This window comes from Peromyscus leucopus, chromosome 1 (genome assembly GCF_004664715.2).
Source record: "Peromyscus leucopus breed LL Stock chromosome 1, UCI_PerLeu_2.1, whole genome shotgun sequence".
NCBI classification, from domain to species: domain Eukaryota; kingdom Metazoa; phylum Chordata; class Mammalia; order Rodentia; family Cricetidae; genus Peromyscus; species Peromyscus leucopus.
Window position 1 is genome coordinate 7,549,396 of NC_051063.1, and position 72,089 is coordinate 7,621,484.

Consider the following 72,089-nt stretch of genomic DNA (forward strand, 5'->3'; position numbering starts at 1 on the left):
TCCCTGATAGCTAAACCACACAAAGACCCAACAGTAAATGGAGTTATAGACTAAAATCTTTTATGAACACAGTACAAAAGTTTACTGTAAAATACTCGCAAACTGAATGTAAGATCCCCATGATCCAGTTTGTTTCATGACACAGATAAAGGGATGGCTCAACATACATAAATCAATACATGTAATTCATCATATAAACAGGCTAAAAAACAAAAATCACATGATCTCTTGTTAGATGTAGAAAAGGCCTTTGAAAAAATTCCAAAGTCCCTTCATAATAAAAAGTCCTGGACAGCCTAGCAATACAAGAGACATACCTCAATATAATAAGGGCAATTTTACAGCAAGCTCACAGCCAACATAAATGTTATCAGAGAGAAAGTCAAATCATTTCCACTAAAACTGGGAATAAGGAATGAATGTCCACTGTCTTATACTTATTAAATATACTGCTTGAAGGCTTAGATTAGATCACTAAGACAACTAAAGGAGATCAAAGGAGATAAATAGGAAAGGAGGAAGTCAAAGTACCTTCATTTGCAGATAATACAATTTTATAGAGAAATGACCCAAAAAATCCACCAAAAACTTCAACAGCTGATAAACACTTTCAGAAAAAAAAATCAGGATACAAAATTCACAAAAACACAAAATCAACAAAATTCAATAGCCCTCTTATTAACAAATGCCAATCATACTTAGACAGAAATCAGGAAAATAGTAACTTTCATAATAGCCTCAAAAAATCTTAGAATAACTCTAACCAAGCAAATCAAGGATGGAAAAGTAAATTAAAGAAGACATCAAAAGGTGGTAAGATCTTCCATGATCATGGATCAGTAGGATTAATATAATGAAAATGTCCATTCTACTGAAAGCAATCTACACATTCAACACAATCTCCATAAATATACAATTCTTAAAAGAATTTGAAAGGACAATTTTCATCTTCATATAGAAATACAAAAAATATCAGTATAGCTACAATAATCCTAAATAAAAAGAACTGGAGATACTACCTTCTTAGATTTCAAGTTGTACAACAAAACTATAGTAATAAAACCAGCATGGTGTTGACATAATGGATCAATAGAATGGAATTGAGTACCCAGACATGTAGGTTTCCCCCTTTTCTTAGTGTATAGCAGTTGTTCAAAGCAAGTAGTTCATTGTGGCATTTCCTTGCATGCATATAATAATGCTGATAATACGTAACACCTCTCTTCACCTCCTGCCCCTTCTCTCCTCTATCCACATCACTCATAGTATAGTTCCTTTTACTTTCATGGCCTTCCTCATTATTATTATTTTTTATTCCTGATATCCATATATGCAAGAAAGCATACTAGACCCACGCCAACATACCCATTATCCTTTATCCTTAAGGCTCCACTTCAGTAGTGAATTTTCCCTGAACTGTTAGGAATGTTCTACTGTAAATTGAACTTTCATTACTTTTTTTCAACTGACAAATAGAATGCATGTATTTTCTGTATACAACATCATGTTTTGATTTCTATAATTTTTGTAGAACTGTTAAGTCAATCTAATTAACATATGTAAGTATACACATTTACATTTTTGTGATGATGTGGTGGTTTGAAAAAGAATGGCCCCCATACGCTCATATATTTGAATGTTGAGTGAACAAAGAGTGGCACTATTTAAAAGAATTAGAATTAAGAGACGTGACATTATTGGAGCACGTGTGGCCTTGGTGAAGGAAGTGTGTCACTGGGGGTGGGCTTTGAGGTTTCAGAAGTTCAAAGCAGGCCCAGTGCTATTCTCTCTCTCTCTTGGCTTGTGGATTAGGATGAAGCTCTCAGTCCTGCTGCAGCATCAACCATGCTGCCATGCTCCCTACCAAGGTAATAATGAACTAAGCCTCTGATAGTTACTGTAAGTGGGCCCCCAATTAAATGCTTTCTTTTATAAGAGTTGCCTTGGTCATGGTGTCTCTTCACAGCAATAGAACCGAGACTAAGATAAGAACACATAAAGTCTTTTCCCAGTAATTTCCAAGTTTTGATTTTTAAAGCAGTCTGCTTTGAAATTCAGTGTCCTTTAGGACTGCACTCTAATCAAGCATATATTGGAAGGCAGGTGGTCAAACTGAAGAATGGACAAGATAAACTATGCGGAGCTCACTAACAGCTGAAGAATTGCCTGTGGGAAGTTCAGGTAGACTTCTTAGGAGTAAAGAGACTCTAACTTGTCCAAAAAGGAAACAGAATCCTCAGTCAAAACCAACCTAATCAAACCCACAGTAGCTAGATAGATGGTTCCATTTTTCTCTTCCTGACAACATCCACCCTTCACCATCACTAATCAACCCATATGGCCTCCAACAGCTAGCTAAGAAATTGTGTGATCCCAATATGATCCCCTTGCCCTTCTGCTGCTTCTGGAACATATCCAAGTAGATATGATATCTCTCTTCATTTCTCTCCAGCACTGAAGATAGTGGCATGAAGCTGGGCATGCTCATTCCCTGAAAAATACACAGATGAGTATGGGAAGTGATGCCATAAAGGATCAGCCACCATCCATAATTTGTAGGTCCAGATGAAAAGAGAGAATGAGCTAATAATACTGAAGTCAGCTCTAACTCAAGGGAGCTGGCTTCCCCCAGAAATGGAAAGTTCCATCTCTCCCACTAATTAATTTTGCAGCAACTCTTGGCTCACACACCCCTACAAAAATATCAGGTAAATATTGAGAGAATCACACAGAGAGGCCTCTGCCTTTCATCACTACACGCAAGCTTCCCTTACATGCTAGCTGCAAGATAATTAAAACCACCTAAGAACTCCATTGGAACAGAAAATTCCATGATTCAGCAACAAAGTGATCTTTTATTAAGTCCAGAAAGAAGACAAAACACCAGGCCTGGCCAATGTTCCATTGCTATTTCCTCCTAAATGACATGTTCCCTCCTGGAAGGAGGCTCATAAAACTCAGTAAGCTAACAATGTTTAAGATGTTCACTAAACTTACAAGTCTCAGGAGGCTCAGAAAATTACAACTTCCAAAGCCCTTTGCCAATAATATATAAGCAGTGAACAATTGCTGGTAAAGAAGAGACTCTTTTCATTGGAGCTTCTTGCAAGTTGGGCAAGGTACTCCAGGGATCCATCTTCATGAATTATCACTCATGCTACAGGCAATCTCTTCAATTATGTAGCTGCCTTTGAGTCATCCATGCACCTAAAATTAACCTCAATAAAACTATTGGTTTATCAAGCTAGATATGGGTGGACTGTTCCATTAGGCTGTATTTTGTGAGTTATATGAGGTAAACAGACATTTGTTGACCTCCACAGTTAAATCCAAACAACAGATCTGTATAGTCATGGGCTGTGAAGTTTATCCATGAACACCAGATAAAACTGGGCATAGATTCTGACTTTGATACATTCTGGAATTATATTCAATGGCAGATTTCTAACAAGTATATCAAATTGGCCCAAGAAATATTAGGTAATTGTATTTTCTAAATTTCAGATCCAAAGAAAATTATGGTAAGTTGTATTATTTCTTGTTCAGATCCAAATTGACCAGTGCAGAACCTGCTGGACCACAAACATTACGAAAATAAACTAAGATAACTAACAATGCATCTTGGAAGTTCCTCTCAAGAACACAAAGGTCAGCTCTTCCTACAAGGTAATGCAAATTCTGTAACTACATTATGTTAGAAGATTCTGTAAGTTCCAGAAACTACTGGATGTGCCTTCCAAATTTTTGTTTTATTTTTATACCATTTATTTATTTATTCAGTATGTGTGTGTGTGTGTGTGTGTGTGTGTGTGTGTGTGTGTGTGTGTATACCTGCATATGTGTGCATGTCAGAGTCAGAGGACAACTCTTAGTAGTATGTTCTTTTTCTACCATGTTGGTACCAGGGGTTGAACTCAGTTCATCAAGCCCGTAGACAGGTTCCCCTACCTGCTGAGCTATTTAACCAGCCCACCCTCCAATTGTGTGTGTGTGGGGGGGTATTATGTGTTTAGGTACCCATGAAGACCAGAAGAAGCTATCAGATCTCTTGGAGCTATAGTTATAGGCTATCCTAAGTTGTTCCATGTGGGTGAAAGGAATTAAAATGTGGTCCTCTGCAAGAGTAGTACATGCTCTTAACTCCTAAGCCAACTCCTCATCCCCCATCACCTTTCAAGGTTTTATAAGCATAATTTAGATTTTATCTTTGTGATGTTTTATGCAAATTACTTTCCTTCTGATACTTTCAATTCCATCTTCTATGAGATAGAAACAGGTACACAAACTTTTCCTAATATAGTAATCAATAGCAAAACTGTCAAATGCAATACTGTTGTAGGGAACAGCAATTGACATAGAGAGATTATCATTGACCTGACAACACACTTTCATCAAATATTCAGAGCAAGAATAGAGAACAGACTCTAGTCTCTTTGAGAATTTATCCAAACTTGGCACAGAAAAAAACATTTGTAATAGGAAACTTAGAAAAGATAACAACCATAATAGATATTATAAGAAAAAGGAAGACAAAAGGACTTAAGCAATAAGTTGGGAAACTGTCTCCTGACTTCTGGATATTCCAAGGTGTTTTGCTCCTGTGGCCCCATCCTGGACAAATTAGTTCAGTTCATACTTTCCCCTCTCTCAAGATATGATTCTAGTAAAGTCCAGCAAACATACTTTGGATGGAAAAGTTTTCTGGCACACCACATGAGAGTTACTTCTTCTGGGACTAGAGAGATGAATCAGTAACTAAGAGTTCATCCTGCTCTTGCAGAAGGCCTGAGTTCAGTTCTTAGCACCCACATCAGGGAGTTCACAACCACCTATAGGTCTAACTCCCAGTGAATTTGAAGTAGATGGCCTCCACAGGCACCTAACTGAAGTGAGAATAACCACTCAGACAGACAGACAGACAGAAACACACACACACACACACACACACACACACACACATACCACACATACACCACACAAAATTAAAAATAAAATATTATCTTTTTTAAAACAAATTTGTAAAAAAAAAAAAAATGCTTCTCCAGTCTTTCACTTTTCTTCTTCCAAATAAAGAAAAGATATCAACCCATTGCATACAAATCTCTTTAAACAACAGAGCTCCTGTTTCCAAACAGTATGCAATGAAGTCTCTGGTTGCTTAAAACAACTAGAAGATTTCCTGTTTGTTTGAAACCAAAGCTGAGATGGTAGTGTCCCAATCACATCTTTCCCTTCATTTCTCATAACTGTAAGCCCAAAGCTCTGAGAAACACAATGGGAAATCATAAAATTGTATCTCCAAAGGTTTTTTCAAGTCCAAGTTTCTATGTCTCTATAAATCTTTGGTCTCTTATGTGGGTGGATTGTGATATCCTCAAGTATGGAGAGAAGCACAGTGAGCCACCACTCCCAGGGACACAGGCCTCACTCAAACCTTTCTAACTGCCAAGTGCATAATGACACTGAACACGAGAGAAAGCAACTATGCAGATGCTCAACTGACATAATGATACACTCAAATGCAGAGCATCAGACACCGAAACAAGCATAGAGTTTCAAGAAATGTTCATATTCTATATTTTCCCCTTAGATACTCATTTTCACACATGTCATAACTACTAAACTAGAAGAGAAAGCTACCAGATGAACATCTCTCCAGGCAAAAGGTATCAATCACAGAATTGCTGTGTCTCTTCTTGGGTTACACAAACAAATTTGGTAAGTAAAGACAAACATATCTTAGAGTTGAGCTAAAAGACTATAATCACTCTGGAAATTTCTTTAAAATGTTCTGTGGTTGGACAATCATAACAACATAAATTTTCATAGGTAGTGGAATATTGCTGTATGCTTATAAAGACCATAATTATTTAGAAATCTAAACTTTCTGCTTACTTGGTTCATATATTGAAATACTCAAAGAATTTTTAAGAGCCTCAAAGGAACCTCTATTTATAAACTTATGATTAATGATTCAGAGCTAAGAATAACAAAAACAATCATTGAAAAGACATGTAGAGCAAAATATCTCCAAGCATAAATCTACATCCCTAAATCTTCATACAAAAAAAAAAAAAATCCGTGGCAAATAAGAGTTTAAAATGCTGCCTGCAGGGCCAGATTTAGTAAGTAATATGAACAAATAATGGATTTGAATAACAATTAAAGATAGCAGCACTAAAATGTTCCACCATGAGTTACAGTCATAGCAAGGAAATGATGTCAACGCTAGCCCCATCCACAACCCAAGCCATAACTTTGAGTGCTGTTTCATGCCACATAATTGTCCCTTTGACACCACAGAGGCCAGCTTCATATTTTCAACTTTTACATTTGTGGACTGCCCTCAAAAACCAAAGGCATCTTGAGAAGAAGAATGCCTTAAGATAGTCTCAAAGTATCTGAAATAACCAACCCTAAAATCATTTTTCTGTTTCAGTGAGACTCAAGGTGAGGTTACTTCATGAGGTTAAGAGACACCATGATAATTAACTCCAAGTCTCTTTGAGAAACTGGTAAAAACATTAATGGTGGAGGGAGCATGGTATAATAGGACCTACTAGTTCTGTTACTTGAGAGTCTGAAGCAAAAGGGTCCTGAGCAAAGGCCAACCTTGATTACATAGTAAAACCCTGTCTAGACTGCATATATGACTTTCAGTTTTGTTGCTGTTGCTGGAACAACTATGGTCATTTAGTATGTAACAGTTTTGCATCACTGCGGAGCCCATAGCTATGCACATGTTGGATATCTGTTGTACTACTAAGGTATGTCAGTCTCTTTAAAATAATAACTTTTTTAATATAATTTTTTATTTTGTACTTATTTTTTGATGTTTCATATATGTGTACAATGTATTTTGCTCATAACTACCACAGACTGGCTTCTTTCAATTCTCTCTGAGATTCCCCAAACCAACTTCCCATTTCTTCTTTTGTCATTATTATTTTTATTGTTATCATTATTATTGATATCCTGAGTCCAATTAGTGTTGCATATGGGTGGGTACTATCCACTGGTACATGAGCAACCAATAAGTGGTCATATACTCAAAGAAAAGTGACTCTTCCTTCTTCTGCAACCATCAATTGGCAATAGTTTTTCCTGGTAGAGGTAGGGAATTGGGAGCTATCCCCCTGTTCATGTGAGAATTTGAACTGAGTTGACCTTGTGAAGGTCTTGTGCCAGTGTCTTAGTTAGGGTTTCTATTTGGTGTAAAGGGACACCATGACAGTGGCAGCTCCTAATAAGGAAAACATTTAATTGGGTCTGGTTTACAGTTTGAGAGGTTTAGTCCATTATCATCATGGTAGGAAGGATGATAGCATGCAGGCATATGATGCTAGAGAGGGAGCTGAGATTTCTATATCTGGATTCCCATGATCATGTCTAATAAGCATCTCAGATACATTACTGAGAGAAGACAAGCTGATGCTCATGTTCTGCCTCATCTTTATTACTATGCCACACTTTCACCCAAAGTTCCTGTTCTCCAGCAGTTAGAAAATGAACATAGCTACTGTGCAATTTCTGGGAAATGAATCCTCCAACAGTATGGAGGATTTGAAAAAAAAATCCAAAGCCTCAGCTCAGATGGAAGTATTCTACCTAATGATATTGATTTTTCACTTCAGCTAATAAATTTTGAATAATAACTTTCATACCATAGCACAAATCATACGTGAAAAAACATTTTGCTCATTGTATGTTATGGTAAAACATCCACAGTGTTTATTCGCAGTCTTATCATCTAAACCCTTTTATAGCACTGGGCTTTGACTAAGAAAATTTAACAAAAGGCTCTGTGAGACAAACAAGTCTGTGTCTTCTTGGGTAATCAAGACTATGGAGGCTGGAGAGATAAGCAGTGGTTAAGTACTTCCTGCATACATGAGAACTTGAGTTCTGATCTTAAACACCTATCAAAATCATCAATGTGCACCTATCACCACAGTGTTGCAAAGGTTAAAACAAGATCCTGGGGGGATTGCTGGCCAGTCACATTAGCCAAAATGGCAAGATCCTGCTACAGTAAGAGACCCTGTCTGAAAAGAAGGACATATAGAATGATAGATGAATACAAGTAGTGTCAATTTCTGGCCTCCACACATGTATACATACAATCTTGGTGTTTGGATTAGACAATGTCAAGTTAGAGAGGGACATGTTTCTTTTTTCTTGGGTGTCAGTACATATAATTCATACCTTCTAGCATCATCCAGAGACCATGGACCTCAGAAGGGAACCAGATAAATTGCAGCTTGTTCAACTGTGTCTGTTAAAGGAAATGGTTGTCTTTCTCAAAGATTCCTTCTTTTAAAAAGAGACCCAGAAGGCAAAAAATGTACAAACTCTGTACCCTAGAGAGAATGTGAGATAGCTCCATCCTGTCTGTTATTCCTCAACTAACTCACATTTGAAACACTTGTGGACCAAATCTTACTAATAAGGACAGTTATAACAGCACATTACCTGCATCCAACAGATGGTGTTGCATGGTTTGTATGCTGAATGGTTCAAGAACCTGTGTCCCCTATAAAGTTTTCAATGTGCTTGTCATTAAGGCTTGAAATGCCTACACTCCTCTCTCCTTCTTTGTTAAAAAGAGGATAATCCAAAGACTGTGGGAAGCTGATCACACAACACAGTTGGCCTCGTACTTGAATAAGTGGTTGTGTGTGAGAATTAGCGGCTTAGGACAGAGAAAGAAAGATTGTGTTCAGACATCTAGTAGCAACGGAGCAGGTTTATCTAGCCTGTCTCTAAATTACTTTTGACCTTTGAAGGAGAAAGGGAAACAGGCACCAACAGGAGTGATTATATTGTAGAATATTTAATTAATGCTTGTGGCATAGTCAGTCCTGTTCAGGGCCAAAAACTGAAATCAGAAGAACCTTTTGCACATTAGGACTTAGATTTGAGCCTTCGAGAAATAGAACTCTGGACAGGAAGCCACACTCTAAGTGGAGCGTCACCAGCAGGAGATCAAGGGTAGAGTTAAAGTATCTATTAAAAAAATCTCCAAAAAATCTATATTCTGAAGAATTAACAGTCTAAGAAGGCTAGATCCAGTCAGTGGTCCTGCTTCTGTGGAAAAATGCAATGCCCTCTGTGCCTTCCCGGACATCTCTGCAGGAAGAAGAAATAGAGCCATACTTCTGCTCTGAAGCTTGCCAGGCAGGGACTACCACCCATGAAACCACAGCATTTATTGGGCATGAGATAGGAACTCTCTGATGAGTGAGGTATGGACACATTAAGGCAGCAATTAGAAGCAAACACCAGCAAAGATATCTGAAAAGCCATAAGAAAACATAGTTAATTATTTACTTTAAAAACTATAATACGCATAATTCTGTGTACACAGACACACACACACACACACACACACACACACACACACACATATATGAACTTTTCTCATGAACAAGACAAAGCAGACAGGTTCCTTCTCCCTCTTTCTGAGACTGAAGCCACTCTTCTATAAAATGAAGGGAAGGGACACACACAGCTCCTGTTTTGTCATGAGCAGAATGATTTGATGGACACTTTGCATTCATGGATCCCCCTCTCTGACTTTCCACTTATCCTGATCCCGAGTGCCTCTTCAGGCCCTTCAGGGCACAGACCCTGACTGTATCTTCCTAGGCTCACATCAACCTGCTCCAGGAATCACCCAGCTGATCTGTTATTATTATATTTTATTACTTCTATTATTATGTGTTAATAATAGTATAATTACTGTATTCCCCATTATGAAATAGAGATCTCACCTCTTATTTTTCCTAAAATGTGCTACTCTTTTGATTACTTATCATATTTAGGCATCATGACAGCCAAATGGATAAGGAAAGAAAAATCACTCTCATTTTACAAGAAATGAAAGAAAGATCTGCAGATATTTGATGTCTGGACACAAGTCACACAATAGTGAAGAAGTCAGGCTTTTACTCTTGGGGATTGTCTGAGATGACACCTGAGAAGCTCTGCAAGCCAGCAGAAAGAGAAATGACACCCACCCATGTATGGAAATAGTTCAATACCCACTGTCCCATGTGCATCACTAGCCTCCTGTAGAAGATCAACACATGATTCTTTAAGGTTGTGCCACACTACATTTTGCAAAAACAACCTCATAATAAAGGCATGTGAACCAGAGACTCATTGTTTATGCCTTAGCACAAATCTTTCTGTCTAGTGTGGTAGTATTGTGTTCCCCAAAATATTGTACACCCTAAAAAACTTATCTGGGGTCAGAGACAGAACAGCCACTAGATACAAAGGCTAGAAAATGGTGGCACTCACACCTTTAATCCTAGCATTCTAGATTCAGAAATCTATCTGTTCAAGGATACAGCTATGTCCCGGCCAGTGGGATCTTCAGCAGAGACCCTAGAAGGGGGAATGATGAATGAAGGGACCAGAGACACAAAGAATTGACAGCAAGACAGTATTCTGATCAAGCTGCAAAATTTTATTTTTCTCAGGTGGGTTTTATAGTAAACAGACCAGGAAACTTTCTTTGGGAAAAGATCAGGGGACTGTTGAGTTGCCAAGCAACCCAACCAAGCAACCTAATGACAAAACATTGTTACTAGTGGTCACTGTAACAGAAAGATAAGGAAATGTTATTTTCTAATAACTCAGAACTTGTCCAGGCATGTCAAAAGTTTCTGGTTAGTGGCTCAATACTGGACAACACAAACTTAACTCAGGCAGGCAATATGGCATGGCTCTTGAAATTGTCCTAGGCACAGCTAAGCATGGTGACTCACACCTTTAATCCCAGAAAGCGAGCCTTTAATCCCAGGGAGTGATGGTAGAAAGCAGAAAGGTATATAAGGCGTGAGGACCAGAAACTAGAAGCATTTGGCTGGTAAAACTTTCAGGCTTCTAGCAGCAGTTCAGCTGAGAGCCATTCAGATATGAGGACACAGAGGCTTCTAGTCTGAGGAAACAAGATCAGCTGAGAAGTTGGCCAGGTGAGGTTAGCTATGGCTTGTTCTGGTTCTCTGATCTCCCGTTCACCCCAATACCTAGCTCAGTTTTGATTTTATTAATAAGAACTTTTAAGAGTCATGCTACAGTCTCATGTACTTCAACTTCCCATCAATAAAATCATAGCAATAAATGCTGTTACACATGGACTATTAGAGGATGCTCACCCAGCATAGTGATTCTAGCTCTTGATGTGGCCTTCTAAAAACCTAACACTCTGTTGCTTACCAGGACCCTAACGGAATAATAGCTATGTTTGGTCTTGGGAAGTTTTATTTCTATCTGCAATTTATACAGTCTAATGAAAGGACTTTGAGAACCATCCACTGAATCTACTATTTCCTTGTTACAGAGCTAAGGCACAAGAAGGGCCAGGTAACTTGCTAAAGACAGCTCAAAGAATTCCCATCTGGTGGTGGAATAGGGTCTAGGCCTAAAACAAACAGAAATTGAACCTTAAGGACAACCCTCCTCTTGCCCAGGCTCCACTGTGGATATGATGGCAAACACAATGCCCCATAATGACTAGACTTGGTCCTGCAGGCACAATCTCAAACTGCTTTCCTGGCTTGTTTTTGAGCCTCTCCCAGGAGAATTTGGGTCTCTCATCAGCAATACTGTATTAATTCTTCCTTTGAATATTACAGGGTGTGTGGAGAGGGTCAGGGGGCCAGGAACAAGGGGGGTCTGACAGTTTCATAAACAGAGACCCTGAAGCAAGGGGAAGTATTAGAGCAGCAGAAAGCACCTTCCACTCCCACAGTGTCGATCTCTCTCTCTCTCTCTCTCTCTCTCTCTCTCTCTCTCTCTCTCTCTCTCTCTCTCTCTCTCTCTCTCTCCTTCACCTAGAAAGAAAAGAAAGTTGGTCACTAGCAGAATGCAAGAGATAAGGATGGAGTTTCCCGTTTAATTTTATATATCAGCCACGGATTCCCCTGTCCTCCCTCCTCCAACCCCCCCAGCATTATCCCCCAATCCACCTCCCATTCCCACCTCCTCCAAGGCAAGGTTTTCCCTGGGGAGTCAGCCCAGCCTGGTAGATTCATCTGAGGCAGGTCCAGTCCCCTCCTCCCTGCACCAAGGCTGAGCAAAGTGTCTCAGCATAGGCCCTAGGTTCTATAAAGCCAGCTCATGCACCAAGGACAGGTCCTGGTCCCACTGCCTGGGGGCCTCCTAAACAGTTCAAGCTAATCAACTATCTCATTTATCCAGAGGGCCTGGTACAGTTCCTTGGGGCTCCTCAGCTATTGGTTCACAGTTCATGTTTTTCCACTAGTTTGGCTATTTGTCCCTGTGCTTTTTCCAATCATGGTCTCAATATCTCTTGCTCATATAATTTCTCCTCTCTCTCACTGGTTGGACTCCTGGAGCTCCACCTGGGGCTTGCCCGTGGATCTCTGCATCTGCTTCCATCAGTCACTGGATGAGAGTTCTATCATGACAGTTGGTTGTTTGGCCATCTGATCACCAGAGTAGGTCGGCAAAGGCACTCTCTCGACCATTGCCAGTAGTCTATAGTTGAAGTATCTTTGTGGAATTCTGGGGACTTCTCTAGCACTCTGCTTCTTCCTATTCCCATGAACTCTTCATGTATCATGGCATCTCTTTCCTTGTTCTCCCACTCTATTCCTGACCCAGCTGGGACCTCCCACTCCCCTAAGCTCTCTTTCCCTGCTTACTCCCCTTCTGATTTGAGTCTCTGATTTGAGTCTTTTAAATGCCCTAAGAGATGTGTCTACAGGCCTCTGGTAGAAGCATGTCAAGATGCTCTGACAACAAATGACCATCATCTATAGGCCTCCCAAGAATGAACATCCCCATGCCCTGTCTACTAGTCCTTATGGCCCTGTTCTCTATTGTGGCCATGCAAAATTCTATGCTTTCTTCTTTCGAGAAGATGTGCTCATTGGGGCTGTGACCCCTTTACATGCCATAATGTAACAAAAAGAAGTCAACTTTCAGCAGCCTCCAAAGCAGCCATTGTGCCTACAAAAAGTCACTTTCTTGTCCCAGAGAGGGGATGTAGGACTGTTAAGAACAGTGTTTTTTTAGTATTGTAAGCAACTGGGAACTCCTCGATGTGTAACCCACCTGCCAGAGCCACCTGATAGGAGGAGTGTCTGTAGGTATTACACTGCATAGGCATGTGTGGAGGCATTACAGACTTGATTCAAGCCCCAGATCTCATCTCACTTTTAAGTAACAAAAGACAAATCATTGATCCTTCCTGGTCCACAACACTCATCTTCAAAATGCTATTATTTCTTGTGGTTGTAGAAGGCCAAGTACAGCATCCTGAGGCCTAGAAGTAGTTTCAGAGTCATGGCAAATAGAGCTGTGGTAAGATGTGTTTGTGGATGCAGTCACTGGTTTCAAGGAAGTCAGCTGAGGCCCAACTTTATAAGCCTTTCTCTCCCATGTACTTAGCTTTCACAAATACTTAAATCTTTCCAAGGCTTAATTACCTTCAGAACAGATTTCAACTATGAAGCATCAAACCCTATTCAGATAGATGTCAAGAATTAGGTGAGATTTCAGTGCCTCCCTGTCCCATGTCTGTCTTAACTCTTCCTGCAAGAATGTGTCTCAAGCATTCATGTTGTTTTCTATATCCACTCAGCTTTGGTCTTCTGGCTATGGCTGTTTATATTAATGCCTTCCTGCCTGTGTCTGTGCCCATATGTCTGCCTGTGTATAAGGATCCCTGTCTTTGCCTGTGTTTGTGACACTAATGATGTTTCTGTCTCATGGACACCAGAGTGCCCGTGTATGTCTATATTTCCACATTTGAGTTGCCTACCTTTGTCCTGTGTTTCTTTGTTATATCCATTCCACACTCACTGTCAGGTGTTGGCCTTGTTAGAAGAATGTTTCCTTGTTCCTGTACTGCTGACAGCCTGTCTCTCTGCCTCACTGTGAATCTATGTGGTTGCCTTCATACCTATCACTTTGTATTTCTCTTAATTCATCTCTGAAAAATGAAAACCTTTCTTTGTATCCACCTACTTTGTATCCATCTGTGTCTCTCTATGTGTTGACCCTAGAAGCCCTAAAAAGGCTTCCTTCTTTAAGAAAATGTACAATTAAATTCAGCTCCTCATTCTCACCCTTTCTTGTCCCAAGTAAAGTTTCCCTGGAGATGTTTTGAAGGGATCTCTAGACATAATATACCTTGCATTAACACTAAACATTGTTTTTACTCTCTAAGATTCAAAGCTAACTTTTTTTCAGAATGTCTTCGGTATTCTCTTCACTGTGTCTGAGTCAAAAGAAGATGCAGCCTTCCTACCCAACCTTTCCATGGGACTGAGGATCTATGACTCCTGTATCTCAACAGCCCAGGCCCTGAAAAGCACCCTAGCCTTTCTATCCAACCAGCTTCAGTCCACTCCCAACTTTGCCTGTGGCCCCAGCAACTGATCCTGATGGTGGGTGGAGAAATGACCATGCTAGAGCCCTAGCTCATGGCCAAACTGCTCTCTGTATGTAGAATCCCTCAGGTAAGAGAGATGCCTAGAAAGAGGAACCTCTTAAATAGTTTTTTGGGGTTTTGTTTGTTTGTTTTGTTTGTTTGTTTTACACTTACAATGAGATTGGGTCCACACCAACACATTGTAAGTTGAAACTATCATCAATCGAGACACACTTACTACACCTACCCTACTAAACACATGGCACACTTTGGGTATTTTTGTAGAACCTCATGGTGGCATGGACAACTGGAAGCTGGAAAAGATGTTTCTTCCCAACATTATGAGATCATAGTGCCATCTCACAAGTGCAGGAAAAAGCCACAGTTCAGAATCTGAAGTACAGTTTCTACTGAAGGCTTTTTACTACTGCCCATTGTAAATTCAAAAGTTCTTAAGTTGAAACATCATACATCAGGGACTGTCTATGCCCTGTCTTACTATGTAGTGGATGTATTGCAAAATATAACAATCATGTATTATGACTTGAGCGGGTGCCTGCAGGTGTTAGACAGTAATGTGAACTGCACATGGAAACAATGAAAACTCGGTGAAGATTGACTTTGTCAACCTGGATCAGACTTAAGGGAGTCTAATAACAGGTGGTTTATTCCCAAAGTATTTAAGCCCAGTATAATTTGGGGAGAAGTTCCCTGGTATAATACAATCCCCATTGCACAAGAAAGCATAATTGCACTGAAACTCAACTCAGGGTACATGTCATTTCTTCCAAGAAGATGGATTCTAGAGACATGCTACTTGTATTAGCTTAAGGACCTAAGGGTCTGGCATGGTCCTGGTTGTACATACAGATAGTGTGCAGATCACTTGGGCTACTAACTCCCTTTGTCTTGGTTGTGGGAGTTTGGGGAGCCCCTAGCTATAAAAGTCATTAAGATTACTAGCCACCTCTGGCCTTGGTTGTAAGAGTTTTATATGGCCTGGACCAACAAATAACACAGATGACCAAGCTGTTACTCACTTCCAATTCTTGTCTTTCTGGATGAAAGAACAAGTTTTTCATCTTTCCCATTGGAAAGACAATCTTATATGCTGAACATTCCTGATTTCTCTGGAGATCTGTGGGCTCAAGGACTTTCCTGCTATGCTTCCAACAATGATTATAAAAATTTTACTTCCCTGAGCCTGTGCCTATGCCTGGGCATTTCTCTTCCTACAAAAAAAATGCTAGTATTAGAAGAGTTGGGCATTTCCCCAATGCTAAATCCAAAGGCTTGTGCAGACCCATGATGCTTTTCCTCTGACTTGCAGGTAAAAGACACACACACACACACACACACACACACACACACACACAACATAAATATATATATATTGAACTTGTATCAATGTGAGGTATCAGTCATCCTTAAAGAATGTATCTATTTTCCCAACAAACTTTGCTGCATTATAATATTCAACAAGCTTGTACCAAGCTCCTTTAATTGTTCTACTGTTTCTTAAACAGCCTGGAATTCTGGTATTAGGGGTCCCTGGAGACCCTTATTCTCTTATACATCTACATATCTGGTCATAACATCTAAGACTTATATACAACTCAAGCTAAGAATATCTCAGAGTGCTAGGAAATCTTCAGATCCCATGGGCACCTCAAGATTTGGATGTTGTCCATGCTTTGGCTTCGAGTTTTATGTTATTGGTTTTCATTTGTCTCTTCTAAATATCAAATAAGTGACTTTGGCTTTTTATCCAATGCTAACATGTCATTACCATAATCTTTATACCAAATGACCTATGGGAGGCAAACTCAGGTGGCTTCTCTTATCTGTGAAAAGAAGAAGCCTAGATGCCACTCTCAAAAGAGATTTTGATGAAGTGCTATTTCCAAAAGAGTACATGGGATAAATGATCAGAAACATTCAAAAAGGAAAGCTAAGGGAGAAATCAGAGCATTCTCCCAAACTAGAGCTATTAGCCTCTGTGTAGAAGGCAGCTATTGCCAAAGTTTAGCTTAGTGGAGACAGATTAACACCCCAGTCTAACCCCTCCTAGTTCAAGTCCAATATCAGTCCTCAAAAATTCAAGAGTCCTATCAATTCTCCTACTTAAAGGGACAGGAATAGAGAAAGCTGGAGTGTTCATCTATACCAGCTGGTACTGGGCCCAGCACATTTTTCTTAACTATAATAACCTAACTATTCACAATCATTACATCACAGATATATTTGGATCTTATTCTGACCTATTAAATAAACTACTGATTTTTTCCTGTACCATTGATTTCTACACCACTGATTTCTATTAGTAAATAAGATACTCTAACAACTGAAATAATACATATAAAATACTTTTATTTTTATAGAATGTATTTTTATATTTTCATTCACTAATTCTGGTATGATTGATGAATGGTACTTGTTCTCTTTTTCACTCCTGCATTTTACTAATGTCATTAGTTTTTTTTAAGCCTATTTTATTTTCATTATGCTATACTGGAAGTCTGAATGGTGTTTCTAACTTTCTGATTGTACAAGTTTTTTGACATTATAAAATTAGAGTATATTTGCTTGGAATTGAATTATTAAAGATTATTTTTCAATTTAATATATAGGCACTGAGTACTAGACTATATCTTTGAAGTTCATTTTTTTTTGTTTTTGTTTTTGTTTTGTTTTTAGGGAACTGTTTTCCATGTCTACTTTTTTTCATTTTTATTAAGAAATTTTCTATTCACTTTACATAGCAAGCCACAGATTCCCCCTCTTCCCTCCTCCCAGCATCCCCCAACCCACCCCCCATTCCCACATTTTCCAAAACAAGGTCTCCTATGGAGAGTCAGCAGAGCCTGGCACACTCAGCTGAGGCAGGTCCAAGCCCCTCCCCACTGCACCAAGGCTGTGCAAGGTGTCACACCATAGGCACTGGGCTCCAAAAAGCCTGCCTATGTACCATAGATGGATCCTGATCCCCCTGCCTGGGGGCCCCCCAAACAGTTTGAGCTAAACTACTGTTTCCCATATCCAGAGGGCAGGAAAATGTGCAGAGATGACCAGTCACACTAGTGGAAACCTATGAACTGTGGACTAATAGCTATGTCCACTGGGCTGTCACCTAACTATATGGCTCTCAGAACACTCTCTGACTATGAAGCCACATTTGACTTTATGTAATTAGTGTTAGCAAGGGAAAAACAAAGGTTTAGGAAAGCAAAGAGACTGTCACAAATCCCTTTGTATTATCTATCTCCCTAGCTTCACTGCTCAGGGTTAGTGGCTTTATCTTCACCTCCTATGAGGAAAGGTGCCCTTTGAGTTCTGCGGGATCCTTATTGTGGAGGAAGGCCAATGAGCCTGAAAGGACCAGGCAGATGCCATAACAGGCTGCTCAGTCTTCTTTCAGAGATCAGGCCTCAATTTCAGTTTCCTGAGACTTGAGCAAGCAGTTTCTGGGAGAGCAATAAACAAAAGACATAGTCCTTGCAGTAGCTCCCTTTCTACATGTACTCTGACCACTCAAGGATCAGTCAATTGTTTACTTACTATCTGGGACCCCTCACCAAATTAGAGCTATGTGCATGGATCAATATGAACGTGTGAGGCCAGACAGCATCCATGGCAGCTCAAGGACAGAGCCTGGGCCACTGAGTCAGCCCTCAATGTCAGTACATGATAGGCCAGCCAGCCTCCATGGCAACTCAAGGACAGAGCCTGGGAGTTGTCCAGGCCTGCCCAAAAATGATAACTGTAACTCCCAACCAGTAAATTCAAAGGTTACATATGACCCAATCATATGACATAAAAGCTTGTACCACCCTGCTTACAGTTTTTCCCTTTAATTAGGAATTCTGCCAAATAAAATAGTCAGGGTCTTGAGTTACATAAACACAGAATCCTTAAGGAGGTTGGTATAGTTCAGTGATTTTTTTACAGTGTTCCCTTAAAGTATGAGGCCTCAACAGGGATGTTAATTGCCATGACTTATGAGACAATTTTAGTGGCAGCAGAAGGCAATGATACAGAATTCTGCTCACCACCACCCCCATTACTGTCTGCAGTAATCATAGTTGCTCTTTTCTTTTTTTTCAAAATATCAATTAATAGAGTAGCTTCTCTATAGTAATGATTTAATAGTAGATAGGCTGCTAAAGATATGAGGAGAGTAATCATATTCACAATTTCTACTGCAGGAAACATATCTAAGAATGTGAAAGACCTCAACAATAATTATTTCAAATGGCTGAAGGAAAGGATCTAAAGAGTGTCTAGTGTGGGGAGAGAATTCCCATGTTCAAGGATTGGGACAACTGATATTACTAAAAATAATTACTACCTATAATCTTCTGGATGTTTTTATGAAAGAGATTGCTCTGTACATAAAAAAAATTGAGGAACAGAACACAATGTTCATGATCACAAGGGCTCTTGCCCAAAGAAAATTCTAGAATTACACACCTAACTTTAGAAACTGGGCTCTCTATCATATCACTGTGTGCCCTCTATTTGTAGTGTGTGTGTGTGTGTGTGTGTGTGTGTGTGTGTGTGTGTGTGTGTGTGTGTGTGTGTGTGCATATAAATGTCTACATATGTGTGTCTGGTATCTATGGAGGGCATCAGATCCCCTGGAACTGGATTTACAGGAAGTCTCAAAGTTGCGAGTGGGTTCTGAGAATTGAACCCAAGTCCTTTGTAGGAGGCACAAGTGTTGTTAACCTCTGAATCCCTCTTTGTGTGCTCTAGATGCAGCTCTGCACACAATTTCTTTGCTCAGACTAATGTTTTCTTCCTTGGTAATTTATTCCTTCTGTTGGCTTTATCTGCACTGGTATGTAGTAGCCTACCCATCAAGACAATAGGCCTCTCTCCTGCCCTTGATTCCTATTTCTAAAATATTTCTTCTTGGTTTATACCACCTAATTTCTGAGCTCTCCTGGTATAATTCAACTAATATGTTTTTATGTTACAAGTATTGACCAAGCAATGTCCATGCATTTTTGGAGAAACGAGAATAGAAAATGTGAAAAATATGTGCTTGCTCTCAATGTGTAGACACTCCAGGCAGAAAGTAATAAGTCATTGTTACTACCAAATGAAGAACTGTAGGAAATATATGGGCCATGAGCATGTTGGTGATCCACTAGGTCAAAGCATAGTGTATAAAGTAAAAAGAGTACGAGATTAGACAGATATGGGAAACCATACTTATTAGTTCAAAAGTCCCCTTAATAGAAGGATGTTCTGAAGGCTAGGGATGGAGTTCAATGGCATAGCACTTACCTAGTATGCTCATAGCTCTTCATCTTCTAACATCACAGTAGGAAATTATAAAACAAATTCAGTTTTGTGCTAATTATACTATATTAATCATTGAGAGCAGGACTGTATTTTTAACTCCTAGGTATTGATCATAAATGGCACAGAGAAGGATGCTACATAATTTCTGTGGTAGAAAATTGGATAGTGCCCTGCCTGCAGGGCTTCAACCGGTTCTTGAACACCCTAATGTGGGAATGTAGGGACAGGAGATACAAAGGAAAAGACACCAAGTCTAGATTCTGATGAAGGTGCCACTTTATTTCTCTTCCAGAAAGGTTTATATAGTTCCGCAGGGTGGGGGGAGCAAGAAGCTGTCATTTGCATAAGGTGGGGCAAGCTAACAGGATGTTTGTATAGGATGTTTACAGGGTGAGAGAGTCAAGGGCTCTGACTCAATGTCCTATTGCTAGGCAACCTGACTATAAGCTGATCTAGTTCCCTGTCTTATTGGGGGGGTCTGTATTTTTCCACTAACTAGAGATTCTGTCCTTGTCCCTGACAGAATAGATTCATATTTATAGATGTGTCTGTCTGTGCATGTATCTTCATCCAATGCTTCCATGTTCCTGTTACCTGACTTCAATGTCCTTGCCCTCCATAAGATAACACAAACTTGAAACATAGGAAAACAGCTATTTTTACAAAGGGCAGAGAAAAACTAGCTCCCTCCCACCAGCACAACCACTGATATGGAAGAAACATCAGTGACATGGAGGAGGCATCCCAACTGTTTCTCCTCATCACAAGTATCTGTCCTTTCATTCCCTACCCACTCTTTCAGGTGCTCCACTACACAAGAAATGTTTACTTTACCACCAGAGGCCAGAAAGAGGTTTTCATCACCAAAGATGGGGAGTTGTTGACAACCATTAATGTTAAAAACATCCATGTACACCCATACCAGAGAGAACAGAAAATATTGGATATTTTGACTTCAGAGCACCTCCTGGGAAAGAACTAGTGATAAATGACAGCACTATTACCTGGACGAAAGGATACTTAAAGGTGAAGGCTGGAAACATATCACATGCACAGCATTTGTTATATTGATGCAACTTGGTCACATGAGTGGATGAGTGGCAATTCTGAGCCTTTTCAGAAAAATAAATTCTCCTAAACCACTCCCTCACTCTCAGCCTAGAGACACTTACTAAAAACAGAAATATTTAATGAGTAAAAGGAAAAGCAACTTACATAAAATTTCCCAGTCATATTCACTCTGTTATAACCAATAAGTCTACCTGCAGTTGCTTCAATTCTAGCTTTACAGCTTCATGTTAAGAAACACAAATGGTGGTGAACAAATTTATTTAATAGCCCTCTATGTACCTGGAGTCAGCAGATGGGAAGTCTCATTAAGGTAATTTTATCTCAACTATCATAATATGCTCCTTGCATTTTTCTCTAATGAATACTAGCAAGGTTGAATGCTCCATTTTCTGATCAACTATATCACCTTCAACATACCACTGGAATGAAAATTAAAGTAAAAACATTTTTATATTATCTTAATACTTTTAATTTCTGCTCTCAGTTATTTCAAACTATTTCTTCTTTTTTTTAAAAAAATAGGCCTTTGAGAATTTAAGAATAATAAAGTTTATTCCATTTATTTTGGTCACATTTCCTCCCCACAACTACTCCAAAATCTAGGCTTTCTTCCCTACCCACCCAGTTTTGTGTCCTCACTTTCTTTTTTTTTTTTATCTTATTTACTCTTTTTTTTATTTTTTTCTTTTATTCTACAATACTATTCAGTTCTACATAACAGCCACAGATTCCCTTGTTCTCCCACTTCCTGCCCCCCTCCCCTTCCCCCCAGCCCACCCCCCATTCCCACCACCTCCAGATCAAGGCCACCCCCGAGGACTGAGATCCACCTAATAGACTCAGTCCAGGCAGGTTCAGTCCCCTCCTCCCAGATTGAGCCAAGCATCCCTGCATAAGTCCCAGGTTTCAAACAGCTATCTCATGCAGTGAGCCCAGGACCTGGTACCACTGCCTACATGCCTCCCAAACAGATCAAGCCAATCAACTGTCTCACCTATTCAGAGGGCCTGATTCAGTTGGGGGCCCCTCAGCTTTGGTTCATAGTTCATGTGTTTCCATTCATTTGCGATTTGTCCCTGTGCTTTATGCAAACCTGGTTTCAACAATTCTCGTACATATAAACCCTCCTCTTTCTCGCTAATTAGACTCCTAGCGCTCCACCCGGGGCCTAGCCATAGATGTCTGCATCCAGATTCCTCAGTCCTTAGATGGGGTTTCTGGCACAACTATTAGGGTGTTTGGCCATCCCATCACCAGGGTAGGTCAGTCCCAGCTGTCTCTCGGCCATTGCCAGCAGTCTTTTGTGGGGGTATCTTTGTGGATTTCTGTGGGCCTCTTTAGCACTTTGTTTCTTCCTTTTCTCATGTGGTCTTCATTTACCATGGTCTCCTATTCCTTGTTCTCCCTCTCTGTTCTTGATCTAGGTGGGATCTCCTGTTCTCTTTCCCTCGACCCTCGCCGTTCATTGCTCCCACTCATGTCCAGGCTGTTATGTAGATCTCAGCCATTTCTCCATCATTGGATGATCACCGTGTCTTCAAAACAACTCTGAGATACCACCTTACACCTGTCAGCATGGCTAAGATCAAAAACACTGAGGACACTTTATGTTGGAGAGGATGTGGAACTCAGGGAACTCTCCTCCACTGCTAGTGGGAATGCAAGCTTGTAAAACCACTTTGGAAATCAATATGGCGCTTTCTTAGAAAATTGGGAATCAATCTTCCCCAAGATCCAGCTATACCACTCTTGGGCATATACCCAAGAAATGCTCAATCATACCACAAGAGCACTTGCTCAGCTATGTTTATATCAGCATTGTTTATAATAGCCAAAACCTGGAAACAACATAGATGCCCTTCAACTGAAGAATGGATAAATAAATTGTGGCACATATACACAATGGAATACTACTCAGCAGAGAAAAACAGTGACATCATGAGGTTTGCAGGCAAATGGATGGATCTAGAAAAAAATCATCCTGAGTGAGGTAACCCAGACTCAGAAAGACAAATATGGTATGTACTCACTCATAGGAGGATACTAGATGTGGAACAACGATGACTGGACTGCTACTCACATCACCAGTGAGGCTACCTGTAAAACAGGACCTCACTTTCTTCTAACCCATCAACTCCAATTTGCACTGCCCATATACTCTTGGTTGTGGCGCCATCCACAACCGACCAGAGGCCAAACCCTGAAAGAAAACTGATTATCCCTCTCCCAGCAGCTCTCAATTGACAAGAGCTCCTCAGCTAGGGTTGGATGCCCACCTCCTGTCTCCATGCTAAGATTTGGTCTGGCTTGAGCTTACACAGATGTCATGCATTTTGTCATGGATACTTGATAATTCATACATGCACACTACTGTATTTAGAAAACACTGTTTTGTGGTAGCTATCCACCACCTCTAACCCTTTGTCTTTCCACCCTTCTGCAACAATGATACCTGAACTCAGAGAAAATAATCTTATACAAATGTCCCATTTAGAGCTGAGCATTCTGCAGTCTCTTACTTTCTGAACTTTGACCAGTTGTGGGCCTCTGTGTTAACTCCCATCTACTTCAAGAAGCTTCTCTGATAACAGTTGAAAGGTGCATTAATATATGAGTAAAACAGTAAGTAATTAGGAGTTGATTTAATACTACAAAAGGGTTCACAGCTGGGTATGAGTGATGAGTACTTTTCTCCTCTAGTACCATGCATAATACCTTCTGAAACTATGAGAGCTAGCCAATAAGGATGAAGTTTCCAAGTCAGTACTAGCTCAAACTATTCTAATCTCACTTTATCTCAGCCTCTACAAAACTATCGTACTTCAATGTATAAATTCTTCCCCCTCAGAGAGAGGAACAAGATTGCTGGTGAACAAGAGGGCAGAGTTCCAGGGAAGAATAAGTGTCATTTCTCTACAGACAAAGTGCTAGTCCTGGATGATGAGGTTCTTTGTCTGTATACAGTCTCAGGGACTCTCACCTTAAATACTCATCTTGCCACTCACTTTTCCTTCTTAGAGCAAAGAGTCACTGCATTGGGTTTTTACGCCCTTAAAATTCATTCAAGACTCACTCAGTGATTACCAAATAGGAGTACTTGTGTTTCTTGGGGTCAATTGCAATTTTGGAGCCTTCAAAAACTGTCCGAAATGTGAGGACTATCTCTAGAGTCAAGTGAGTGCGAGCCAAAAGTTCAACTAAACATCCCCCAAAAGAACAGCCCTTTGGAACAGAGAATTTGACAGTATCAATATCAATAGAGCTGAGGCTGCACTCTAGGTCTCTCTGAACAACATCAAGCCTGGGCTAGTGTTAGCGTTCTTGTTTCTGATTCACTGTGAGTAGTGTACTGCAGAATGATCTCGGGCATGGAAGTAGAATGTAAATAAAGGGATTCATTAAGTCCAGAATGAAAAGCAGACTCCCCCAGCCAGTACTTCAGATTATCGGCCCACTCCTTGGGTTTTCCAAATGCTCTCTCAGAATGATGACCATTGTGATGTTGGCTCACTTGTAGCGTGTCATTAATCCTCACACCATCTTCAGAATGGTTGTTATTACTGCATACTTTACAGTAGTAAGAAAACTAAGGTTCAGAGGGGTAACACCAATGCATGCACTTCATAAAGGCAGAACAAAAATTCTACCCCAAGTCTAAGTCCAGTTCAAGGTGCCTTGGTTTCCAACAGTTTTGTGAAGAATTTCTTAATATTCTGTATGTAACATGATACATAAAGCATCTTTATATCTACTTAAGAAATGGAAAGAGGGAAAGAAAATGAAAATGAAAATGGAGAGAGGAAAGGAATGGGAGGGGAGAGAAAAATAGTGAAACAGAAGCAATAAGCAAAAGGAACAAGAGAGAAGGACCCAATAAGTGAGGTAAATGAGACAATCCCCTAAACCTCTGAACAGTTATAGCTCAATATCTTCAGCAGTGTTACTCACTCTCACTCTTTCTTCTCCTACACAGGTTTCTCCTTCAATCTGCAATAAAAATGCCTTGTAGGAAGCAGAAAGTCAACACTACATGAGAAATCACAATGCTGCTACTGCTGCCTTCCCTGCCCCAGAGGTGAAATTGCTATAGTTACAGGTAAGAAGTGAGGGTGGTACTTGGTCAGAAAGTAGACATCAGGCAGCTATGGAAGGCTTCAGATGAAACATGTTCACACAAGGAAAGAGTCCTGTAATGAAAAACTCCTGGAAATGTGTGACCAAAAATGCCAGTGTCACCCACATACATAGCACACTACAACTACTTAAAGGTTCTTACACTAACACTTTTTCATTTTTAGAAGTTTGCCCAAATCTTGTACCTGGTGTATTATCTAGTATAAGATTAGCATCCCATAGATATTATAAAATGAATAACCCTATGACTTAAGCTTTGTTTCTATAAGATGTCATGTCTTCTACAGAGATGGATGGGTATCTAATTGCTTAAAAGTCAGGTTAAATCTCTTGACTCTTACAGTTTATTTTTTATTTAAAAAATGTTTTAATTCATTTTACATACCAACCTTGAGCATCCCTTAGATATATGCCCAAGAGTGGTATCATTGGGTCTTGAGGTAGACTGATTCCCAATTTTCTGCGAAGTTGACATACTGATTTTCAAAGTGGCTGTACAAATTTGCACTCCCAGCAACAGCGGAGGAGTCTTCCCCTTGCTCCACATCCTCTCCAACATAAGCTGTCATCAATGTTTTTGATCTTAACCATTCTGACAGGTGTAAGATGATACCTCAGAGTTGTTTTGATTTGCATTTCCCTGATAACTAAGGATGTTGAGCAATTCCTTAAAAGTCTTTCAACAATTTGAGATTCTTCTGTTGAGAATTCTCTGTTTAGCTCTGTAGCCCAGTTTTTAATTGGATCGTTTGTTACTTTGATGTCTAGTTTCTTGAGTTCTATGTATATTTTGGAGATGAGCCATCTGTCAGATGTGGGGTTGGTGAAGATCCTTCCCCATTCTGTAGGCTGCTATTTTTCTTATTTTCCATGTCTGTTGCCTTTCAGGAGCTTCTCAGTTTCAGGAGGTCCCATTTATCAATTGTTGCTCTCAGTGTCTGTGGTACTGGTGTTATATTTAGGAAGTGGTCTCCTGTGCCAGTGCATTCTAGGTTACTTCCTACTTTCTCTTCTATCAGGTTCAGTGTAGCTGGATTTATGTTGATGTTTGTGATCTACTTGGACTTCAATTTTGTACATGGCCATGGATATGGATCTATTTGCAATCTTCTGCATGTTGACATCCAGTTATGCCGGGCACCATTTGGTGAAGATGTTCTTTATTCCATTGTAAAGTTTTGGTTTCTTTGTCAAAAATCAGGTCCTTTATTCCATTGTAAAGTTTTGCTTTTCTTTGTCAAAAATCAGGTGTTGATAGGTATGTGTGTTAATGTCACGGTCTTCAGTTCTGTTCCATTGGTCCTCATGTCAGTTTTTATGCCAATACTAAGCTGTTTTTATTACTATAGCTCTATAGCAGAGCTTGAGAGCAGGGATGGTGATGCCTCCAAAAGTTGCTTTATACTAGAGGGTTGTTTTAGCTATCCTATGTTTTTTGTCTTTCCATATAAAGTTGAGTATTATTCTTTCAAGGTCTGTGAAGAATTGTGTTGGGATTTTGATGGGGGTTGCGTTGAATCTGTAGATTGCTATTGGTAAGATTGCCATTTTTATTATGTTGATTCTACCTATCAATGAGCATGGGAGATCTTTCCATTTTCTGATATCTTCTTCAATTTCTTTCTTCAAGGACATAAAGTGCTTGTCATACAGGTCTTTCACTTGTTTGATTAGAGTTACCCCAAGATATTTTATATTATTTTTGGCTGTTGTAAGGGGTGATGTTTCTCTGATTTCTTTCTCAGCCAGTTTACCCTTTTTATATAGGAGGGCTACTGATTTTTTTAGTTAATCTTGTATCCTGCCACATTACTGAAGGTATTTTGCTGTGAAATGTCATTCTGTGTGCTATGAATATGTGTTGCTCTGATTTGTTGATAAATAAGGCTGTTTGGCCAATGGCGAGGAAGAATAAGTTTAGGTGGGACATTCCAACTAGAGAGAGAGGAAGGAGAAAGGCAGAGCAGAGGAGACACTGCTAGCTGCCACCAGAAGAAGCAAGATGTAAAGTACCTATGAGCGACAAGCCACATGGCAAAAGTATAGATTTATAGAAATGGGTTATTTTAAGATGTAAGAGCTAGCTAGCAAGAGACCTCAGCCATCAGGCCACATAGTTTAAAAATAATATAAGATTCTGTGTGTTTATTTGGGTCTAAGCAGCTGCAGGACCAGGAGGGACCCAGAAAAACTTCCAGCTACAGTGTTTATCAGCTACAGGAGTTCCCTGGTAGAATTTTTGGGGTCACTTACATATATGATCATATCATCTGCAAATAGCGAAAGTTTTACTTCTTCCTTTCCAATTTGTATCCCCTTTATCTCTGTTTGTTGTCTTATTGCTTTAGCTAGAACTTTGAGTACTATATTGAATAGATATGGGGAGAGTGGACAGCCTTGTCTTGTTCCTGATTTTAGTGGAATCACTTTGGGTTTCTTTCTATTTAATTTGATGTTGGCTGTTGGCTTGCTGTAGATTGCTTTTATTATGTTTAGGTATGTTACTTGTACGCCTGATCTCTCCAAGACTTTTATCATGAAGGGGTATTGGATTTTGTCAAAGGCTTTTTCAGCATCTAATGAGATAATCAAGTGTTTTTTTTTCTTTCACTTTGTTTATATGATGGATTATATTGATAGATTTTTATATGTTAAACCATCTCTGAGTTTCTAGGATGAAGCCTACTTGATCATGGTGTACAATTTTTTTAATATGTTCCTGGATTCGGTTTGCCAGTATTTTATTGAGTATTTTTACATCAATATTCATGAGGGAGACTGGTCTGTAGTTCTCTTTCTTTGCTGCATCTTAGTGTGGTTTGGGTATCAGTGTAACTGTAGCCTCATTAAAAAAAAATGTCAATATTTCTTCTGTTTCTATTGTGTGGAACAATTTGAGAAGTATTGATATTTGCTCTTCTATGAAATTCTGGTAGAATTCTGCACTGAAACCATCTGGCCCTGGCCTTTATTTGGTTGGAAGAATTTTAATGACTGCTTCTATTTCCATAGGGATTACAGGTCTATTTATATTGTTTATTTGGTCTTGATTTAATTTTGGTATGTGGTATTTATCCAGAAAATTGTCCATTTCTTTTAGACTTTCCAATTTTGTGCAGTACAGGTTTTTGAAGTATGACCTGATGATTTTCAGGATTTCCTCATTGTCTGTTGTTTTGTCTCCCTTTTTGTTTCTGATTTTGTTAATTTGGATATTCTCTCTGCCTTTTGGTTAGTCTGGATAAGGGTATATCTATCTTGTTGATTTTCTCAAAGAACCAACTCTTTGTTTCATTGATTCTTTGTACTGTTCTCTTTGTTTCTATTTTATTGATTTCAGTTCTCAATTTGATTATTTCTTGGCATCCACTCCTCTGGGTGAGTTTGCTTCTTTTTGTTCTAGAGCTTTCAGGTGTGCTGTTAAGTTGTGAGTGTGAGATTTCTGTAACTTGTTTATGTAGGCTTTTAGAGCTATGGACTTTCCTCTTAGTACTATTTTGATAGTTTACTATAAGTTCAGGTATGTCATATATTCATTTTCATTGAATTCTAGGAAGGCTTTAATTTCTTTATTTCTTCCTTGACCCAGTGGTGATTCAGTTGAGCATTATTCAGTTTCCATGAGATTTTAGGCTTTCTGTAGTTTGTATTTTTGTTGAGTTCTAACTTTAAGCAATGGTAGTCTGAAAAAATACAGGTTATTCCATTTTTTTAATCTGTTGAGATTTGTTTTGTGACTAAGTGATCAATTTTAGAGAAGGTTCCTTGGGGTGATTAGAAGAAGGTATATTCTTTCCTGTTTGGGTGGAATGTTCTGCAGATGTCTATTAAGTCTATTTGAGTCATAACATCCGTTAGTTAGTTCCTGTATTTCTCTGTTAAGTTTTTGTCTGGCAGACCTGTCCATTGGTGAGAGTGGTGTATTGAAGTCTCCCACTATTAGTGTGTGGGGTTTGATGTGCAATTTAAGCTTTAGTATTTTTTTACATATGTGGGTGCCCATGTATTTGGGTCATAAATGTTCAGAATTAAGACTTCATCTTGACAGATTTCTCCTGTGATTAATATGTAATGTCCTTCTCTATCTCTTTTGTTTGATTTTGGTTTCAAGTCTATTTTGTTAGACATAACTACACCAGCTTACTTCTGAAGCCCATTTGATGGGAAAGTCTTTTCCCAGCCTTTTTTCTGAGGTAGAGTCTGTCTTTAAGTTTGAGGTGTGTTTCCTGTATGCAGCAGAAGTATAGATCCTGTTTTCATATCCATTTTGTTAGCTGTGTCTTTTTATAGGTGAGTTGAGTCCATTGCTATTAAGGGATATTAATGACCAGTGATCATTAATTTCTGTTATCTTTTGGTGGTTGTGTGTGTATATGTGTGTTTCCCTTCTTTGGGATTTGTTGGTGTGGGATTATCTATTTCCTGTGTTTTTGTGGGTACACCTAATTTCCTTAGGTTGGATTTTTCATTCTAGTGTTTTCTGTAGGGCTGGATTTGTGGATAAGTATTGTTTAAATCTGGTTTTGTTATGGAATATCTTGTTTATTCTGTCTATGGTGATTGAGAGTTTGCTGGATATAATCATCTGGGCTGGCATCCTTGGTCTCTAAGTGTCCGCATATTATCTGCCCAAGACCTTCTGCCTTTCATAGTCTCCATTGAGAAGTTGGTTGTTATTCTGATGGGTCTGCTTTTATATATCACTTGACCTTTTTCCTTTGCAGCTCTTAATAGTCTTTCTTTATTCCATATGTTTAGTGGTTTGATTTTCATGTGGTGAGGGGTTTTTTTTTTTTAGTCCAGTCTATTCTGTGTTCTGTAAACTTCTTGTATCTTCATAGGCATTTCCTTCATTAGGTTAGGAAAGTTTTCTTCTATGATTTGGTTGACTATATTTTCTTTTTTTAGTATTAAGAAATTTTCTATTCATTTTACATACCAACCACAGACCCCTCTCTCTTCCCTCCTCCCCCTCCCAGCCTTCCCACCCAACCCACCCCCATTTCCATTTCTTCCAAGGCAAGGCCTCCCATGGGGAGTCAGCAGAGTCTGGTGCATTCAGGTGAAGCAGATTCAAGCCCCTCCCCCTGTACCAAGGCTGTGTAAGGTGTCCCACCATAGGACCTGGGCTCCAAAAAGCCTACACATGCACCAGGGATGGATCCTAATCCCACTGTCAGGGGGCCCCTTAAGCAGATCAAGCTGCACAATTGTCTTGCTTATGCAGAGGGCCTAGTCCAGTCCCATGGAGGCTTCACAGCTATTAGTCCACAATAGTTCCCACTAGTTCGGTTTGGTTGTCTCTGTAGGTTTCCCCATCATGATATTGATGCCCCTTGCTCATAGAATTCTCTTCTCTCTCTCTGACTGGACTCCTGGAGCTGGGTCTGGTGCTTGGTTATCTATCTCTGTATCTGCTTCTAACAGTTAGTAGATGGAGGTTCTATAATGACAGTTAGGGTATTCACCAATCTGACTGCTGGAGTAGACCAGTTCAGGCACCCTTTATACTATTGCTAGTAGTCTAAGGATAGCCCTGGGGAGGGGAAATAGATGAGATCTCCATAAGTAAACTGGGGGTGGGGATAGGCAATGGATGGTAGAGGATCTGAAATGAGAACATAAGGGAACAGAATGGTCGAGCTGGAACAGGGATGGAGTGGGAGAGCAAGGAGAAAGATACCATGACAGAGGGAGACCTCCTGGGGATAGAGAGAAACAAGGTGCTAGGGAAGTTCTCAGGAACCCACAAGGATGCTTCCACCTTGATGACTATATTTTCTGTGCCTTTGAGCTGGTATTCTTTTCCTTCTTTTATACTTATTTTTCTTAGGATTGGTCTTTACATGGTGTCCCAGATTTCCTGGATGTTTTGTGTTATGACTTTGTTGGCTTTATTGTTTTATTTGACTGATGAATCTATTTCCTCTATTCTATCTTTAATGCCAGAGGTCCTCTCTTCCATCTCTTACATTCGTTGGTTATGCTTGCATCTGTAGTTCCTGTTCAATTACTCAGATTTTCCATTTCCAGCGTTCCCTTAGTTTGTGTCTTCTTTATATTTTCTATTTCAATTTTCAAGTCTTGAACGGTTTGATTGCTTTCTCTTGGTTTTCTTGACTTTTGTTAAGGGATTTATTGATTTTTTCCCCAATTTTTGTTTGTCTTTTCCTTGATTTTTTTTAAGGAAATTTTTGATTTCCTCTTTAAAGGCCTCTATCATCTTCCTACTGTCACTGCAAAGAAGTTCTAGGCTTGAGTCAGGATCCTCCATACCTATCCTCCAAACCACAGGACTCTCCAACATTTCATCCTTTTCATCAGAACAATATACCCCTATGCTCCATCTTGGAACAGGAAGCACATCCTACATACGGGTCTAGTCCCTTGTGTCCACCTAACTTCATTCTGCCCAAGCCATTTCCACCCTTTAGACCCCAACTTTCTCTGTCCATAACAAACTCAGAACTAACAAAGAAAGCCTGCATGCCCAACTCTCATCACAAGAATACCAACAATATGAAATATCAAGCCAACATTTTCTCTCTAAAACACAACAATTTTGTGGAAGTATTTGACAATGAGAACTACCTAGACTCCAGGACACAGAATTTAAAAATTATAAACTTCATCAAAGAATTCAAAGAGTTTAAAGAAGATGCAAAGGATCAGATCAATGAAATCAAGGAGAAAGAGCTTAAAGAAAAAGGGGGCCTTAGCAATGTCAAAGAAAACATAAATATAGGGTAGATTGAAATGACAAAGGCAGATCAAGACTTGAGAATGGAATTCAATCAAATAAAAATGTTGAAGAGGACTCAAACTGAAATGAACATAGAATTGAAAAACCCAATAGCTCCACTAGAAAAAAATCAAAGGAAAGCCTTACAAGTAGGATTGATCAAGTAAAAGATAGAAAATCAGGTCTTGTAGATAAAGTAGAGGATCTAGACCAAATAAAGAAGGAACATGAGATGAGGAGAGGGAGGGGGAGGAAGATAACAGGAAAAGAAGTCACATAAAATATGGGACACCATTAAAAAAAAACAACCTTCACATATAGGCATAGATGAGAGAGAAATCTCAAGTCAGTGACTGAAGACTAGGCTTTCAAAAAGATCATAGAAGAAAACTTACTCAAACTTAAGCAAAGACATACTCGTACAACTACAGGAAGCACACCAAACAATGAATATACAAGACCAAAACAGATATTAAGTATGATAAGGCAAAGAAAGTGTTTTTGAAAGCTGCAAGATATAATATGGAAGTCATATACAAAGGAAAATCCATTAGAATAAGAGCTGATTTCTTATGCAGGCTCCCCAGAACTAGGCCCTCTGATAGTGGGCAAAAGTTGAATGGCATGATGCATTTGTGAGTCCCCTGGCAATGGGTCCAGTACTTACCTCAGGTACACAAACTGACTTTATAGAGCCCATTCCCTATGGTGCAATGCCTTACTCAGCCTTGATGCAGGAGGGAGGGGCTAGGTGTAGCCCCAACATGGTATAATAGCCTGTGTTGACTACCCATGGGAGGCCTTACTATCTATGAGAAGGGGATGGAGGTGGGATGGGGATAGGTGGGGGAAGTAAGAGAAGGGGAGGGAGGGGGAATGGGTTGGTATGTAAAAGGAAAGAAAATCTTTTTTAATAAAAAAATTTTTAATAAAAAATTTATATATATATATATATAGAGAAGAATAAAGAGAGAGAGAGAGAGAGAGAGAGAGAGAGAGAGAGAGAGAGAGAGAGAGAGAGAGCTGATTTCTCAATAGAAACTTTGAAAACCAGAAAAGCCTGGAGTAACACATTCCATATTCTAAAAGTTTATGATTTCTTCTGTCCCCTCTGTCTCCCCCGTTCCTTCTGACTGTTTTTCTGAGGTGTTCCTTGAACTCTGAGGGGAGAAATTTGTTGGAAACATCTTGTTTAGAGCTATGTGTTCCACAGTCTCTCTCTTCATAATGTCTGGTTGTTGATCTCTGTATTTGTTTCCATCTGCTTCAGGAGGAAGCCTCTCTGATGATGGCTGAAAAGCTGCCAATATGAATATTGAAGAATATCATTAGGAGTTATTTTATTGATACATTTTTTAGACTATTAGTATTGAGTTTTACAACTGAGAAAAGCTCATATGAACTCACAGAGACTGAAGGAGAAATCACAGGTCTGTACCAGGTCCTCTGCATATACACTATATGCTTTCAGTTAGTACCTGTTTGTTTGTTTGTTTTTTGAGACAGGATTTCTCTGTGTAGCTTTGCTCCTTTCCTGGAACTTGCTTTGTAGACCAGGCTGGCCTTGAACTCACAGAGATCTGCCTGCCTCTGCCTCCCGAGTGCTGGGATTAAAGGTGTGCGCCACCACCATCCGGCCAAGCCCTTCATTCTTACAAGTGATATTCATGGCAGTTTTGTTCAGGAATCTGAAGAGTACAGATGTTGTATCCTCGTATGTTCAGGAAATACTAGTATACAAATGTTGATTTTTTTTTTCTTCTGGGGTCAGAGGACCTTAACAGAAACATAAACACATCAGGCCAGATAAGCACTCCACCACCAACCTAGAATTTTTATGCAGCGACTCACGGCACTAAAAACCTTAATGTATAAATGAATGGGTCTCTGATCCTTGTGACTTCTCTTGTGGCTCTTTTGTTTTTCTGTTGGTTTGGCTTATCCAAATTTGATATGATAGTTTTTACTTTATCTCGTATTTTATTTTGTTATATATTGTTGTTATATCTAAGAAGCCCATTCTTTTCTAATGAGAGACAGAAAGGAAATAGATGTAAATGGGAAATGAGATGGGAAGAAACTGGGAGGAGTCTGTCTTCAGATAATATTATATGAGAAGAGAATTTATAGTTAATAAAAGGGAGAAAAAAGTTCAAAAATTCACTTGATCTTTAAAAATGGAGTCAACAGCAATAAATAATAAAATTTAGAGCAGAAATAAATAAAATGGAAACAAAGAAAATAATACAAAGAATCAACAAAGGTAATAGCTGATTCTTTGAGAAGATAAACAAGATTAACAGACCCTTGGCCCAACTAACAAAAGCAAGACAGACAGAACACAAATTAACAGAATTAGAAAAGAACAAGGAAATATTACAACAGAGACAGGAGAAAATCAGAATATTATAAGGGAATATTTTTAAAATATTAGTCAATTAAGTAGAAAACTAAAATGGATTGGTTCCTACATTCAGCCAAACCACCAAAATTATACCAAGAAGAATTCAACAGCCTAAAATGACCCATAAGAGATTGAAATCATAATAAAAAGCCTTCCAGACAAAACATTCCAGAACCAGAGGGATTAACAGCAGAGTTCCATGAGACATCCAAAGAAGATCTACATCTAACCTTTCTCAAACTGTTTTTTTTAATGGAAATGGAGGGAGCATTCTCAAAATCTTTCTATGAAGCCAGTATTACTCTAATACCCAAATACTGTACTCAAAGTACTAGCTGGAGCAATAAGATAAGAAAAGAAAATTAAAGAGATACAAATCAGAAAAGAAAATGTCAAACTATCCCTATTTGCAGATGACATGATACCATACACTAGAGATCCCCAAAATTCTGCCAGAAAACTGCTAGAAACAATAAATAAATGTGGTTAAATGGCAAGAAACAAACTCAATATGCACAAATTAACAGTTTTGTATATACTAACAACAAACAACCAGAGACAGAGATAATGGACACACTCCCTTTCATTATAGCCTCAAGGAAGTAAAATGAAATGAATTTTTTTATTTGATAAAATCAATAGGATTGATAAATATTAGCCAGGATGGAGAGAGAATATCCAGATTAGTAAAATATCCAAATTAGTAAAAAATGGAGACAGAACAACAGACACTGAAGAAATTTAGAGAATCATAAGGATATACTTTAAAAGTCTGTACTATACCCAATTGAAAAATCTAAAAGAAATGGATAAATTTCTTGATAAACACCACATACCAAAATTAAATCAAGATCAGATAAGCAATTTAAGCAAACCTACAGTGAAATAAAAGCAGTAATTAAACCAAAACAAAACAAAAATTCAGGGCCAGATGGATCCAGTGCAGGATTCAATGAAGAGGTCTACCAGACTTTCAAAAAAGAATAAATGTCAAAATTTCAAGATGGTGGCCACCAGCACCTGTGTGGTCATAGAACCTCTCTGGAGAGCCTTAGAGACCTATGAAGGCTGAGAGGGGAGATGTGGTGGTGGAGGTTGAGTCTGCAGAGTATTCAGTGTCTCTCTGGAACAACTATAAAAAGGGAGGCCTTATGGGAGGATGCTTTTAAAAAGTGGTCTCACAGAATTGGGAAATAAAGATGTCAGAGCAGAGCCTAGCGTGTGGTAGAGAAAGGGAAATTAGAGACACAGGAGCACAGTGGCATGATGGGTGTGGAAGTATGGTTGCATCAGACAAAGGAGCATGTCCTTGCTGAGTAGTGATGTCTGAGGTCTGTTCTCACTTCAGAGACCATGTTGATGTCTGTCTATGCTGCTATAAAGTCCATGATCAGTGCTAGCTAGTTGTTATGGGCAAGGAAGCTTCCTTTGCAGAGTGGTATCAGTTATTGCAGACTCCTAATTAAGAATGATAGACAGTGAACGCTTCTGTGACAACCCCCCCCTCCAGGGGAAAAAAAAAAGCCTAAACAGGAACTTATTGAACAGAGTCCTTAAAAATTGTGACCAAGATGTGAAAGTGTAGCTCTTCCTAGTCAATGGCTTCTGGCAGGGGGCAGGAGAAGGACTCAGCTTTAAAGGGCTGGCCACTGGGGGTTTGACGATGCTCCATTGAGTATATGGACAACACAAATTGGACTTGATGTGTTTTTTTTTTCTTTTGTTTGGGGTGGGGAACAAGGGTACAAGGGTGGAAGAGTGGATGTAGGAGAAATAGGAATCGAGAGTGATTGGGGTCTCTTGTATGGAATTCCCAAATAATCAATAGAGACACTATGTTGGGGAAAAATAAAGTTTTTTTTTTTAAAAAAAAAAGAACCTAAAGCACATAAAAATTCAAAAATGTGAGAGAATTACAGACCAATTTCCTTTCTGAACATAGATACAAACTGTTAATAAAATGCTTGCAAAACAAGTCCAAGTACACATCAAAAAGATCATCCACAAGGAATAAGCTGCTCTCATCCCAGAGATGCAGGAATGATTCACCATACATAGATCAATAAACACAGTACACCATATAAACAAACTGAATAATAAAAACAAGATCATCTCATTAGAAGCAGAAAATGTGTTTGACAAATTGACCACCCTTCATATCAGAAGTCCTGAAAGGACTAGGGATACAAGGGACATAACTCAACAAAATAAAAGTAATTTACAGCAAGCCCATAGCCAACATCAACTTAAAGAGAGAGGGACTCAAAGTATTTCCATTAAAATCAATAACAAAACAAGGTTGTCCACTTTCTCCATACCTTTTCAATGTTTCTTAGCTAGAACAATAAGATACTAGAACAATAAGACAACTGAAGAACTGAAGAAGATCCAGGAGATACAAAGAAGTAAGGAAGAAGTCAGAGTACTTTTATTTGCAGATGATAAGGTTATATACATAAATGACTCTAAAAATCCTACCAGGAAACTTCTATAGCTGATAAACACTTCCAGCAAAGAAGCAGGATACAGAATTAGCTCACAAAAGGAAGTAGTCACCCTATGACAAATGACAGTCTGATAAATAAATCAGGGAAATAGCACCTTTCACAGGAGTCTCAAAAAATAAAATATATTGGGATAACTCTAACCAAGCAAGTAAAAGACTTGTATAATAAAAACTTTAAGATACTGAAGAAAGAAACCAAAGGGTGGAAGTATCTCCTATGCTCATGGATCAGTAGGATTCATATAGTAAAAATGTCCACCCTACCAAAAACAATCTACAGATTCAATACAGTCTCCATCAAATATGCAGCATAATTCTTCATAGATATTGAATGGAAAATGTTCAGCTTTTTATGGAAAGACAAAACAATTCAGGATAGCTAAAGCAATCCTAAATAATTAAAAAAAACTGTTGATCTCACAATTCCTGATTTCAAGTTGTACTTCAAAGCTATAATAATAAAAAACAGCATGGTATCAGCATAAAAACAGACCTGTTTATTGATGGAATCGAATTAAAGCTTCAGATATACTTACCTATGGACAACCTGATTTTTGATGATGATAATAATAATAATGATGATGATGATAATGCCAGAAACACACACTGGAAAAATGACTGCATCTTCAACAAATGGTTCTGGTTAAATAGTATGATTGCATGTAGAAGAATGCAAATAGGTACATATATATCATTCTGTCCAAAACTCAACTCCAAATGAATCAAAGACCTCCCTCTATATAAAGCCAGATACATAGAATATGATACAAGAGAAAGTAAGAATTGGCCTTACTGTGAATGCAGTAGCACAGGAAAAGAATGTTTAAACAGGCACAAGCACTAAGGCATTAACAGCTAATAAATGGGACCTCATGAAACTGAAAAACTTCTCTAGGTTGAAATACACCATCGTCTGAACAAAATGTAAGCCTAGAGAGTAGAAACAGATCTTTGCCAATTACACATCTGATAGAAAGTTAATAACTGAAATATGTAAAGAGCTCAAAAACCTAGACATCAAGAAAAGAAATAACACAATTAAAAACTGGGATACAGATATAAATGTAGTTCTCAAAAGATAAAGTGAATGGCAGAGAAACATTTAAAGAAATGTTCAACACCCTTAGTCATCAGGGAAATGCAACTCAAACTACTTTGAGATTTCATCTTATACTAGTCATAATGGCCAAGAACAATAAAACAAATGACAGCTCATGCTGGCAAGGATATGGAGTGAGGGGAACACTGAGCCATTGCTAATGAGAGTGCAAATTTGTCAGCCACTATGGAAATCAATGTGGTGGTTTTTTCAGGAAGCTGGGAGTAGATTGAGATCCAGTTATATCAGTTGAGCATACATCCAAAGGATTCTATGTTCTACTGCAGAGATAATTCTCATACATGTTCATTGCTGCTCTACCCAGAGCAGCTAGAAACTAGAAACACCTGAGATGTCTGTCAACAAATGAACAGATAAAGAAAAAGTGGTACGTTTACATATTGGAGTATTACTCAGATGTTTAAAACAAAACACTTTCTTACCTAATGGATATTTTGCTTGACATATGATGGTTTCCTATTTTGTTTAATTTTATAGGATTTCTATATATGTGAATGTGTGGTGTGTCTCTATATCTGTATGGGTTTCTCTTCGTGTGCTTTTCTTTGTCTCTCTTTTTTCTATGGGTTTGTCTTTGTTTTGTCTTATTCTGGTTGGTTGGTTTCTTTATCTTAACTTATTTTTGAGATTCTTCTTTGTTTTCTAAGGAGAGAGAAAAAGGTGTGGATTTGAGTGGGTGGAGAGGTGAGGAGGATCTGGGAGAACTTGAAGGAGGGGGAACCATAATCCAAACATGTATTGCATGGAGGAAAAAGTCTATTTTCAATTTAAAAAAAAAGGCAAAGAAATTGAATTTCATTTTTGGCCAGTGAGAATGGCAAATATCAACAAAACGACCCACATAAAATTGTAGTTGAAGTTATCTCCAGTCCCGCCTGGGCCCACAGCCACTCAGACCCAAATAAACACACAGACGCTTATATTATTTATACTGCTTGGCCTAATGGTTCAGGCTTCTTGCTATCTAGTTCTTGTATCTTAAATTAACCCATTTTATTAATCTATAAGTTGCCACATGGTTCATGGCTTACCAGTACTTTACAACTTGCTTCTCATGGCGACAGCTGGCAGCATCTCCTGACTCAGCCTTCCACTCCCAGAATTTTCTTCTCTGCTTGTCCCACCTATACTATACTTCCTGCCTGGCTACCAACCAATCAACGCTTTATTTATCAATTAATCAGAGCAACACATCCACAGCATACAAAAAGATATCCCCAGCATAAGATGCTTGAGGGAATTGGGGGAGTGGGGAAAGGGAACACCTCATTCACTGTTGCTGATATTGAAAACTAGTGTAGTCACTGTAGAATCAGTATGGAGAATTTTCAAAAAACTAAAAACAAATCTATCATAACACCTTGGCATATGCCCAAGGACTTGACCTTCTACTATACAGATAAGTGCTCAGATATGTTTATTGTTGCTCTACTCACAATACCCAGGAAATGGTAACAGCCTAAATTTCCTTCATATGACTAAAGAACAATGAAAATGTAGTATATATACACTGTGGAATACTATTCAACTGTAGAAAATTTAAAACATGAACTTTACAGGTAAATGGATAAAACTTGGAAAAGTCATATTGAATATACTGATACAGACACAGTAATACAATTGTTACATGTTTTATCTCACTGTGGGCTCCTAGCTCTAAATCCTCAAATTCAAGCAAATATCCTTGAGTAACTGCAGAAATCAGGATAATAAAAATGGACCATTGACAAAACAGGGGAGTATAAGCAGTAGTGGGGGAAATAGCAAGGTATGTATCATCTGATCATGGAAATGGAAGCACTTGGGCTCTCTAGTAATGGGGAGGGAGGTAAATACAGAAAAAGAAGGAAAGAGGGTAAAGGGGAACTGCAGGATAAAAAAAGATCATTGGGGATTGTAAGAGGTTCTTTAGGGAAAGGGTACAGAAATAGCAGAAAGTAGGATAAAATAAAAGTAAGGATGTCTGAAAAAAAGACTTAGGGACTCATACTGTTGACCTTATCTAAGAAAAATCTACAATACATGTAATTCTATGTATAATTAAACATATATTGTTTAAATGAGCTTTTCTGATCTGGACTAACTTCAGACCACCCATCAAAAACTACACACAAGAAGCCCACTTTTGAGTCAGTGATCAGGTTGTCCAAGAGACTACCAAAACATACAGCTTATTACTGTTGCATTTGGTTGAACCCAGGGGTGAAAGGTAATCCTTATTTCTGAAGACACCACCTACTTTAGACACACAACTTAGAAGATTACTAGCTGTGATTAGCCTGAATCCTCCTTCCTGAGGAATAATTTTTATGATACAAGAAGGATCCATTCACACTACCAAAGAAGGAAAGTGACCAACAGTCACATCCTACAATGATGTCAATAAAGTACACTAATATCTAGCATAGCATCATAACCCTAAGAGTGCAGTAGTGGCACACATACCTTGGAAATAACCAATGGCTCTCTAATTGGACTTAAGAATCCGATCATCAAGAGGCAAATCATGCTTAACACTGAAAATCTAACCAACTATTCAGGGCTAGTGAAGTTATGGATCTTGGAGAAGAACCTACAACCCCCACTTTAATAAACCATCATAATCCCTAAAGATCTAACTATTTGTCCTTATACACACAGATATGTGTAGTCCTTATACTTCATCAAGAAATAGTCTGTTTGCAGCAAAGAGGGGCCATCACAAAAGCAAAACAAAGCACAACCAAGCAAAATGCAGAGTTGTAAAGCCTAGTCCTAATTGATATATCTATAAATCACTCCCAGACCTAAGGCTCATGGAACATTTAAGAAGAGGGTAAAGAATGGCAGTCATACTCAGTGAATTAGACAGTTTGCTATGAGATTGTGACTCAGTGAAGTCAGAAGCTACACAAATAATGTGTACAACATGACCACCTAAACATCAGCTAAATGAGGACAATACCAATGGGCATACCAAAGTGAACAGGGAAAGTGCCATGAGACTTCAACCTTACAGCCCTACAAAAAGAACTACAAAAAACTCAAAGATGCTAAAAATGGGAGAAATAGTATTCTCTGGGCAAGAGCACAATAGCTGGTTATCCAGTCCTAAAAACATGCATATAAGTTAGAATAAAAAGACTGAGCAGATTATATTTAGGAATATATGTGCATTCATGTATGTCTTGCATGTGTTAATAATTAATTTTAAAAAGAGAATAGAAAGGAAGTTTATATGAGAGGATTTGAATGGAGGAAAAGGATGCAAGAAATGGTATAAGTATATTATAATCTCAAACTGTCCCGGCCAGCGGGATCTTCAGCAGAGACTCTAGAAGGGGGAATGGCAAATGAAGGGACAAGAGACATAAAAAATTGACAGCAAGACAGTATTCTGATCAAGCTGCAAAATTTTATTTTTCGCAGGTGGGTTTTATAGTAAGCAGACCAGGAAACTTTCTTTGGGAAAAGATCAGGGGACTGTTGAGTTGCCAAGCAACCCAACCAAGCAACCTAACCACAAAACATTGTTGCTAATGGTCACTGTAGCAGAAAGATAATGAAATGTTAAGTTATTTTCTAATAACTCAGAACTTGTCCAGGGATGTCAAAAGTTTCTGGTTAGTCGCTCAATACTGGACAACAGAAACTTAACTCAGGCAGGCAATATGTCATGGCTCTTGAAATTGTCCTCGGCATCAAACACAAAAGAAAAAATTTAAATACAATTCTTCTAATCCTAGACTAAATGTTGATACTAATCCAATATCCAGTTCTTATGATAAACTTAACCCTAGTTCAAACATGAGCCCTGAATATGAACTTAGACCTAAATGAAACTGAAACCCTACATCTAGATACTATGCCTGAACTAACGCTAATACTAGTTCTTACAGGTGGGAAATCCAAGAAGAGATACAGAGAGAAGAAGGGTGGAGTGGAAGAGATACCAGCCTGCCACTGTGGAAGGATCAACAAGATACCAGCAGATTGGTAATGCCATAGCCATGTGGCAACATATAGTTTATAGAAATAGGTTAATTTAAGATGGAAGAGCTAGACAGCAAGAAGCCTGAGCCACAGGCCATACAGTTTGTAACTAATATAAGCCTCTGTGTGTTTACTTGGGACCAAGTGACAAGGAGACCTGGTGGGACCTGATACAACACAGGAAAACTTCCTTCTACAATATCCCTAGCATTAACCCTACCATAACCAAACCTCTAGCACTATTTAATCTTAGAAGTATCATGTACCATCTAAAACAATCTTTAAACTAAGCCTGTGAAAACCAAAACTTTAATCTTAACAATTTTTAAGCATAATGTTTAAATCTAACATTAATCTTGGAAATAAATCTAAAACTGTCTGTAGCCTTAGCAACAGAGCTAGTGAAAACTCTAACGTAATCATAACCCTAACATAACCCTACATGCATCCCAAAGAAAAACGCTATTGCTAAAACTAATGATAAACCAACTTAGAACATTAACTTGATTGGCTATATCCCTAACCTAAGATATGAGCCTTAACCTAGCTCAGATCCTAACCAAAAACCAAACCATAAATTTAATGTTCACATTGCACAATTTGTAAGTGCATAAATGTACCTGTAGACTAACATTAATTTAAAAGTACATCTAAAACTGTCTTTATTCCTAACTACTAAACCTGGGCTAAGTATAACTGTAAGCCAAATGCTAACTCTAAAATTAATCTTAGAAATAAATCTAAACCTGTCTGTATACTTAACTCTAACCATAGCTCTATTCTGATCCTAAACCTACAACTAAATGAAACTACAATTCGAGGCATAACACTGACCTTACCCTAGCACTAATCAATATGCTAACCCTATCAATAAGGAAAATCTACCCCTAACCATAACTTTAATCCTAAACCAAGCTCTACACCTAATTTAAACACTAGTTCTACCCCTCACCTTAACCCAAAAGCTAACCCTAAACACAGTCCTGATTCTAACAGCCCTAAGATTACCTCTGGCAATAGCTTTAACCCTGGATCTAACACTAAACCTACAATTAGCTTTACCTTATACCTATTTAGGCTACTAACATAAACACTAGCACTCATGTTAATCATACCTAGCTCAAATCCTAGCCATAAATATACCCCTTGCCCTAAATAAAAGTTTACTGTACCTTTAGACTGAACCCTAAAACTAGGTGTAAAACTCACATTAATTCTAGTTCTATTAATAAGTTAGGTACTTACACTAACTTTATACCAAACTCCAAGTTATTAGTATCTGTAATCCTAACCCTGATTCAACCTACCAATTCCAATACAAACCTAAACAAAATCTAACCTAAATCCTGGGGTTAAAACTAAACCTATTCACAAAGCACCTATAACCATAAACTGAAGTCTACCAATACCTCTAAAACTATCATATAGAAAATACTAAAAGTATCAATAGCCCTTACTCTAACTCCAATTCCACAGATAACTCTATCATTAATGTTAGAAATATTACTATAACTGCCCTTAGCCTTAATACTAATCCTAACATCACCATAAAACTGTCCATAGCCCTAACACTAAATCTAGTCATAATCTAAACCATAACCCTAATATAAAATAACCCTATTAAATCTAGTCAAAATCCCAAATCTAGGATAAACTTGATAATTAGGTGTGGTGATACTTTATTTGTGCTGAAATGTGGTGATGTTTTATTTGTGTTTTAATAAATAAAGCTTGCCTGGACAATCAGAGGAAAAAGAAAGTCATTTTAAGTAAACGAAGGAGTCAGTCAGTGTTAGCACAATCTCTTAATCCTATCACTTGGCAAGATCTCTGTGTGTTCAAGGCCACACTGCAAACAGAGTCAGGTATGGTGGCACATGCCTTAAATTCCAAAACTAGTTAACCATGGAGGTCTGGAGTTCTGTACAGACAGACAGGAAGTAACAGAGCTGTGTAGGAAGAGGAAGTGATATAGCTGAACAGAGAGAGCAAATCAGATGGCAGAACAGCAAGGTATATAGGCATACATAAACAGGAAGTTATGGCATTTAGAAGCTTCAGAGTTGGTGAGGTAAGGTTGGCTGGTGGCTTTCCCTATTTCCCTGATCTCTCTAAGGCTTTCACGCCTATATTTGGCTCCATGTTTTTTTTATTTAATAAGACCATTTAGAAATTCATCTACAATTGGCACTCCAATGTGGCAAGAATCATTAAAAAGCTGTTTGTGGACTTACAGAGCCCCTAGCTCAGGCCCGGGTGCACTGCTCAGGCTGGAGCACATGGCCAGAATCTCTTTGGCTTTCTCTCTCCTGGTGGGTGATGGGCTCACTCTCTCTCTCTGGATTCCCATCTCAGTCTGCCACCATACTAATGTAGCTGCTTTGAAATTATCTCAGACTTCTACTGTTCTATGCAGTCAACAGACTTGGTGAGTGAATTAAGATATCTTAAAGGGTGAAAGCAGTTAAAAGAGAATTTTTTCCCACATTAAAAAATGGGAAACATTTTTTACTATGGAAGGAATTTGGTCTCTGTTTGATAACACATTAGGCAGTCTGAAAATGGAACAATTAAATGAGAGGATAATTAATGTTAATGGGATGTACATAATACCAATTATGAATATTATTTGCTTGGTCATTTTTATTTTAGCATTAAAAAAGTGGGTCAATTTAAGTGCCAAGTTAAAAGCTTTAGAAAAATAGGTTAAAATGAATCATAGAGAAATTCAGATCCAGACAGGAGAATTTAAAGGTGAATGTATCTCAGGATTGACTTTAGAAAAACCTGTTTAAATGAATTATAGAAAAATTCAGACCCAGACAGAAGAATTTAAAGGTGAAATTATTTCAGGATTGAATTATACGGTTACAGAGAGACAGACTGTTTTCAAACAACCAAACTTAATCTATCCTGTAACCTTACAGGAACTGCCAAATGCTCATGTACAAGCTTACTGGACTCCAGTGAAATGTTAGATTTAAGGAGATTTAAAGAAGCTATAGTATCATATGGCATGCATTCTCCATTTGTAAAGCAGATGTTAAACTCATGGTCAACTTGTAATATAATTATCTATCTCTCAGGACTGGAAAGAGCTAATTACAGCTGTTCTAGAGGCCATTCCACAGTTACAATGAAGAACATGGATTAAAGAGGAGGCTAAAAAAAAGAACAACAATGTAGGACCAGAGGTGTGGAAATTTCCCAGGATCAACTCCTCAGAGAAGGAAATTATGCTGATATACAAAGACAATGTTTATATAATAACCAAACCTTAATTCTATGCCACATGGCAGCCATGAATGCATGGGACAGAACTGAGGAAGCAGGGGGAAAAATTGAGTCATTTACAAAAGTTATACAAGGCCCTAGAAAATCCTTCACTGATTTCTTACAAAGGCATCTTCAGGAGGTAAATATTCAGCTGTTAGGGATTGAAACATTATCTCAAGTGAAACAGAGTACAAGATGACTCAAATGTATAGGGCCAGATAGGTGGAGAAGAAAATTAAAGCCATATGTGGTTAATATAGCTATAAATTTATGGAGCCATGATCTGTTGCAATAATGGAATACTAAGATTAACATTCCTCCAACCTCAGAAACAAACCATAAACTAACACATGTTTCTGAAAGCAATATTAGGAGGTATTATTATAAAGAACAGTCACTGGCCATCCAGATTGTACAAGAACAGGGCACAGCAGCTGCTGATCTTTAAAAAACACCACAAGTTCTACCTTTAAAATGGTTAACAGACAAGCCTCTATAGGTTCAGCAATGGCCTTTAACAATAGAAAAACTGCAGGCTTTAGAAGAGCTGGTATAAGAACAGTTAAATGCTCAGCATATTGAAGAATCAACCAGCCCTTGGAATTCTCCTACATTTGTTATTAAAAAGAAATCAGGTAAATGGAGAATGGTAACAGACCTAAGAGCAATTAACAAAGTAATTCAGCCAATGGGCTCTCTACAATCTGGAATTACTTTGCCTACTCTGTTACCTAAAGGAGTTATCGATGTAAAACACTGTTTTTTTTCAATACCCTTATAAGAAAAGGACGGAGAAAGATTTGCCTTCACGGTGCCTACTTATAAAAGTTCTCAACCGGTTAAGAGATACCAATGGAGGGTTCTCCCACAGGAATGTTAAATGGCCCAACTCTGTGCCAATATTTTGTACAACAGTCATTGGAAGTAATACATAAACAATTTCCTAAACCTATAATTTATCATTACATGGGCGATATTTTACTAGCTGATTCAAATGCAGATACTTTAGAAAGAATGTTCAAAGAAGTAAAAAAAAAAAAAATTGCCTTGTTAGGGATTATAAACTGCTCCTAAAATATACAAAGAAGAGATTCTATTAATTATTTAGGATATAAAAAAGGTCTACAAAAAATTAGACCCCAAATGGTGCAATTAAATTAGGAGAGATCAATTGTAGTCTCCTGATGACTTCCAAGATTATTCAGAGACATTTCCCATCTACGAACTGTTGTTGGGGTAAAAAAAAATGATGAACTGAGTAATTTGTTCAAAACCTTAGAGGGTGACAAGGACTTAAATAGTCCAAAAAATTATCAGAGGAAGCTGAGAGAGAATTGGCCTTGGTGGAAAAGAAAGTACAGGGAGGATATGTGGATTGTGTGAATCCAAAGCTTGATTGCATTTTGGTTATTTTACCCTCTAAGCATTCTCCTACAGGAATTTTAATGCAGAGGGAAGATAATATATTGTAATGGATATTTCTACCAAATAAACAGAGTAAAAAATTAAAAAATTATGTGGAAAAGATCTCTGAGTTGATTTTAAAAGGAAAATTGAGAGTCATCAACTAACAGGAATAGATCCAGAAGAAACTGTAGTACATTTAACTAAGAATGACATAAATAAATTATGGGCAGAAAGTCAATCTTGGCAAAGAGCTTGCAGTAATTTTTTGGGAGAGATTAACAGTAAATATCCCAAAAGTGATAGGATTCAACTTATAAAGATAGCTGATTGGATTCTGCCTCAAACTGTTCAAGTACACCCATATCTGGAGCCTGTACCTTTTATACAGATGCAAACAAACAAGGAAAGGCAGGTAACAAGTCAGAAAATTTAAGTGAAATGGTTCAAAGTCTTTATAATTTGGTTCAAAAATTGGAATTGTATGCTATTCTGTAGCATGAATCTTAAAAGTTCTTATTAATAAAATCAAACCCGAGGTCAATTATTGGGGTCCATGCTGGTAGATCAGAGAGACAGAACAAGCCACAGCTATCTCACCTCACCGGATCCTCAGCTGGTCTTGTCTCCCCAGACTGGAGGCCTCTGAGTCCTCATCCGGAATGGGTCTCAGCTGAATTACTGCTCAAAAGCCTGAATGCTTAACCAGCCAAAATCTTCTAGTTTCTGGTCCTCACACCTTATATATCTTTCTGCTTTCTACCACCACTCCCTGGGATTAAAGGCTGGCTTTCTGGGATTAAAGGCGTGTATCACCATGCTTGGCTATTTCCAATGTGGCCTTGAACTCACAGAGATCCAGAGGGATTTCTATCTCTGGAATGCTAGGATTAAAGGTGTGAGTGCCACCATTTTCTAGCCTTTGTATCTAGTGGCTGTCTGTTCTCTGACCCCAGATAAATTTATTAGAGTACATAATATTTTGGGGAACACAATACCACCACACTATTCTGTTGACATTAATGGATTTTTCAGAAATTCTCAACATAGTTACTGACTAACTCTCAGTATAATTAAATAAATAACAAAGTTTATCCTGATGACTCAGGATAAACTTTGTTATTTATTTAATTACAAGATATAATCAGGAATAGGGAGCATCCCTTATATACATATACCTCACATCTGATCCCATACAGGTCTACCAGGCCCTCTAGCACAAGGTAATGATGAAATTGATAAACTCTTGATAGGAAATATGCTGGAGGCCTCAGAGTTTCATTAAAAAAAAAAACATTATGTCAATAGTAAAGGTTTAAAAAAGGATTTTTCCATAACCTGGCAACAAGCCAAGGAAATTATAAGGAAATGTTCTACTTGTTCTTTTTACAATCAGACTCCACTACCAGTAGGATGTAACCCAAAGGGTACTCAGAGGAATAAAATCTGGCAAATGAATGTGTTTCATTTTGCAGAATTTGGAAAATTGAAATATGCACACCACACCATTGATACTTTTTCAGGATTTCAAAGGACAACTGCTTTGAGTTCTCAAAAAGCTGATTCTGTAATCATTCATTTGCTAGAAGTTATGGTTGTCATGGGTATACCTGCACAAATTAAAACTGACAATGCTCCATCATATGTCTCTGTTAAAATGAAAGTTTCTTGCTTATTACAATATAAAGCCTATTACAGGTATACCACATAATCCTACAGGTCGAGCAGTCATAGAAAGATCAAATCAAACTCTAAAGGATATACTAAATAAACAAAAAGTGGTAACAAAAACCCCAGAAATAGATTATATAATGCTCTGTTAACTATGAAATTTCTCAATGCTAATGAGAAGGGAACAATAGCTGCAGAGAGACATTGGATAATAGAAAAAAAACTACAAAATTAAATCAGCCTATATACTTTAAAGATATGCTGATCTCAGAATGGAAACCAAGATATGTGTTACATTGGGGATGAGGTTTTGTTTTTGTTTCTACAGGAGAAAAAAAAGCTATAGATACCATCAAAATTGATAAAAGTTCAATTTGAACAAGAGACACTTCTTTTTTTTTTTTTTACAATACTATTCAGTTCTACATAATAGCCACAGATTCCCTTGTTCTCTCCCTTCCTGTCCCCTCCCCTTCCCCCCAGCCCACCTCCCATTCCCACCACCTCCAGATGAAGGTCTCCCCCCGAGGACTGGGATCGACCTGATAGACTCAGTCCAGGCAGGTCCAGTCCCCTCCTCCCAGATTGAGCCAAGCGTCCCTGTATAAGTCCCAGGTTTCAAACAGCTAACTCATGCAACGAGCCCAGGACCTGGTACCACTCCCTAGATGCCTCCCAAACAGATCAAGCCAATTGACTGTCTCACTTATTCAGAGGGCCTGATCCAGTTGGGGGCCCCTCAGCCTTTGGTTCATAGTTCACGTGTTTCCATTCATTTGGTTATTTGTCCCTGTGCTTTATCCAACCTTGGTTTCAACAATTTTCACTCATATAGACCCTCCTCTTTCTCACTAATTAGACTCCCAGCACTCCACCAGGGGCCTAGCCATGGATGTCTGCATCCAGATTCCTCAGTCCTTGGATGGGGTTTATGGCACAACTATTAGGGTGTTTGGCCATCCCATCACCAGAGTAGGTCAGTCCCGGCTGTAAGAGACACTTCTTAATTAGAAGAGGTGATAGTTCATCAACCAGCATGATCATCCAATTTAAATTAACTTATACAACTAACAAATGCTTTTTATTTAATCAGATCTAAATTGCCAAAAGGGAACCTCCCCAAAGTTAGGCTTGAGGAAGAGTTTTTGTTTTTGTCTTTCATGAGAATGAAGGCTAAGGAATATGAAGAACACTGGACAAATGAGACATCTGAAGAAAAGGGACACGCCATCCAGAAAAAAATGTCCCAAGAAAAAGAGTAAATTGACCTATTGGTATATCACATATAAAATTTCATAAGTCTTCCTAAATGTTTGTTTCTGCTCTTCTCTACAAATACTTAACAAAAATGGTCTTTTTATAGTCCCAGTGCAATTAAAAATTAAAGCTGGCTTTGGAGTTGGAGAATGGCTGTATCAGTTTTCTTCAGAGAATCATGACCAGGCCTAACAGGGAATACTGTTCCTAGCTCTAACCTTATTCCCAATCCAATCTCTAAGACTAATATTCATCTTTGATATACCTAAAATTGTCCATAGCCCTAACAACCGAGGCCTAACCATAATCCTAACAGTACCACTAACTCTAATTTTAATCTTGGAAATTGACATAAAATGATATCAAACCTTATCTACAATCCTAACCATAATCATAACCATAATTTTACAAAAAAACCCTAAATTAGAACCTGTTCAAAAATCCTTACTTGAAGCATAACTACATATAGCAGGATTACTGAAACTAGATTTAAAGTAATCAAAAAACAGTTTTTTTCTTTCTTTCTTTCTTTTCTTTTCTTTTTTTTTTTTTTTTTTTTTTTTTTTTTGGTTTTTTGAGACAGGGTGTCTCTATGTAGCTTTGTGCCTTCCCTGGAACTCACTTGGTAGTCCAGGCTGGCCTCGAACTCACAGAGATCAACCTGGCTCTGCCTCCCGAGTGCTGGGATTAAAGGCAGGTGCCACCACCGCCCGGCTCAAAAAACAATTTTTAATACTGTGTTTATTTCCCTAATTTTTAACTAGATTCTATGCCTAATATGATCCCTAGCCTAACCCTAGCACTTACTCTAACCACCACCACACCTTAAATTTAAACCTTACATAGCTCTATTTTTAATTTACATCTAACCCTAGTTCTAAACATACATCAAGCCTACAAGTAACCATAACTACAATCCTGCCCATAACCTTACCCCTTATATCCTAAAACTAATCATTACCATAACCAAAACCTAGCCCTAACCCTATCTACAACCTTAACCATAACACTAACAAATTTCTATGCCTAATCCAAGTGTTGTCTCTGTCCCTAGTCTAAACCTAAAACTAACCCTAGAGGAAGCCATAATTCTAATCCTAGCTATATCACTTTCTCTAACCCTATGCCCAACACTAGCTCTAAACCAGGAACTAACTAAATAGTAAACCATGCCCTTGGTTATACTCTAAATTTAAGCCTAGATCAAATACTAGTCCAAAATACAGCCTAAGCCCTAAAAGAAGTTGAAATGTACTCCAGCAAGAGCCCCCAAATTTTTGTCTCAACTAAACTTAACCCTAGTTCTAAAACTAACTGTAGCTCTTACAATAACATCATACCTCTAATTCTAATCTGGTCAGCTGCCAATTCTAACCCTAAATATTAAACTACCTTTAAAACTAACTTCATGTCTAACACTATTCCTACCTACAAACCTAGCCCAAACTTCAGCCTTAAATTTACTTATAATTCTAACTCAAAACTTAGAAATAACAGAAATCCTATCCCTAGCCTTAACCCTAACGCTAATCTTACCTCTAACTCAAACATTATATTTAGAACAATATTAACCCTGTCACTAATCAGGCATAACCATAACTGTAACTCCAACAATAACACTTGCCCTATAATAACCTTAATGAGACCCGTGGAATAACCCTAATCCAAATCCTAAAATTAACTGGAACGCTAATCCTGTCTACCCTTAATCACGAACATAACCCTAAATCTCACCCAAAATAAACTCTTATAAGAGCAAAGCCAAACAATAACCATAACTCTACATGTAGCCCATTCTAAAAATATGTCTAAAATTAAACATAAACAATTTTCTAACACTAATTGTAATCATTACTGTAATGCTAAACCAAACTCCATCTGTAAACTGAGTCATAAGCCTAACCAGAGCTTTGACCCTAAATCCTAAATTTAATCCTCACATAGATCTATTTGTAAGTTTAGATCTAAACCTATTCCTAGCCCTAACTCATTATTTAACTCAACTAACCATAACAGCCATCTTATACATAACCCTAACCCTAGCACTAATGATCCTCCAACTCTAACAAAAACCATAACCAAATCCTAACTAGCCCTAACGATATCCATAAACCTAATCCTTACACCAAATAAACAATACATTTAACCCAGACATTGTCTTTACCCCAATCTTAACCATAAATGAAGCTGTAATTCTAGACCTAGCTCTCATCTTACCATAAATATAGCCCTAGTCCCAACTCTAAACCTAAGCCTAACATAAACTCTAAACTGAGAAATAACTTCAATACTAACCTAAAACCTACATCTCACCCTAAAATTAACCCCAGTTCAAACAGTAGCTCTAATAGTTCTAAATAACCTTGTAAACCTACATACAGCATAAACACTGAAACTAAGAAAGTAATCCTAACAAACAGGCATGCAAACAAACAAATAACAACTAAAAAGAAAAAAAAAATTGTTTTTCAAAGAGAGAAACAAAGACTGTGGAGTTGGGTTGGAGGAGGCGAGAAAGATATGTAGAAGAGGAAATCAAGAAAAAAATCAATATAAAAATATTTTCTGTTTAAAAAGGAAAGTCAAATGATTCATTTTAAATATATTCTTAAATTTAAAAACAGAAAGGCAGATGCTAATATTAGTTGTAACACTAAGTGGCGCTGTTGCTCTATCTTTACATCAAGCTCTAAAGTAAGGCCATCCATACTCCAAACACAGGCTCTGACACCAATCCTAACCATAAACTAAACCTAGCCTTAGCCATAACCTCAGGACTAACTCTAACCCTAACAACAAACGCAGCCCTAAATTTAACTCTAAGCCTGCCTCTAACTCTAAAACTAAACTTGGAAATAACACCAAATACTGTCCCGAACCCCAATGCTAACCCTGTCCCTATTGCTAACCCTAACATTAAACTAAAAGAATATATGAAACTGCTTCTAAAAGCCAAACCCTAGCAAGGCCCAGTTGTAACTCTATCCTTAGGTCTAATTGTAACATTAATAAATAAATAAACCTAAAATTCTTTCTATCCTTTGCCAGAACACTAACAGTAAGCTAACCCTAACCCTAACATGAACCTTAACACTAACACTGAGCCAAACACAAACCCTGCCTACCCTACCAATAGCCACACAATCACCATCAGTCCATAGTGAAAATCAAACTCTAACACTAGCCTAAAGCCTATATCTAGCCCAAACTGGAAAACTAGGTCTACAATTATATACACCAAATGCTAAAAAAAACTGTACAATTTACTCATATGCTACACCCAGTGTTATCCCTAAATTGAGCCCTAAGTCCAACACTAGCTCTAACCTTACCATACCTAATAAAGTTTAACTGTCAAATAGCTCTAAAGGTAAGTTGTATTTAACCCTCATCTCAAACCTAGCTCTCACCTTACTCTAAGTCTACAGCTAACCATAGCTACACTCTTAGCAGTAACACTAATGCTAATCCTAGCAGTGACATTAATCCTAAAGATAATGCTAACCACAACCATAATCAAATCTAGCCCAATCCATATCCAAAACCTTAAGCCAAACAATAAACAAAGATCTAAACCTGACCCAAACACTGGCTCTAACTGTAGTCTTAACCCTAAAACAAATCCTAAACTTAGTCTTAATTCCAACCCTAAACCTAACCCTATCCCCAATATTATCCCTAATCCCTAATCCTAAATATTCCTAAACATATACACGTGTGCGCGCGCGCGCACGCGCGCGCACACACACACACACACACACACACACACACACACACACACATGGCCATATACCAAATGTGAATATTTACCAAACCTAGCTCTCACTCTAAAGTTCATGTTAGCTCAAATGACCTAAACATATAATTGGCACTAAATACACATGTTAGTGTATCTCCAGGCTGAAATCTAAAACAAGGTCTAAAACTAACCTTAAACATTGTTCTACCACTAAATGGAGCTGTTACACAAAACTTACACCAATTCTAACCTGTCCTTGTCAAGAGTCCTGTCCCTGGCTCTGCCTAAATCCTAATCCTAAACATGAACCTGACTCTAACCTAACCCCAGGATTAACACTAATCCTGATGACAAACCCAGCTCTGAAATTTACCATCAGTCTATCTCTACACTCACACTAAAAATATGGTTTCCAGCCTAAACCCTAACAATAACCCTACCTCTTACTCTAATATTAACCTTAGAAATATACCTGAAACTACCCATAACCTTAACACCAATGTTGGTATGAACATAAACAAAACCTTATGCCTACCTCTCACATTAATTGGAGAAATAACCAAAAATGTCTCTAGTCCTAACACTAACCCACAGCATAAGCCTACCCTAACCTAAACCTAACCATTGATATAAACATAACAACCCTACCCTAAAGTATGATGTAAACCTACCCTAACTCTAACAATAACCTTAACATTGCCACTACAATAACGCTAATCAGCCCAAAGAGAATGACCTAAACCAATCCTATATCTAGACTAAACACCAAAACTAGATTTAACACTGACCATAAACCAATTTGTAAAACTAAATATAACTCTTCCTCGATTGCTACCTGAAGTGCTATCCCTAGCCTGAATCATAAGCCAAATGACAGCTCTCATTCTAAATAAAACTAAGACCATAAAGTTCAACCTCATATATCTCTATTTCTAAATTTTTATTTAACAATAATCTTCATCCCAGCTCTAACTTAACCCTAGGACTACAACTTTCTAAAAATAAAATCCTAGTATTAAAACTATCTTTTTCCTTAGCATGAACCCTAACCCTAACCATTGTGTGACTATAATCCTATCCATAACCTTAACCCTAACACTGAACAAAGCTTGACACCCAACCTAAACAGTACCTTAAAACCTACTCTTCAACCTAAAACTAAGCCCAGCTGTGAACTAAACCAAGCTGTAATTCTCACACTAGCCATAACCCTAACTCCAACCTTAGCCTTAACACCAGTGCAAACTAAACCCATGATAGCTCAGAATGGAGACCTAAAACCAATAACACCCCAAACCCTAGATGTCACCCTAAACTCAATCCTAGCTCAAACATCAGACAAAAATACATCCTTGGGCATAGAAGAAAGTATAACACTACATAAGGAGAAGCCCTATTTCTAACATGAACGATAGCATTACCAACTCTAACCCTAAACATAACTTGATATTAACCAAAACCCTGGCTCTCCTCCTAACATAACCCAAACTCAAACATTAACCCTAAATGTATTCTTGGCCCTACATGAAATTATAGCCTTAACGCTATCCAAAACCATAAAACTAGACTACTACTACTAATTTTGTTGATAATTCTAACATTAACTGTAGCTCTTTCTACAACTTTATACCAAATTCTAACTTAACCCTAGCCATAACACTAAACAAAGTTCTGCACCTAATCCAAACACTGTCTCCATCCCTAATCTTAACCCTAACCCTTAATATGGAACTAATTTTAAACATACTCCTAACTCTAAACCTAACCTTAAACCTAATATTAGCCCTAAATCTGACATAAACTCTAACCTAGATCTAATTCTAATACTCACCCCAGGACTAACACTAATCCTGAGGGAAATAAAGACCTAAATCCTACCCCCAATCTTATCCTTAACCCTTAACATAAGCTCTAAATTAACCCCAAACCTTGTCATAACCTTCATCCTAATTCTAGAACTGAAACTAACCCAAACTGCAGTTTTAACCCTAACCTTAACCAAACCTTTACTATAAACTGTGGTGGTATTGTGTTGCCCTAAATATCGTGTACCTTAATAAACTTATCTGGGGTCAGAGAACAGAAAAGCCACTAGTTAGGCAGTGATAGCACACGCCTTTAATCCTAGCATTCCAGAGGCAGAAATCCATCCGGATCTCTGAGTTCAAGGCCACATTGGAAACAGCCAGGCATGGTGACTCACGCCTTTAATCCCAGGAAGCAAGCCTTTAATCCTAGGGAGTGGTGGTAGAAAGCAGAAAAGTATATAAGGCGTGAGGACCAGAAACTAGAGGCATTTGGCTGGTTAAACATGTGGCTGGTTAAGCTTCAGGCTTTCCAGCAGCAGTTCAGCTGAGAGCCATTGGGATGAGGACACAGAAGCTTCCAGTCTGAGGAAACAAGACCAGCTGAGAAGTTGACCAGGTGAGGTTAGCTGTGGCTTGTTCTGTCTCTCTGACCTTCCATTATTCACCATAATAACTGGCCTCAAGTTTGATTTTATTAGTAAGAACCTTTAAGATTCAAGCTACAATAAACCTTACTCAAACCTTAACCCTATACATTACCCATCTTAACACTAAATATAAGTAACCCTAATTATAATTCTAATCAGAAACACAACTCAAAACATAACCATAATCTTTCCCTAAATCTAATTTTGGCTCTAATTTTAACTGTAACACTAACCCAAACCTGAACCCTAACCCTCATCCTAGCCCAAATCATAAACCTAACCCTGGTCTAACAATTACCATAACCCTAAACCTAACCCTCAGATAATACATTATCCAAACCGTATAGCTAACATTAACCACAATCCTAACCATAAAACTAACCCAATAATAGCCTCTGTCTAACCCCAAGATTCTCCCTAACTTTAGCTCTAACCATAATGCTAACCCTAGCTTTAACCCTAGCCCTATCTCTGACCCAGCCTTAACTTCACATACATGCAGTTACTAAGCATTTTCATACATCTCTGTTTGTGAACATACACACCTAAGTGCAATTTCTGAGCACTGTCAATAGGTATGAGCCTGAGTTTGGTTAAATGTCAGTATGTACACATGTGCTGCTATGTACACCATTTCTGAGTATGGACACATGTTGGTATGTATGCACATGTTCACATGCATGTAATCTCAGAGCATGGTTACATGTCAATATGTGCATGCATGTTCCTACATGAGTGAATGATTATATCGGAGTGTATGTGCATCTTTATATACAGGAAGTTTCTGCATATGGCCATATGGGAAATGTGGACTTTTGCCTTTGTTTGTGTGTCTGGTGAGATAATATGTCATTTCATAGATTGGGCTAGTGCAGAAGTTGCATTCCTGGTGCTAAGTAAAGCTGGTGAATCAGCTATTTAATTGACCAGGAAAAGATATCTCAAAATCACGGACCTGCTGCTAAGCCTGTAGGCACAGAACTAGCAGCAGTAGGCAGAAAGATGTGAGAGGAAAGAAGCATCTCCTAAGTTATAGGAGGCTCATGGACAAAGTGGTTTGGAAAGCCACAGATGGAGCTAGTTCTGTGTAGGTTAGGAAGGCAAGAGTTGAGATGAAGGATGGGGAAGGGAAGAAGAGACTTGATTGCAGAGGCAGCTCCTGAACAAACCTGGTATCTTAGGATGCAGATCTGAAGTGTGGCATAGAGGTGACCATAGGCAGGGGGCAGCAAGAATGGGGAGGGGAGAAGCGACTTACCCTGAAAGGGTGTCTCAGGAACAAATGGAGTACCTGGGTCTGGCCCAGAGCTAGGCTTGCCATTGTGCTGATAGTGGTGGGCATTAGGGAGAGGCAGCAAAGGGAAGGTGTAACTCACTCTGCAAAAGGGTGTTACAAATAAATAATTCATGGGCCAGATCTGGAGCTACGCTTCCCTAATCCTATCCTTGTAGCTAGAGTTTTCCTGCCTTGCCCACAGTCAGGACAAATCTTTGTCACCCGCCAGTCCCACAGCTGCTCAGACCCAACCAAGTAAACACAGAGACTTATATTGTTCCCAAACTGTATGGCCATGGCAGGCTTTTTGCTAACTGTTCTTATATCTTAAATTAACCCATTTCTATAAATCTATACCTTGCCATGTGGCTCATGGCTTACCAGCATCTTTACATGCTGCTTGTCCTGGTGGTGGCTGGCAGTGTCTCCTTCTGCCTTCCTGTTCTTTCTTTTCTCCTCTCTGTTAGTCCCACCTAAACTTCCTGCCTAGCCACTGGCCAATCAGTGTTTTATTTATTGACCAATCAGAGCAATTTGACATACAGACCATCCCACAGCAGCCACAACCCTAATCCAAATCATACCTCAAATCTCAATTGTAGACCTTATCCTAAACCTAATCCTAGCTAACCCATGTTTACCCTAACCTTAACACTACCATTACCCTAAACCTAGCTCTACATCTAATCATAATTCTACTGCTAATCATAACTACAAACCCAACCTTAATTTTAACAAATACAGTAACCCTTATTGTAAGTCTAACTTCAATTCTATCCTTAATAGTAGCTCTGTATTAGTCAGGTCTCTCTAGAGGAACATATATACATACATACATACATACATACATACATACATACATACATACATATATGAGTGTGTATTTATATGGGAATATGTTAGAATGACTCACATACTGTGGTCCAGCTATTCTAACAATGGCTATCTATCAGCAGAAGGTTCAAGGATCCAGTAGTTGTTCAGTCCATGATGCTGGGTATCCCAGCTGGTCTTCAGTACATACCAGAATTCCAAAGAATTCAGCTCTAATGACATGAAGGAGTGGATTGACCAGTGAGAGCAAGAGTGAGTGAAAGCAAAGAATAAGCTTCCTTCTTCCATGCCCTTCATATTGGCTGACATTAGAAGGTGTGGCCAGATTAAAGGTGGATCTTCCCACCTCAAAAGATCTATATCATAGGTGTATCTTCCCTTCTCCAAACATTCGAATTAAAAATGGGTCTTCCCTCTTCAAATGATTTAAGTAAGAAAAAAAATCTCCTCACAAGTTTACTCAGCTGCTTGAGTTTTAGTTAATTTAGTTAATTAATTTAGTTAAATGTAGTCAACAACTGAGAATAGGCAAAACATACTCTAAAACTAACTCTAAACCTAACCTTAAATTAAGCCCTCACTATAAATGTAGCCCCAAAGCTAACTATAATGCTATCGTAGAACTAACCCTACCCACAACCTAGCAATATTCACAACTTTAACCCTAGCTCTAACACTAACTAAACATGTTCCTGATCCCTACCCTAACTCGAGGCTTAAGGAGCTATATCCCTACCTACATTTGACTGCACTTGATACTGCATGTGAATGAATATGTGCATAGAGTTTGACATGGAATGATAATCACTGATTACATGTGTTATGTAACCATGCTCTAAAGCTTCATGTGCATGAAAATGAATATACATGCTTATATGTGAGTTCTCAGAAACTTCATACATGTCAGTGTATACATACACATAATCATGTGACTGTGCTTAGAAATTGCATACATGAGAACATGCACAACCGTACTATTACAAATGCACTCAGAGAATGCTTTGTGTAATTATGAACACATGCATTGACACATGACCATGCTTAGATACTGCACAAATATGAACATGAACACATATGCCATAGCATGACAGTACTAAGAAAGACCATGGAATGAAGATAAACTCAAAGCCTGAATGCATGTGAATTACCCATATAGTTTCTTTATTTCTTCCTTGATCCAATGGTAAATCAGTTGAGAGTTGTTCAGTTTCCATGAGTTTGAAGGTTTTCTGTAGTTTGTGTTGTTGTTGAACTCTATATTTAACCCATGGTGATCCTATAAAATACAGAAGGTTATTATAAATTTTTTGTATCTGTTGAAATTTGCTTTGTGACTGAGTACATGGTCAATTTTAGAGAAGGTTCCATGAGGTGCTGAGAAAAAAGTATATTCTTTTGTGTTTGGGTGAAATGTTCTATAGATGTCTGTTATGTCCATTTGAGTCATAACATCTGCTAGTTCCCCTATTTCTCTGTTAAGCTTCTGCCTGGCAGGCCTGTCCATTGGTGAGAGTGGGATGTTGAAGTCTCCCACTATTAGTGTGTGGAGTATGATGTGTGATCTAAACTTTAGTAATGTTTCTTTTACAAATGTGGGTGTCCTTGTATTTGGGGCATAAATGTTCAGAATTGAGATTTCATCTTGATGGATTTTTTCCTTTGATGAATATGAAATATCCTTCTCTATCTCTTTTGATTAATTTTAGTTTGAAGTCCATTTTGTTAGATATTAGGATAGCTACACAGCTTGCTTTTTAGGTCCATTTGATTACAAAGTCTTTTCCCAAGCTTTTACTCTAAGGTAGTATCTGTCTTTGAAGTTGAAGTGTACTTTTTGTATGCAGCAGAAGGATGGATCCTGTTTTTGTATCCATTCTCTTAGCCTGTGTCTTTTTGTTGGAGAATTGAGTCCACTGATATTAAGAGATACTAATGATCAATGATGGCTAATTCTTGTTTTTTTTTTTGTTGTTGTTGTTATGGCAGTGGTTATAGTAGTGTTGTGTGTGTGTGTGTGTGTGTGTGTGTGTGTGTGTGTGTGTGTGTGTGTGTGTTTCCTGTCTTTGGGATTTGCTGGTGTGAGATTATCTATTGCCTGTGTTTTCATGGGTGCAGTTAACTTCGTTGGGTTGGATTCTTCCTTCAAGTACTTTATGTAGGGCTGGATTTGTGGATAGATATTGTTAAATCTGATTTTGTCACGAAATATCTTGTTTTCTCTATCTATGGTGGTTGAAAGTTTTGCTGAGTATAGTAGTGTAGACTGGCATTCGTGGTCTCTTAGTGTCTGCAAAACATCTGGCTTTCAGAGTCTCCATTGAGAAGTCTGGTGTAAATCTGATAGGTCTGCCTTTATAAGTTACTTGACCTTTTTCCTTTGCAACTCTTAATATTCTTTCTTTATTCTGTATGTTTAGTGGTTTAATTATTATGTGGTTTGGGGACTTTTCTTGGGGGTCCAGTCTATTTGGTGTTCTGTAAGCTTCTTGAACCTTTATAGGCATGTCCTTCTTTAGGTTGGGAATGTTTTCTTCTATGATTTTGTTGAATATGTTATCTGTGCCTTTGAGCTGGGATGCTTCTCCTTCTTCTACCATATTATTCTTGGGTTTAATCTTTTCAAAGTGCCCAGATTTCCTGGATGTCTTGTGTTAGAAATGTATTGGATTTAACATTTTCTTTGACCAATCAATTTCCTTTATTGTATCTTCAACCCTGAGATTCTCTCTTCCAGCTCTTGTATTCTGTTGGTGATGCTTGCATCTGTAGTTTCTGTTCAGTTACCCAGGATTTTTCATTTCCATAATTTCCTCATTTTGTGTTTTCTTTATTGCCTCTATTTCAATTTTTAAGTCTTGAACCTTTTTATTCCCACTTTTTGTTTGTTTTTCTTGATTTCCTTGGCTTCCTTGGGGGATTTATTGATTTCTTCCAATTTTTTGTTTGTCTTTTCCTCAATTTCTTTAAGGAATTTTTCATTTCCTGTTTATGTCAAACCACTATCATCTTCATAAAGTTATTTTTTAGATCATTTTTTTGTGCTTCAGCTGCATTGAAATGTTCAGGTCTTACTGTTGTAGCACCACTGGGTTCTGGTGGTTTCATATTGACCTTTCTGTTGTCGAATATATTCTTACACTGGCATTTAATCGTCTGTTCTTCCAATTGGTGTGGGTTGTGTCTGTGCCTATGTAGTCTGCTGGAGTTGCAGAGGAGAGCTGGCCACAGGGAGAATGACCAGGTGCCTGGAGTTGAGCAGCAGAATGGGTCTTGGGGGAACCAAATTCAGTGAGTGGAAGAAGTGGTGGTTTTACTTTAGTAGCATTAGTCAGTAATATTCTTTCAGGAAAAGATGGTAAGGAAGTGGGATTGGGGCCTGTGTACAACTTGGTGCATGTTATTCCCCTCACATAATCCCCTCCTTGATCTTTCTTTCACAACCTGTAGCTATGCCCTTTCAGCTGATTTTTTAGATCTTCCCATTACAGTTTCATTATGCTTTAGAAGTTTGCATCCTCACTACTTACTCCACCACGCCAGGGAAAGTAGACTTCTCAGGATCTACATCATTCCTAGAGAAGCTCAGGAAGTGACTGTAAATAATATGAATAGAGAATGGTGAGTAAAAATATTATTTTCCAGGGTAAATAATAAAACAAATACAGAAGATTCTGAATTTGTGGGAAACCCAGGAGTATGCATCCCTGTTTCTTTATTTCCACAACAGAATGTTGTAGTGGTATTTTCTCTGCTCATGACCTTGGGCTATAGTGCCCAAAGGAGGTGGTGCTTCCTGCAGTTGTATGTGAACTCTTAAAATGGGAGGGAGATGGGTCACATGCCCCTTCTCCCTGCTGCCTGCCTGCAAGGTGGCTTTGCTCCCAGTCAGAACAGAGGACAATTTCAGCTGTTTACTCAGTTCTGTAATTGTGAGTGTATTTCCTCAATTTATATCTTAGTAAATCCATATTATCCATTAAATAGATTCACGTGGTTGATCTTAAAAGGGGTACCCAGTGTGGGGCTCAAACCCATGACCCTGAGATTAAGAGATTAAGCTCTACCAACTGAGCTAGCCTGACAATTTTTTTCCACACTTGCCATTGCTTTCTGGGAATCCCTTCTCAATCTAGCATAAATCCAAACTTTCGATTTTGATATTAAAAATGTTCAAGTTTTCCAAAGTGAAAAATATGTCTTTCCAATAGTAATCTCTGAAGTGTCCTGAAGGAAGATGGGGCACCCACAACAATGACTCTACTTGATCCAGAAAGATGCCATTGTACCTAAGTATATTATTCAATGATGAGCTTTGGACTGAAAACTCTTCAGAACAGTTCTAAGATGAGATGGTCCATCATACTACACCTCTAGCCAGAATCTCATACAATCTTATCTACTACTCTGAGACTGGCTATAGACTCTATAGCTAGTGCAATTGAGACCTATCTAAGCTTTCTTATAGGACCCCACAGGGATACTACTGCCCCCTAAACAGCAGGAAGCAATTCTAAGAAAACAACACCCCTTCTCCCAAAGGTTTCATTTTTCTCAGGGTTATGGATGGATAGTTATAGGGTTGGGGGTGGAACAATTTAGATTCAGTATTCTCTTTGAGAAAAGAAAAAGGGAAATGGATAGGTATAGCATATTAAGGTAGATTATTGTATCTACTAGTAAATTGATTTAGCAAATTATCAGTTTTGGATAATTTGCAGTGATATGGATTCTTGCATGTTGATACAAAAGTGAACCATTCTTATATTCCCATTTAAGATAATTTGTATGTTGATACAAACACAAAATGAAATTTGTTGTATTATACATATATTTCTACTCCTGTTTGAAATAATTTGTATAGTGATGCATATAAAGGATATTGTTGTCATATTGCATATTGCATTATACATTTCTACCTCTGTTTAAAATACTTGGTGTATTGTCACAATTTTGAGGTCATTGTCCTTATATGGCATATCAGCTTACAGACTTGTTTATCTTGTTAATGTGAAGCCTTAGTCTTTAGGTTATTTAGGTAGATAAGACTTATACAACTATAGTCACCCATGCTTGTCATTGCTATAGTTATGTTAGGTTCTCCAGATTTACAGAAGCATATGTCAGATGGATAGGTAATGTTCAAACACTTCATTGACCTAGAGAATATGGCATTTAAATGTTTTGATAACTTAGAATTCTGTTGATGTAAGACATGATTGCTCCTGGCAGGATCTATCTGATCCCAAGAGAATGTTGGGCTTCTAAGACATTTCCATTTGGAAATTTGTCTTCTTCTTTGTACAAAATGGCCTGCTAGGCAAGGAACTGCCTTGCCTTGACTGCTGACAGTATGTATGCTGTCATTTTGGACAAGTAGGATGCAGGAAATGTGACTACTGAACTCTGCCAAGACAGGGTAAGATAGTCTTTCAAAATTCCTGCTTCTAAAAAATGGTCTCTCAGATATTCTAGGCATGTAGCCAAATTGGATGCCCCAATCATACTGTAAAACTTTAGGTGACTATCCAGCCTTCCAGCTGTCTCTGTCTATTCTTGCAAGAATTTTTGGAAATTGCTTGCTTGCATTTCCATTTTCTCAGGTATTATTATTTTCCTTCTCAGGTCTTTGATGGAGTTGAAGACTTGATAGTTATGGTTACAATCTTCTTGTATTATTCTTGCATATTAGTACTAGGGTTGGAATCTTCAGGATAGGACAGCTATTGGAGTAATCTCGGTACTTTGCCATTTACCTATGTTCTGGACACTTCTGGACATTTAGCATGTCTTTCTTGTTTGATGTTTTTCTTGTTGGTTGTAGTTCCATATTTGTTTATGTTATTACCTTTTGTTTTCCTTGGGCAATACTTGATAATCATTCTTATTGTATATAGTTTGCATTAAGTTTAGAACCTTCTTATTTAGACCAAATGGGGAAATGCAGTGGTATTTGCTCTGCCCATCACCTTGGACTATAGGGCCTAAGTTGTGGTACTTCCTGTCTACATTTGTACATGACCTTAAAAGGAGAGGAAGAAGGGTCACATGCCCCTTCTCTCTGCTGCCTGCCAAGTGGATTTGCTCCCAGTTAGAACAGAGGATGACTTCAGCTGTTTTTTCAGTTCAGTATTCATGAGTGTATTTCCTCAATTTATATCTTAATAAATCCCTATTACCCATTAAATAGACTCACATGGTTGTTATTAACAGAATGTGACAAGAAGACAAGTTCTGCCAGTAACTTCTTTTTGAAAGCTGCCTTTTAGCATCTTGGTACAGGAAGCTTCTCTACTGGGATGTCTTAGAATCTCTGGTTTTACTTCTTATGTTTCATACACAAACACTGACACCCAATAATAAGAAACTTCCTAAATAACATAATTGTTTAAAAGAACAAGCAATTCGCTGGATTTATCTCCTAAATGAGTAAATAGTGATTAGTGGGGCTTTGGCTTAACAAGTCATTCTCTATGTGAGACCAAAGTTAAAATGGAGGCTTTAAAGGCCAGAGGAAACTAATTATAGCAGTTCACACAGTCCATAAGTTCTCAAGAGCAGCATGTTAGATCTCAAAGGTTAATTTATTCCCCACTATTTTTATCCAGTAACTTAATTCTTGGGCAGGACAGGTACAGTGAACTTTATTAATGGTATTCACAAGAGTGGGGGTCCCTAAGACATTCTTCTTTTACTGTAAATCTGGCATGGGAATTATGAAACAAGATACTCAGTGTGTTGTGGACTACAGTCAGGCATGGACTCCATAGAAGCATAAGGCCTTTCTCTTCCTTTCAAATTCTTGCTGGGGCAAGTGCTCCAGAGCTTCTTAGACCTTGTAGGCCATGTAATCCATGTGGTCCACCTATCTACTGCTATAATTGTATTCATTGTCATACCAGGAAATGAGATTTAAATTGTCATTGAAAGCAATGCCAGTCCCAGCATCAAAGTTGGAAGAGTAGACATAACTGTCAAAGTCACGAGACAAGCTGGTCCTCAGTGTAGTCCAGGACGTCCTTTATTGAGCCTTCTGATGCTTGATTATTCATCTTCTTGATGCCTCATACTTGACAAATTTCTCCACATGGCATGTCATATCCACAATGGAAACAGAGAGGGTAGGAACATGGCAAGCATGCTAGTGAGCTTTCCATTCAGCTCTGGGATGACCTTGCCCACATTTTTGGCACTACCAGTGGATACAAGGATGATGTTCTAGGTAGCCCCACAGCTATCATAGCACAGCTTCTCAAAGGGGCCATGGGTAGCAGGGATGGCATGGACCATGTTCATGAGTCCTTCCCTGTTCTTATAGTTCACACATATCACAAACATGAAAGTATCAGCAGAAGGGGCAAAAATGATAACCCTCTTGTCTTCACCTTTCAAGTGGGCCTTGGCATTCTCCAAGGTGATAGAGATACAGTAGACTCTATAACATAGTAAGCACCAACATCACCTTTTTGATGTTGGTGGTGTCTCACTCCTGGAAGATAAAGATGTCCTCTCTGTTGATGACAAGTTTTGCTTTCTCATCTTTGACTGTGTCATTGACCTTGCCATAGATAAAGTCATACTGGAATGTGTAGATCATATAGGCAAGGTCAATACTGGGGTTACTGATAGCAAGAATATCTATTTTTTTGCCATAGTTAAAGGTAGACCTGGTGATTAGGCATCCAATACAACCAATTCTGTTCATTACTACCTCTACCATTGTGTCTTGGAGACAAGAATGGCACTGCACTAGAATACATGTGTGTCTCTGGACCAGGGAGGAGCAGAGAGGCAAGTGACATAACTTTTGCTTTTGTTAAATAACTCAAGAATATAAACAAGAGAAGAGAAGTATTAGACCAGAATCAGGCATCCTCTATTTACGTCCCACTGAGCTTTGTGGTAGGAAAAAAAATGCAGCTGAGTATCCTTAGATTTCATCTTTAATCTTTGTTAAATTTGTTTCTTTCAGTTTTCCAGGGAAGTACCTACATCGATATATTTAAAAGAACATTAGATTTAAGGTGTTGTTGTTTTTTTTTTTTTTCTGTATGTGTCATTCACTATGATTTGGAAGAGCCAAATCATTGAACCACATTTCTTTCTGCAAGGCCAACCAGTATATCCTGAACCAATGATCACGGGTACTTCTTTGTTCTATTGCCAATTAGCTGGAAGATAAAAACAGAAAGGCTACCCATTCACTCAGAAAATGAAAGCTCACTCTTTGTGGCTATTCAAGGTCTTTTATTTAAAAATACTGTTGAGTACTACTTGTCTGACTTGTAAAACTATTCCAACAATAGAAATAGGTTAGAAACTTGGAGGATGGAAACACTGCGATAAAAAGAATTAGAAACCAGATAGTAATATTTAAATATTCTCAAAAACATTCATGTCTGCTTTTTATTTTAAACTTCCACAGTACTATTTTTACTCTCCTCACTGGACCTACTTTTTTCTCTTTTTGTGCTTTGCTTTTCCATTTACCTACTTTCCCCCTCCATTCCTATTTCTATTTATGAATGCCTATTACTCTGAATAATTTTCTTACCTTTTCCTCCATCAGAGATAACATGATAAAATGATGCATTAGGAAATATCATTTTGTTATCCTTATCAAAAGCCTATATCTATTTTTAACCTTTCGATGCATTATGGGTAAATGGAGCATATGCCTGCACAAATTACAACCTACTATCTACAACTATGGAAAAAAATCCAGCTACACTGGTTTACATGAGAAGAGTTTAAGAGAATCCAGGAAGATCCTGAAAATGAAGGGCCTGAGGTGTTTGGGTTCTAGAGTAGGTGGCTACCAGGGCTGCAGGGAGAAGTCAAGAAACAACTATCTGTGGTTTGTTCTTTCTCAATGTTCCTACAATTGCCTTCTTGTCCTGTTCTCATGCTTCAACTGTTGCTCTGTTTTCATTCTTTCTTTCTTTTTCCTTCTAAAGCCCTTCTGTTCCTACGATATTTCATTCTCAACTTTTTCTTACCTTCACTCCTTCGTGAAAAAGGCTGCATTCCTCTTTGTCATTAGCAACAGCTTTGTAATACAGAGTGCTGATAACCCACACAGTCTGCAGGTTCATGTACCACCTTTGCAGCTTCATGGCAAAGGAATCCAGTTATCAGCTTTGATAATCCCTGACTTAACCAATTGGGCTGTGGGATGGTAATCACACGGTTTAAAATCAACACTTTTGCAATAATAGTCAGAAGAGAGCCAAAGTTAACATTATTAACTCCTTAAAATAAAACTTTAGTAAAATAAAACATCTACTATTTAATCATATCCATGGCTCAGTTCAGAAAGCTTCCTCTCTACACATCAAGATGCATCTCACATATTGACATCAGGATGGGTTTGGAAGTGCCAGGATCTCCTGGCAGCATTGTGAATAGTTAATTCCAGAGGGTCATGTAACCATGGGCTCTCACAAATGTGAATGATTTCATGTGTCAATTAGAATATTTAAATATACATATTTATATAGCTATATTCCATACTTGATTGAATGACCTTGGAAATTCTGATGTTGAGTGTTTTTGATGACTTTCTCATTACACTTTATTTCCTTATTGCATCAGTTAGTGTGGGCAAACACAACTCATCATCTGAAAGCACACATGAGGCATGGTTCCCAGTGCAGTGGATTTGGGGAGTAGGTCCAAATTGGAGGTGTTTGGGTCATGGTGAAGATCCTCAACTCATAAGTCAGTTTTCTTTATGAATGAGTTCTTACTCTCACAAGTACTGGATTAATAACCATAAGAAAAGGTGGTTGTAAAGCAAGGATGCCCATGAGTTTTCCCATGTTTTCTGCTTGCTTCTACACTTTTTTGTCTGCAATATTATGATTTGACACCCATCACTCATCAGAAATAGCTATTAAATCTAACACTTCCCAGCCTCCAAAACCATGAGCTAAAATAGCCCCTTTTCTTGTATAATTACAACTCTCTAGTATTCTTGTATAGCAAGAGCAAAAGTACTCAGATGGGATTCACCTTGATATTCACAGGACTACCTAGCATGATGCACTGTTGGTTAATTCTCTCTGGAAGACTATATAGAAAAGGTCAATTAAACATAGGTGCATGGTACTCATGCACACAGTAATGAGTATTGTAAGCCCTGTCATGGTAAGCCCTGGCTATTTTTTAAAACTGAGAATAAATTTGCAATTCAGTGAAAGCAGATAGGAGACTATTATTACTTCAATATTTCCTATATTGTTTCTGTTCAGAGCAGAAGCTAGGAGAATTTCATTTACTTCTCCTTTTTATTACTTCTTCTCTACTCTTTCATTAAACAGGAAGATATACAAGTTCTTAGTTCTAACTGTTCTTCCAGGATAGATCATATCTTATCTACCACCTCCTGTGTGGTTTTGTACTATTAATACAAGCCTCCAGGTAATTGTTAATCAATTACAACTTCTGAGCCATATTTACTGAACCAGCTAATTTTTAATTTTCACATGTTTAAGTAATGACATTTCAGATGGTTATTTAATCATATACATAACAGCTTCAACTTTTCCTCTTGGCCTCTAAAAGCTAAATATTTACCATCGAGCCCAATAAGGAAAGGTTTGCAACCCTAGCTTCAGCCTGTTGACTCTGCTGTCTGCTCTTGATGGAGCCGCACTTCCAATTCACTGCACTCGTATCCTTTTCATTAAGTTCTTCCAAATCACTCCTAAACATATGTGTTTTCAAACTTTTATTTGGTATAACAAGATTTCTTTTCTGAATCTTTTCCAAAAATTTTGTCTAGAATATTGCTGATGGACTCAATAATAATAGCAATAAATTTAAGACAGCAACCAATAAAAGGACAATGTTCACAGAAACATGTTATATGAGATCTCCAAACAACTAACAAATATGTGTTTGTGTTACAAAATTACAGATTTTAATATGAGATAAATATAATGATATAATACAATATAAAATAATAAAAATAAATATAAATAATTATTAAATCAGGAAGACATGGTCAGTGGTTAAGTATGAAATACTGCTCCTGCAGAGGACTGAAATTCAGTTCTTAGCACCCACATTGGACAACTCACAAGTACCTATAACTCCAGCTCCAAGGGATCCAATACCCTCTTTAGGTCTCTGTACGCACCTGCAATAATGAAAACATATACACAGTCACACACATACAACACAATTAAAATTAAAAGTAAAATAGAAATCTTTAAAAAATAGTTTAAGAAAAGCAAGCACAACCACTTTCATGATAAAAATCTGTTCACTTGGGTTTTTTTGTTGAAATAGGCATATTTCTGTGTATGTGTGTATATAATCAGATATTTATATATGGATATATAATTTTATTATCTTTCTTCATGTTTATGCACATATATTAAAATCAGTATTTATATACATCATACTTAAATATATGTTTAGATCATACTTCTATGTGTCAAATACTAAAGCATATACATATAGTGTTAGATCTTGCATATGTACATATAGATAAACAAAGATATATGGTTATGACTTAAATGTTGCTCAAAAATTTAACAGTCCCTATCTTTGAAGCTATGTTGCATTTAATTTAAAGTACTACCTATTTGAATATTAATTTGCTATAACTCGCACATTCATATGCATATAAAAATTACATGTATTTATATTTACAAGTGCAGTATATACTTAAAACATATTTAAATATATATGCCCTCCTAAAGCCAATCACAACAAATAAAAACGAGATTGGGAAGATGGCTGTGGTAGTTTGAATGTAATTGGCCCCCATAATCTCATAGGAAGTGGCACTATTAGGAGGTGTGGCTTTGTTGGAGTGGGTATGGCCTTGCTGGAGGAAGTGTGTCGCTGTGGGAGTATGGTTTGAGGTTTCCTATACTCAGGTTACCTCCCAGTGTCTCAGTAGACTTCCTGTTGTCTGAAAGAAGTAGGACTCTCAGCTACTTCTTCATTATCATGTCTGCCTGCATGCTGCCATACTCCCTATTATGATGATAATGGAGTGAACCTCTGAAACTGTAAGCCAGCCCCCTCAATTAAATGTTTTCTTTATAAGAATTGCCGTGGCCATGGTGTCTCTTCACAAAGAAAATCTAACTAAGACAATAGCCTAAGCAAATTCTAAAGATAGCAGTTATTTACATATCTTACAGAAGTTCCATGTACTGATCAAGGAACACAGCAAACTCACTTAGAAGTTCCAAAAAGGAAAGAGTGTTTATTAGATCCTGTGAAATGTGTGCACTTGTCCTCATCCTGTTAGGGAACCATGAACTGAGCTTGAAGAATCCAATAAAACCCAATTAAAACAAAGCTTTTATCCTTACAGCTGAGACTATTAAGTTCCTAGGTGATCCCTGCATGGAATGCCAAGATTCTGTGGCCTGACTGAAAGCTGTAACTTGGGGGACTTGCAGGACTCTGAAATGGTAACTGATTCACAAGAAATAAAAGCAGTGCAGGCAAGTACTATCTTTTCTGTTTGAAAACATCAGGGAGGAGGTGCAGGAGACCGGAAGGGAAAGAAAAAGAGCTAAAATTCTCAGTGGCACAAGGGAGCTGCCATCTTTGGCAACCATCTTATCTTTTGTCTACCAGGCCAATCAGAGACATTGGTTTTCTTCAACACTGGAAAATTCATTGAATTGGGACTGATGGTGTCCTCACCAGTGGGCACCATTAGAAACTAGAGAGAAACCTGAGCAGTGTAAGACTCATTATTCTTGAGTACTAGTCAGCTTACTTCACCAAATTCTTATGTCTTGGTGTTGTAAAATGTGCATAGCACAAAATTCACCATTTCAGTAATTTAAAGTATTTAATTGGGGCAATTTAGCATATTTTTGCTGTTTTACAACTATCACTATCTATGTCCAGAACCCTTGCCACATTCCTAAAGGAAAACCAACCCCCCAGCTTCTGGCAACCAGCTGCTGTGTTCCTGTCTCTGTGTATTGGCCGGTTAGGGACAACTTTGTGGAAGTGCCGCTGTGCACTCCCTAACCTTGGACGTTGTCTGCTTTTCTTTTTCTTTTTCTTTTTTTTTTTTTTTTTTTTTTTTTCAGCAGAGGGGGCAAACTTCATCTGTGCTGGAGGACAGGTCCACACTTCCTTTCTTTTGTTACTGAATTCCTTGATGATTTACTTGTTAGTTTTGTTCGTGCTGCTTGAGTCAAAAATTAAAAACCTCATCTAGCCTTGATATGAAAGTATGTGCCTAGTCTTATTGTAACTCCTCATGTCATCCATGCTTGTTTGATATCCTTGGGAGGCCTGCTCTTTTTTGAAGGGAAATGGAAGAGAAATGGATCTGGGGGAGAAAGGAGGCTGGGGGAGGGACTGGGAAGAGAGTAGAGAGGGAAAACTGGGTCAGGATAAGCGAAGAATATGTGAAAGAAAAAAGAAACAAATAAATAAAATTTTAAACATGTTAAGCATGAGGCTTGGCTTCATTGTTCATTTCTTAGACCCATTCATTTGCAGGTATGAAAATGGAGATAATTCAGTAAAGGGATGATTATGGAGTCGAGGCAACTTGCAAGAAAGGTAAAGCTACCAAATACACCTAGCTCTGCTTTTGCTTTCTCTCTCTACTCCTTGTGAATTTACTTGTGTATGTAATATGAGTTTAATATACAGATTTATCCTTCTCTATTAAATGGAGCATTTTTTCAATTGGCTTCGAAATAATTAATAGTTCTTTTTTCTGTAATGTTCATGAATACATGAGTAATCCCTTACTTCATCATGTCCACTGTAGCCATCACTAGTCTCTACGGCTAGCCAATTCCTGGGATACATTATATGCCCAAATTGCCTACTGTGTTTCAAATTTTATTAATTAAACTGTGAAATAGCTAATAAAAATGTTGCATTTACTACATGATGAAATGACAATGTTTTGGTTACATTTGAATAAAATATAATAGATTATGGTGATTTATAACATCTTTGTTAAAGGTACATGAAGTATTAAAGCCACACATGTGGTTTCCTTTGGTGTTGCACAGCACTGCTGTTTTTTCCAACATGTTGGTGCCTCCATCAGAGACAGAGGTGCTATTCAATTATTCTTATTACATGCCAGACAACTTACGTTCTTTTTTCCTTTATTAATCAAGATATAAACCTCCTTTTCTGAATCCTACTTATGAATTGCAATTACTAAAACAAAAAAAAAAAGATTCACAGAATAGCTAATTACGAATGATATAGCTAAGTGTTACACTGTGCTGTTAATGAACAATGTGTCTCTCCTTGGAAACAATGTTCTTTGATATTCTTCTATATAGTTTTTTCTCCACTTACATGGTATTTTTTTTTTTTTTTTTTTTTTTTTTTTTTTTTTTCGACAGGGTTTTCTGTGTAGCTTTGCGTTTCAGAGTACTTGGTAGCCAGCTGCTCGAACTCACAAGATCCGTGTCTGCTCCGAGTGCTATTAACTGCGCACCACACCGCACATGTATCTAGCTAATTCTAAACACAACAGTGTGTCTGTATATG